The sequence below is a fragment of the Aphis gossypii genome, chromosome 3 (genome assembly GCF_020184175.1).
Source record: "Aphis gossypii isolate Hap1 chromosome 3, ASM2018417v2, whole genome shotgun sequence".
In the NCBI taxonomy this organism is placed as follows: Eukaryota; Metazoa; Arthropoda; class Insecta; order Hemiptera; family Aphididae; genus Aphis; species Aphis gossypii.
Window position 1 is genome coordinate 43,959,902 of NC_065532.1, and position 68,878 is coordinate 44,028,779.

The window sequence follows — 68,878 nt, forward strand, 5'->3', positions numbered from 1 at the left end:
AAACATCTTAAGTTAACGTCCCAGTATCATTTAGATCAATAATAATATGAAATATCTCAATATTATTGTGAAAGGCCACGAAATACAGTTTTTTTGGAAAAATCATGTTATGTACAATACTTGGTGAAAGAGTAAGTTTTCAAATTCAAAATTTCACATATATGATCTAATGCGATGACTTATTAATGTATATTCATATAAAACATAAAAAATGTCAAATTTATTTTTCTTAATCGGTCCACAGCCACTTGTTGTCGAATTTTCTAAAAAAAACTAGTTTTACGTATTTTTCACAGTGTAAATAAACTGCTATCGTTTTAAAAACGCATTAAACATCTTAAGTTAACGTCCCAGTATCTTTTAGATCAATAATAATAAGAAATATCTCAAAATTATTGTGAAAGGCCACGAAATACAGTTTTTTTGGAAAAATCACGTTATGTACAATACTTGGTGAAAGAGGAAGTTTTCAAATTCAAAATTCACAAATTTTATCTAATGCGATGACTTATTAATGTATATTCATAAAAACATAAAAAATGTCAAATTTATTTTTCTTATTCGGTCCACAGCCACTTGTTGTCGAATTTTTCTAAAAAAAAACTAGTTTTACGTATTTTTCACAGTGTAAATAAACTGCTATCGTTTTAAAAACGCATTAAACATCTTAAGTTAACGTCCCAGTATCTTTTAGATCAATAATAATAAGAAATATCTCAAAATTATTGTGAAAGGCCACGAAATACAGTTTTTTTGGAAAAATCACGTTATGTACAATACTTAAGGAAAGAGTAAGTTTTCAAATTCAAAATTTCACAAATTTTATCTAATGCGATGACTTATTAATGTATATTCATAAAAACATAAAAAATGTCAAATTATTTTTCTTATTCGGTCCACAGCCACTTGTTGTCGAATTTTTCTAAAAAAAAAAGTTTTTACGTATTTTTCACAGTGTAAATAAACTGCTATCGTTTTAAAAACGCATTGAACATCTTAAGTTAACGTCTCAGTATCTTTTAGATCAATAATAATATGAAATATCTCAATATTATTGTGAAAGGCCACGAAATACAGTTTTTTTGGAAAAATCACGTTATGTACAATACTTGGTGAAAGAGGAAGTTTTCAAATTCAAAATTTCACAAATTGATCTAATGCGATGACTTATTAATGTATATTCATAAAAACATAAAAAATGTCAAATTTATTTTTCTTATTCGGTCCACAGCCACTTGTTGTCGATTTTTTCTAAAAAAAACTAGTTTTACGTATTTTTCTCAGTGTAAATAAACTGCCATCGTTTTAAAAACGCATTAAACATCTTAAGTTAACGTCCCAGTATCATTTAGATCAATAATAATATGAAATATCTCAATATTATTGTGAAAGGCCACGAAATACAGTTTTTTTGGAAAAATCATGTTATGTACAATACTTGGTGAAAGAGTAAGTTTTCAAATTCAAAATTTCACATATATGATCTAATGCGATGACTTATTAATGTATATTCATAAAAACATAAAAAATGTCAAATTTATTTTTCTTAATCGGTCCACAGCCACTTGTTGTCGAATTTTTCTAAAAAAAAACTAGTTTTACGTATTTTTCACAGTGTAAATAAACTGCTATCGTTTTAAAAACGCATTAAACATCTTAAGTTAACGTCCCAGTATCTTTTAGATCAATAATAATAAGAAATATCTCAAAATTATTGTGAAAGGCCACGAAATACAGTTTTTTTGGAAAAATCACGTTATGTACAATACTTGGTGAAAGAGGAAGTTTTCAAATTCAAAATTCACAAATTTGATCTAATGCGATGACTTATTAATGTATATTCATAAAAAATAAAAAATGTCAAATTTATTTTTCTTATTCGGTCCACAGCCACTTGTTGTCGAATTTTTCTAAAAAAAAACTAGTTTTACGTATTTTTCACAGTGTAAATAAACTGCTATCGTTTTAAAAACGCATTAAACATCTTAAGTAACGTCCCAGTATCATTTAGATCAATAATAATATGAAATATCTCAATTATTATTGAAAGGCCACGAAATACAGTTTTTTTGGAAAAATCATGTTATGTACAATACTTGGTGAAAGAGTAAGTTTTCAAATTCAAAATTTCACAATATTGATCTAATGCGATGACTTATTAATGTATATTCATAAAAACATAAAAAATGTCAAATTTATTTTTCTTAATCGGTCCACAGCCACTTGTTGTCGAATTTTTCTAAAAAAAAACTAGTTTTACGTATTTTTCACAGTGTAAATAAACTGCTATCGTTTTAAAAACGCATTAAACATCTTAAGTTAACGTCCCAGTATCTTTTAGATCAATAATAATAAGAAATATCTCAAATTATTGTGAAAGGCCACGAAATACAGTTTTTTTGGAAAAATCACGTTATGTACAATACTTGGTGAAAGAGGAAGTTTTCAAATTCAAAATTTCACAAATTTGATCTAATGCGATGACTTATTAATGTATATTCATAAAAACATAAAAAATGTCAAATTTATTTTTCTTATTCGGTCCACAGCCACTTGTTGTCGTTTTTTCTAAAAAAAACTAGTTTTACGTATTTTTCACAGTGTAAATAAACTGCCATCGTTTTAAAAACGCATTAAACATCTTAAGTAACGTCCCAGTATCATTTAGATCAATAATAATATGAAATATCTCAAAATTATTGTGAAAGGCCACGAAATACAGTTTTTTTGGAAAAATCATGTTATGTACAATACTTGGTGAAAGAGTAAGTTTTCAAATTCAAAATTTCACAAATATGATCTAATGCGATGACTTATTAATGTATATTCATAAAAACATAAAAAATGTCAAATTTATTTTTCTTATCGGTCCACAGCCACTTGTTGTCGAATTTTTCTAAAAAAAAACTAGTTTTACGTATTTTTCACAGTGTAAATAAACTGCTATCGTTTTAAAAACGCATTAAACATCTTAAGTTAACGTCCCAGTATCTTTTAGATCAATAATAATAAGAAATATCTCAAAATTATTGTGAAAGGCCACGAAATACAGTTTTTTTGGAAAAATCACGTTATGTACAATACTTGGTGAAAGAGGAAGTTTTCAAATTCAAAATTTCACAAATTGATCTAATGCGATGACTTATTAATGTATATTCATAAAAACATAAAAAATGTCAAATTTATTTTTCTTATTCGGTCCACAGCCACTTGTTGTCGAATTTTTCTAAAAAAAAACTAGTTTTACGTATTTTTCACAGTGTAAATAAACTGCTATCGTTTTAAAAACGCATTAAACATCTTAAGTTAACGTCCCAGTATCTTTTAGATCATAATAATAAGAAATATCTCAAAATTATTGTGAAAGGCCACGAAATACAGTTTTTTTGGAAAAATCACGTTATGTACAATACTTGGAAAGAGTAAGTTTTCAAATTCAAAATTTCACAAATTTTATAATGCGATGACTTATTAATGTATATTCATAAAAACATAAAAAATGTCAAATTTATTGTTCTTATTCGGTCCACAGCCACTTGTTGTCGAATTTTTAAAAAAAAAACTAGTTTTACGTATTTTTCACAGTGTAAATAAACTGCTATCGTTTTAAAAACGCATTGAACATCTTAAGTTAACGTCTCAGTATCTTTTAGATCAATAATAATATGAAATATCTCAATATTATTGTGAAAGGCCACGAAATACAGTTTTTTTGGAAAAATCACGTTATGTACAATACTTGGTGAAAGAGGAAGTTTTCAAATTCAAAATTTCAAATTGATCTAATGCGATGACTTATTAATGTATATTCATAAAAACATAAAAAATGTCAAATTTATTTTTCTTATTCGGTCCACAGCCACTTGTTGTCGATTTTTTCTAAAAAAAACTAGTTTTACGTATTTTTCTCAGTGTAAATAAACTGCCATCGTTTTAAAAACGCATTCATTAAACATCTTAAGTTAACGTCCCAGTATCATTTAGATCAATAATAATATGAAATATCTCAATATTATTGTGAAAGGCCACGAAATACAGTTTTTTTGGAAAAATCATGTTATGTACAATACTTGGTGAAAGAGTAAGTTTTCAAATTCAAAATTTCACATATTGATCTAATGCGATGACTTATTAATGTATATTCATAAAAACATAAAAAATGTCAAATTTATTTTTCTTAATCGGTCCACAGCCACTGTTGTTGTCGAATTTTTCTAAAAAAAAATAGTTTTACGTATTTTTCACAGTGTAAATAAACTGCTATCGTTTTAAAAACGCATTAAACATCTTAAGTTAACGTCCCAGTATCTTTTAGATCAATAATAATAAGAAATATCTCAAAATTATTGTGAAAGGCCACGAAATACAGTTTTTTTGGAAAAATCACGTTATGTACAATACTTGGTGAAAGAGGAAGTTTTCAAATTCAAAATTTCACAAATTTGATCTAATGCGATGACTTATTAATGTATATTCATAAAAAATAAAAAAAATGTCAAATTTATTTTTCTTATTCGGTCCACAGCCACTTGTTGTCGAATTTTTCTAAAAAAAAACTAGTTTTACGTATTTTTCACAGTGTAAATAAACTGCTATCGTTTTAAAAACGCATTAAACATCTTAAGTTAACGTCCCAGTATCTTTTAGATCAATAATAATATGAAATATCTCAAAATTATTGTGAAAGGCCACGAAATACAGTTTTTTTGGAAAAATCACGTTATGTACAATACTTGGTGAAAGAGTAAGTTTTCAAATTCAAAATTTCACAAATTTGATCTAATGCGATGACTTATTAATGTATATTCATAAAAACATAAAAAATGTCAAATTTATTTTTCTTATTCGGTCCACAGCCACTTGTTGTCGAATTTTTCTAAAAAAAAACTAGTTTTACGAATTTTTCACAGTGTAAATAAACTGCCATCGTTTTAAAAACGCATTAAACATCTTAAGTTAACGTCCCAGTATCATTTAGATCAATAATAATATGAAATATCTCAATATTATTGTGAAAGGCCACGAAATACAGTTTTTTTGGAAAAATCATGTTATGTACAATACTTGGTGAAAGAGTAAGTTTTCAAATTCAAAATTTCACATATATGATCTAATGCGATGACTTATTAATGTATATTCATAAAAACATAAAAAGTGTCAAATTTATTTTTCTTAATCGGTCCACAGCCACTTGTTGTCGAATTTTTCTAAAAAAAAACTAGTTTTACGTATTTTTCACAGTGTAAATAAACTGCTATCGTTTTAAAAACGCATTAAACATCTTAAGTTAACGTCCCAGTATCTTTTAAATCAATAATAATAAGAAATATCTCAAAATTATTGTGAAAGGCCACGAAATACAGTTTTTTTGGAAAAATCACGTTATGTACAATACTTGGTGAAAGAGGAAGTTTTCAAATTCAAAATTTCACAAATTTGATCTAATGCGATGACTTATTAATGTATATTCATAAAAACATAAAAAATGTCAAATTTATTTTTCTTATTCGGTCCACAGCCACTTGTTGTCGAATTTTTCTAAAAAAAAACTAGTTTTACGTATTTTTCACAGTGTAAATAAACTGCTATCGTTTTAAAAAAACTTTTAAACATCTTAAGTTAACGTCCCAGCATCTTTAAGATCAATAATAATAAGAAATATCTCAAAATTATTGTGAAAGACCACGAAATACACTTTTTTTGGAAAAATCACGTTATGTACAATACTTGGTGAAAGAGTAAGTTTTCAAATTCAATATTTCACAAATATGATGTAATGCGATGACTTATTAATGTATATTCATAAAAACATAAAAAATGTCAAATTTATTTTTCTTATTCGGTCCACAGCCACTTGTTGTCGATTTTTTCTAAAAAAAACTAGTTTTACGTATTTTTCTCAGTGTAAATAAACTGCTATCGTTTTAAAAACGCATTAAACATCTAAAGTTAACGTCCCAGTATCTTTTAGATCAATAATAATATGAAATATCTCAATATTATTGTGAAAGGCCACGAATACAGTTTTTTTGGAAAAATCACGTTATGTACAATACTTGGTGAAAGAGTAAGTTTTCAAATTCAAAATTTCACAAATTTGATCTAATGCGATGACTTATTAATGTATATTCATAAAAACATAAAAAATGTCAAATTTATTTTCTTATTCGGTCCACAGCCACTTGTTGTCGAACTTTTCTAAAAAAAACTAGCTTTACGTATTTTTCACAGTGTAAATAAACTGCTATCGTTTTAAAAACGCATTAAACATCTTAAGTTAACGTCCCAGTATCTTTTAGATCAATAATAATAAGAAATATCTCAAAATTATTGTGAAAGACCACGAAATACAGTTTTTTTGGAAAAATCATGTTATGTACAATATTGGTGAAAGAGTAAGTTTTCAAATTCAAAATTTCACAAATATGATGTAATGCGATGACTTATTAATGTATATTCATATAAACATAAAAAATGTCAAATTTATTTTTCTTATTCGGTCCACAGCCACTTGTTGTCGAATTTTTCTAAAAAAAAACTAGTTTTACGAATTTTTCACAGTGTAAATAAACTGCCATCGTTTTAAAAACGCATTAAACATCTTAAGTTAACGTCCCAGTATCATTTAGATCAATAATAATATGAAATATCTCAATATTATTGTGAAAGGCCACGAAATACAGTTTTTTTGGAAAAATCATGTTATGTACAATACTTGGTGAAAGAGTAAGTTTTCAAATTCAAAATTTCACAATTTGATCTAATGCGATGACTTATTAATGTATATTCATAAAAACATAAAAAATGTCAAATTTATTTTTCTTATTCGGTCCACAGCCACTTGTTGTCGAACTTTTCTAAAAAAAAACTAGCTTTACGTATTTTTCACAGTGTAAATAAACTGCTATCGTTTTAAAAACGCATTAAACATCTTAAGTTAACGTCCCAGTATCTTTTAGATCAATAATAATAAGAAATATCTCAAAATTATTGTGAAAGACCACGAAATACAGTTTTTTTGGAAAAATCACGTTATGTACAATACTTGGTGAAAGAGTAAGTTTTCAAATTCAAAATGTCACAAATATTATCTAATGCGATGACTTATTAATGTATATTCATAAAAACATAAAAAATGTCAAATTTATTTTTCTTATTCGGTCCACAGCCACTTGTTGTCGAACTTTTCTAAAAAAAACTAGCTTTACGTATTTTTCACAGTGTAAATAAACTGCTATCGTTTTAAAAACGCATTAAACATCTTAAGTTAACGTCCCAGTATCTTTTAGATCAATAATAATAAGAAATATCTCAAAATTATTGTGAAAGACCACGAAATACAGTTTTTTTGGAAAAATCATGTTATGTACAATACTTGGTGAAAGAGTAAGTTTTCAAATTCAAAATTTCACAAATATGATGTAATGCGATGACTTATTAATGTATATTCATATAAACATAAAAAATGTCAAATTTATTTTTCTTATTCGGTCCACAGCCACTTGTTGTCGAATTTTTCTAAAAAAAAAATAGTTTTACGAATTTTTCACAGTGTAAATAAACTGCCATCGTTTTAAAAACGCATTAAACATCTTAAGTTAACGTCCCAGTATCATTTAGATCAATAATAATATGAAATATCTCAATATTATTGTGAAAGGCCACGAAATACAGTTTTTTTGGAAAAATCACGTTATGTACAATACTTGGTGAAAGAGTAAGTTTTCAAATTCAAAATTTCACATATATGATCTAATGCGATGACTTATTAATGTATATTCATAAAAACATAAAAAGTGTCAAATTTATTTTTCTTAATCGGTCCACAGCCACTTGTTGTCGAATTTTTCTAAAAAAAAACTAGTTTTACGTATTTTTCACAGTGTAAATAAACTGCTATCGTTTTAAAAACGCATTAAACATCTTAAGTTAACGTCCCAGTATCTTTTAAATCAATAATAAAGAAATATCTCAAATTATTGTGAAAGGCCACGAAATACAGTTTTTTTGGAAAAATCACGTTATGTACAATACTTGGTGAAAGAGGAAGTTTTCAAATTCAAAATTTCACAAATTTGATCTAATGCGATGACTTATTAATGTATATTCATAAAAACATAAAAAATGTCAAATTTATTTTTCTTATTCGGTCCACAGCCACTTGTTGTCGAATTTTTCTAAAAAAAAACTAGTTTTACGTATTTTTCACAGTGTAAATAAACTGCTATCGTTTTAAAAACGCATTAAACATCTTAAGTTAACGTCCCAGCATCTTTAAGATCAATAATAATAAGAAATATCTCAAAATTATTGTGAAAGACCACGAAATACAGTTTTTTTGGAAAAATCACGTTATGTACAATACTTGGTGAAAGAGTAAGTTTTCAAATTCAATATTTCACAAATATGATGTAATGCGATGACTTATTAATGTATATTCATAAAAACATAAAAAATGTCAAATTTATTTTTCTTATTCGGTCCACAGCCACTTTTTGTCGATTTTTTCTAAAAAAAACTAGTTTTACGTATTTTTCTCAGTGTAAATAAACTGCTATCGTTTTAAAAACGCATTAAACATCTAAAGTTAACGTCCCAGTATCTTTTAGATCAATAATAATATGAAATATCTCAATATTATTGTGAAAGGCCACGAAATACAGTTTTTTTGGAAAAATCACGTTATGTACAATACTTGGTGAAAGAGTAAGTTTTCAAATTCAAAATTTCACAAATTTGATCTAATGCGATGACTTATTAATGTATATTCATAAAAACATAAAAAATGTCAAATTTATTTTTCTTATTCGGTCCACGGCCACTTGTTGTCGATTTTTTCTAAAAAAAACTAGTTTTACGTATTTTTCACAGTGTAAATAAACTGCTATCGTTTTAAAAACGCATTAAACATCTTAAGTTAACGTCCCAGTATCTTTTAGATCAATAATAATAAGAAATATCTCAAATTATTGTGAAAGGCCACGAAATACAGTTTTTTTGGAAAAATCACGTTATGTACAATACTTGGTGAAAGAGTAAGTTTTCAAATTCAAAATTTCACAAATTTGATCTAATGCGATGACTTATTAATGTATATTCATAAAAACATAAAAAATGTCAAATTTATTTTTCTTATTCGGTCCACAGCCACTTGTTGTCGAACTTTTCTAAAAAAAACTAGCATTACGTATTTTTCACAGTGTAAATAAACTGCTATCGTTTTAAAAACGCATTAAACATCTTAAGTTAACGTCCCAGTATCTTTTAGATCAATAATAATAAGAAATATCTCAAAATTATTGTGAAAGACCACGAAATACAGTTTTTTTGGAAAAATCACGTTATGTACAATACTTGGTGAAAGAGTAAGTTTTCAAATTCAAAATGTCACAAATATTATCTAATGCGATGACTTATTAATGTATATTCATAAAAACATAAAAAATGTCAAATTTATTTTCTTATTCGGTCCACAGCCACTTGTTGTCGAACTTTTCTAAAAAAAACTAGCTTTACGTATTTTTCACAGTGTAAATAAACTGCTATCGTTTTAAAAACGCATTAAACATCTTAAGTTAACGTCCCAGTATCTTTTAGATCAATAATAATAAGAAATATCTCAAAATTATTGTGAAAGACCACGAAATACAGTTTTTTTGGAAAAATCACGTTATGTACAATACTTGGTGAAAGAGTAAGTTTTCAAATTCAAAATTTCACAAATTTGATCTAATGCGATGACTTATTAATGTATATTCATAAAAACATAAAAAATGTCAAATTTATTTTTCTTATTCGGTCCACAGCCACTTGTTGTCGAACTTTTCTAAAAAAAACTAGCTTTACGTATTTTTCACAGTGTAAATAAACTGCTATCGTTTTAAAAACGCATTAAACATCTTAAGTTAACGTCCCAGTATCTTTTAGATCAATAATAATAAGAAATATCTCAAAATTATTGTGAAAGACCACGAAATACAGTTTTTTTGGAAAAATCACGTTATGTACAATACTTGGTGAAAGAGTAAGTTTTCAAATTCAAAATGTCACAAATATTATCTAATGCGATGACTTATTAATGTTTATTCATAAAAACATAAAAAATGTCAAATTTATTTTTCTTATTCGGTCCACAGCCACTTGTTGTCGAACTTTTCTAAAAAAAACTAGCTTTACGTATTTTTCACAGTGTAAATAAACTGCTATCGTTTTAAAAACGCATTAAACATCTTAAGTTAACGTCCCAGTATCTTTTAGATCAATAATAATAAGAAATATCTCAAAATTATTGTGAAAGACCACGAAATACAGTTTTTTTGGAAAAATCATGTTATGTACAATACTTGGTGAAAGAGTAAGTTTTCAAATTCAAAATTTCACAAATATGATGTAATGCGATGACTTATTAATGTATATTCATATAAACATAAAAAATGTCAAATTTATTTTTCTTATTCGGTCCACAGCCACTTGTTGTCGAATTTTTCTAAAAAAAAACTAGTTTTACGAATTTTTCACAGTGTAAATAAACTGCCATCGTTTTAAAAACGCATTAAACATCTTAAGTTAACGTCCCAGTATCATTTAGATCAATAATAATATGAAATATCTCAATATTATTGTGAAAGGCCACGAAATACAGTTTTTTTGGAAAAATCATGTTATGTACAATACTTGGTGAAAGAGTAAGTTTTCAAATTCAAAATTTCACAAATATGATCTAATGCGATGACTTATTAATGTATATTCATAAAAACATAAAAAATGTCAAATTTATTTTTCTTAATCGGTCCACAGCCACTTGTTGTCGAATTTTCTAAAAAAAAACTAGTTTTACGTATTTTTCACAGTGTAAATAAACTGCTATCGTTTTAAAAACGCATTAAACATCTTAAGTTAACGTCCCAGTATCTTTTAGATCAATAATAATAAGAAATATCTCAAAATTATTGTGAAAGGCCACGAAATACAGTTTTTTTGGAAAAATCACGTTATGTACAATACTTGGTGAAAGAGGAAGTTTTCAAATTCAAAATTTCACAAATTTGATCTAATGCGATGACTTATTAATGTATATTCATAAAACATAAAAAATGTCAAATTTATTTTTCTTATTCGGTCCACAGCCACTTGTTGTCGAATTTTTCTAAAAAAAACTAGTTTTACGTATTTTTCACAGTGTAAATAAACTGCTATCGTTTTAAAAACGCATTAAACATCTTAAGTTAACGTCCCAGTATCTTTTAGATCAATAATAATATGAAATATCTCAAAATTATTGTGAAAGGCCACGAAATACAGTTTTTTTGGAAAAATCACGTTATGTACAATACTTGGTGAAAGAGTAAGTTTTCAAATTCAAAATTTCACAAATTTGATCTAATGCGATGACTTATTAATGTATATTCATAAAAACATAAAAAATGTCAAATTTATTTTTCTTATTCGGTCCACAGCCACTTGTTGTCGAACTTTTCTAAAAAAAACTAGCTTTACGTATTTTTCACAGTGTAAATAAACTGCTATCGTTTTAAAAACGCATTAAACATCTTAAGTTAACGTCCCAGTATCTTTTAGATCAATAATAATAAGAAATATCTCAAAATTATTGTGAAAGACCACGAAATACAGTTTTTTTGGAAAAATCACGTTATGTACAATACTTGGTGAAAGAGTAAGTTTTCAAATTCAAAATGTCACAAATATTATCTAATGCGATGACTTATTAATGTATATTCATAAAAACATAAAAAATGTCAAATTTATTGTTGTTATTCGGTCCACAGCCACTTGTTGTCGAATTTTTCTAAAAAAAAACTAGTTTTACGTATTTTTCACAGTGTAAATAAACTGCTATCGTTTTAAAAACGCATTAAACATCTCAAGTTAACGTCCCAGTATCTTTTAGATCAATAATAATAAGAAATATCTCAAAATTATTGTGAAAGGCCACGAAATACAGTTTTTTTGGAAAAATCACGTTATGTACAATACTTGGTGAAAGAGTAAGTTTTCAAATTCCAAATTTCACAAATTTGATCTAATGCGATGACTTATTAATGTATATTCATAAAAACATAAAAAATGTCAAATTTATTTTTCTTATTCGGTCCACAGCCACTTGTTGTCGAACTTTTCTAAAAAAAACTAGCATTACGTATTTTTCACAGTGTAAATAAACTGCTATCGTTTTAAAAACGCATTAAACATCATAAGTTAACGTCCCAGTATCTTTTAGATCAATAATAATAAGAAATATCTCAAAATTATTGTGAAAGACCACGAAATACAGTTTTTTTGGAAAAATCACGTTATGTACAATACTTGGTGAAAGAGTAAGTTTTCAAATTCAAAATGTCACAAATATTATCTAATGCGATGACTTATTAATGTATATTCATAAAAACATAAAAAATGTCAAATTTATTTTTCTTATTCGGTCCACAGCCACTTGTTGTCGAATTTTTCTAAAAAAAAACTAGTTTTACGAATTTTTCACAGTGTAAATAAACTGCCATCGTTTTAAAAACGCATTAAACATCTTAAGTTAACGTCCCAGTATCATTTAGATCAATAATAATATGAAATATCTCAATATTATTGTGAAAGGCCACGAAATACAGTTTTTTTGGAAAAATCATGTTATGTACAATACTTGGTGAAAGAGTAAGTTTTCAAATTCAATATTTCACAAATATGATGTAATGCGATGACTTATTAATGTATATTCATAAAAACATAAAAAATGTCAAATTTATTTTTCTTATTCGGTCCACAGCCACTTGTTGTCGATTTTTTCTAAAAAAAACTAGTTTTACGTATTTTTCTCAGTGTAAATAAACTGCTATCGTTTTAAAAACGCATTAAACATCTTAAGTTAACGTCCCAGTATCTTTTAGATCAATAATAATAAGAAATATCTCAAAATTATTGTGAAAGGCCACGAAATACAGTTTTTTTGGAAAAATCACGTTATGTACAATACTTGGTGAAAGAGGAAGTTTTCAAATTCAAAATTTCACAAATTTGATCTAATGCGATGACTTATTAATGCATATTCATAAAAACATAAAAAATGTCAAATTTATTTTTCTTATTCGGTCCACAGCCACTTGTTGTCGAATTTTTCTAAAAAAAAACTAGTTTTACGTATTTTTCACAGTGTAAATAAACTGCTATCGTTTTAAAAACGCATTAAACATCTAAAGTTAACGTCCCAGTATCATTTAGATCAATAATAATATGAAATATCTCATTATTATTGTGAAATTCCACGAAGTACAGTTTTTTTGGAAAAATCATGTTATGTACAATACTTGGTGAAAGAGTAAGTTTTCAAATTCAAAATTTCACATATATGATCTAATGCGATGACTTATTAATGTATATTCATAAAAACATAAAAAAGGTCAAATTTATTTTTCTTATTCGGTCCACAGCCACTTGTTGTCGAATTTTTCTAAAAAAAAACTAGTTTTACGTATTTTTCACAGTGTAAATAAACTGTTATCGTTTTAAAAACGCATTAAACATCTTAAGTTAACGTCTCAGTATCTTTTAGATCAATAATAATATGAAATATCTCAATATTATTGTGAAAGGCCACGAAATACAGTTTTTTTGGAAAAATCATGTTATGTACAATACTTGGTGAAAGAGTAAGTTTTCAAATTCAAAATTTCACAAATATGATGTAATGCGATGACTTATTAATGTATATTCATAAAAACATAAAAAATGTCAAATTTATTTTTCTTATTCGGTCCACAGCCACTTGTTGTCGAATTTTTCTAAAAAAAAACTAGTTTTACGTATTTTTCACAGTGTAAATAAACTGCTATCGTTTTAAAAACGCATTAAACATCTTAAGTTAACGTCCCAGTATCTTTTAGATCAATAATAATAAGAAATATCTCAAAATTATTGTGAAAGGCCACGAAATACAGTTTTTTTGGAAAAATCACGTTATTTACAATACTTGGTGAAAGAGTAAGTTTTCAAATTTAAAATTTCACAAATATGATGTAATGCGATGACTTATTAATGTATATTCATAAAAACATAAAAAATGTCAAATTTATTTTTCTTATTCGGTCCACAGCCACTTGTTGTCGAATTTTTCTAAAAAAAAACTAGTTTTACGTATTTTTCACAGTGTAAATAAACTGTTATCGTTTTAAAAACGCATTAAACATCTTAAGTTAACGTCCCAGTATCTTTTAGATCAATAATAATAAGAAATATCTCAAAATTATTGTGAAAGACCACGAAATACAGTTTTTTTGGAAAAATCATGTTATGTACAATATTTGGTGAAAGAGTAAGTTTTCAAATTCAAAATTTCACATATATGATCTAATGCGATGACTTATTAATGTATATTCATAAAAACATAAAAAAGTCAAATTTATTTTTCTTATTCGGTCCACAGCCACTTGTTGTCGAATTTTTCTAAAAAAAAACTAGTTTTACGTATTTTTCACAGTGTAAATAAACTGCTATCGTTTTAAAAAACGCATTAAACATCTTAAGTTAACGTCCCAGTATCTTTTAGATCAATAATAATAAGAAATATCTCAAAATTATTGTGAAAGACCACGAAATACAGTTTTTTTGGAAAAATCATGTTATGTACAATATTTGGTGAAAGAGTAAGTTTTCAAATTCAAAATTTCACATATATGATCTAATGCGATGACTTATTAATGTATATTCATAAAAACATAAAAAAGGTCAAATTTATTTTTCTTATTCGGTCCACAGCCACTTGTTGTCGAATTTTTCTAAAAAAAAACTAGTATTACGTTTTTTTCACAGTGTAAATTTCATGTAATCATATCAAAAATGCACTTTACACATTAAGGAAACATCGCAATATCGTATAGAACAATAATCATATGGAATATCTCCGAATTTAATGTCAAAAAATAAAAAATACTGTTTTTTTTTTGAAAAAATCTCATTATGTATAGGGTATACTTACAATACTCGATGAAGAAGTAATAGTTTTCAGATTCAAAATTCCATATTATGATGTAATGCGTTACCCTATTAATGTACATTGTACATTCATAAAAACGTAAAAATTGTCAAATTGTTATTATTTCTTATTAGGCGCACATCCATTTGTTGTCAGTTTTTTGTATATTTCACAGTGTTAATAAACTTCAATGTTTGCCCCTGTGAAGAAAATGTTTGTGACGTCGCTGATGGTATATAACTCACAGAGTTACTACTTGATTACTCTATCATATAACTTAATACAAATATGTAGATATTTAAAGTACTTTTATTGTTAAAAAACAATTTTACCTCAGAGGGTTGTTTTTATTATCTTCTTATTTTAGTTCGTATAACATTTAATCAGTGATGTTATTAGGATTTATTAATGGAGAGTATAGATGAATTGATCGCAAAGCTTACCATAAGATTGTACACTCCCTCCTCCGACATTAAACAACAATAAAATATCTATTAAGCCCCAGAAAATATTATATTTACTAGTCTGTCTTCATATTTACAAAAAATACTTTAATTGTTATTCATAAAAATACATGTATTAATTTTTCTTTGTCATTGATTTAACTTCTTGATTTTTTTCTGGATCAATAATCACTGTTTCTCAATGGATAGTAAACAAAGGTGTTGTCGATTGCGGTTGACATTGTTCGCTCAGTTGCGACGATGATACGTGAGCCGCAATAACTTTTCATCGCTCATCGCCTCTAGTTATTGTGATAAAATAAAAATAATCTAAAAAAATGGTTAAATTATATGTAAAATCTGTTGTCATAATTTTTTGAGGTCTTTTCACAAAACTGATTTTTAACGGTTTCTATTTTATTTCTAAAAATGGAAAATCTTTTCAAGTCTGCTTAAAACCTATGGTTTTGAAATTTTTGTCTTAATCATAACTAGTTTTGATTTAAAATTTTAAACATTTGTGAATTGAATAACATATTGAACCGTATCATTAACGGAGACCGTTCACCGTTCAAAAGATTTGTTAAATAAAATAAAAATATAATACTTGGAGCATTTTTAGTTTTCAGGATAACATCGTAGCATCCCTCCTAAAAATGAACTATATAAAAACTGATCGGCTGAAGTCGAGCCGAAACGGCGGCGTACTATCGGTCGCTAAACCGTTTTCTCGTAGATCTCTTTAGATCCGCGGTTGTGAATAATTATTGTGATGATGAACCCTACCGATACGGCGGCCGTGACGGTACCTTATTTTTATGATTTATCGATCGTCCCGAGACCCCTTGACGTTCAAAACGTTCATATTAACATTATGCATAACGGCCTCATATAATAATGTCAACGCGCATTGTTATTGTCGCGGGCGTGACCTCTGCGCTTCACGAGTTGTGTTCGACAACATATATTATTATAATAACGACGATGACCGCCGCCGAAATGCGTTTCGTTTTAGACGTGTTTATTTTTTGGCACTGATCACCAAATACAGTACCGGCGTGTATATAGTGTAGTATAATATTATATTGTACGTAACACGATTGATGACGTTGAGGAATGTTCACGGGACGATTGCAGACCGAGCAAAACCGAAATCGAAACGATCTGCACCTCCCGCCGATCGTCTACTCTCACACAGTGGAGTCTATGTACTGTGTCGAAGACACACGCGATATTTAATAACAGCAACTGCACGCGGTCGCAGTATATCTCTCGCACACATAGATATAATATCAGTATATCACATATATTATATTATAATACGCTTCGACGTAGATTATATTATTATGTGGGTACACGCACATTGTTTTCAAAATTATAGTTTAGAAACGATTTACTTGACCTCAGAAATATATGTATTATATATTACTATTATTTATTATTGTTGTTGTTGTGCTCGCGTACAATATAATAATACTTATTTAAACTAGGCCACCACGCGTTAATCAATAAAGTAAATTAATTAATTAATTAAATGAGGGCCATTGCCCAAACTAAAGCCATTCGCCATTGTTATAATATAATAATAACAAACGGTTGCAATCTGCAGTGTCTATGATGTGTGTAGGTAGATAATATATTGCTCTATAATAACTGTTCTCTGTTTGTAGTCGTTTTGATTGCGATTGTATACATATACATATACGCGTGTAATACTATATTGGATTTTTCGGCTTAATAATTAATATAATAATATGAAATATAGGTTGTGCGACGTTATATTATTATGATATTATATAGGTCGTCGTATAGATTTCTTACACTGTCGCATTGTGTGTGTATTGACTCGGTAAAAACAAAATTCCCACAACTATTGCGTTTGTTTGTATATGTAACATGATAATACTAGGCGTTAAGTAATGAAAATGTATCACTACAACTTGAATCGCCGGTATTTAAGAGATTTTTACTAGAAGGGTAGGTATTTTATAAGATTAGACATTTTTTGTTCAACTACAGTATTGCATAAAATATTGATACATAGGTACCTACGTAGTACGTATAATAATACTGTATTTGGGAGAAATACAGTCATTTAAAATTTAGATATGTACCTAAAATATATATACCTATTATGAGTACTAAACGAATAGGACGGAAACAACGTAAAATTGTTGCTTGGTATTCGCCATCGGTATGGAGTGTTATGGAATCAACTTTGGGCGATGATAACTGGACAAATAATCTATGTGAAGGATGGAATCATAGGTTTTAAAATTTAGGAAGTACTTAGGTATAAAATATTTATACAAGATTATTGTAGTTATACTAATCTAACCTATATTTAAAATGTAAATTTCTAGGTAACACATAATCATCCAAGTATTTTTGGACACTAATGAAATAAATGCGCATGGAGATCGCAGCCAACGAAACGGAAATTGCTCAAAGAAATGTAACAAAAACTTAAGCTCTTGGATATATTAATGGTAAAAAAGAATTAGATATTTTTTTAATTGCAATAGCAAATCTAATACAATAATTTATTACCACTTTTTTAACAGATATTTTATAAATACATGTTGTCCTATATTACAATCATCAATAATTCATTTTAACTGAATATATCTATTTAAATATTATTTTAAACTAATACATGATATTGTAGTGTAACGCATTACCTATAACTAAAGATATACTCGTAATTATTATACAACGCAAGCACGCAACATATTATTGTTTTATTACTGTGTTATGAAGTATTATTAATGTTAAATTTTACTAAAATGTGATTTAACCTAACTTATTTAGGTAAATAAAAACATTATATAGGTATTAATAAATAATAATACAGATTTTTATTTTTTTTTTCATTTGGATATTTTGTTCTATACATTGGTTATTTTATCCGTTGAATATTACAACTTGGGTATTTTAGTACAGAATATTTTGTCCTTGGATATTTTGTCCCGATAGTCGATACCCGTAATAAACCTATTAATTTACTTCATATTTTATAAAAATTTTATTAGTTTTTCGAAGATAGAAGTACGTTATAGTTGAAATGTTTTTCTAATGTCACTTCACGTGTACCTACAGAAGAATTTAACAAACCTCTACTATGATCTTTGAAAGGATAATATTTCGATATTTTTACTATAGACTATAGTTGTAAGGAAAGACTACCTCTACAAACAATCGCATCTATCACTTTTAAAGAAATTGCTACGGTTATAACTTATAATCAATTTTATTGCACCTATCACAATTCACCACACCTGCACTATATTATCCTGGGCGATTAGAGATAGAAAACAAATCTACGCTTCAATATATTATAGCCTATAGGTATCTATAATTTATATTTATAATAATAAAGTTCGTGAGTTATAATGTATTGCATAAAATTGTATACTTTTAAATGTTTTTCAATATTGTTTATGAATATTCAATGTATATTTTATATATTTTAGGTTCACTTGTCTATTTTGTCTGTAATAAAATTTAATGGTAAAGCAAAATTTTGGTATTTATTACAGTTGTATTACTCATTTGGAGAGTGGTTTAGAAAATAATTTCAAAATATTATACTAATACGGCACTTACCGCAAGTTACAGCAACAAACACGTGAATACGATCTGCAAAGCAATGACATTGTATATAATGGTATAATATTTTTTTAAAACTACTGGAATAATTTTACGATTTATTTAGATTTATTATGAACATAACCACAATAGTATGTTTTTAGCTAACTACAATTTTGTAAAAATCATGAATATAAATCTATTTTCTGACGGTTTTCACGAAAACGTATATTGTTTTCTAAATACTTCGTGATTTACAACTTTAAATGTATAGCGATTTTTTAGTTGCATAATGTGCTATAATTAAAATAGTCATTACCTACTCATTAATGTAGTTATATCTTATTTTGCATTTTCTTAAATAGAAAAAACACGTAGGTAAGTGTAGTAAAACATTTTAGTTACTATAATTTGTTTCTTTTAAATATTCGATTTTATCGTCTACTTTTAATTTTAAAATGTATTACAATAAACACAAAGACCGATTGGATGATATTATGGAATATTAAATTTAATATTTTATCGATACATTTTTTAAGTTTAGATTGAATTAAAAGGATTTAAAATAAAATTTTAGTTAACTATAGAATATTGCATTTCTATGTATTATTAGGTGCCTTAAAGTTATTATATTGGTGTGTTTGTATTCAATACTTGATTATTACTTTTATGAAGCAAACCTAGCAAAAGCTGCCTTTGGGTCAATATTTTTTAACAATATACTCTATTAATTGTTATTATTGGCAAAGGCAATAATAATATTAAATATAATAATATAACATTTAAAATTTAGTTATTTATAAAAAGGAACAAATGATCATACTTCGAAGCATCAAGTTAAGACCCTTGCAGGGAAACTCTGAATTACTATAGGTAGTTGCTTCCTCGAGGATTATTGTTGTCGGTCATTGCAGCTCAGTAAGTATAATAAATCATAATATACTTACTTACTTCGTATAATCATTTAAACTATGTAAACTAAGTATGTGTATAGGTAGGTATAATAGGTATAATTATTTAACGCATAGGTATACTTTTTAAAACGCATTTTATTTATTACATATATACGTACATTATATATATATAAAAATTGGAAGACAATAAATTAAAATATTTATATTATGTATATATATATATACATATTACATAAAAATACACGAATAATATAAGGTTTTTTACATGTCATTAAAAGAAATGAACTCAGAATTTTGTTTTCGCATTGGAAAAAAAACTCGTAAGAAAAAAAAAAGTGAAATATTCCATCAAGTTATGTCGTCGCGTCGGTACCTATATGTATATGAGAAACGATCGAAAACGGGTGCTGATTACCATTTGTTGTAACCGTAACCGGTGGACTGTGGGTACGAGTTGTAGCCCTTGTAACCGCTGTTGTAACCGTGGACACCGTAGTTGTCGTTGTCGTAGTAGCTGTTGTGACCGTATCCGGAGCTGTACGATCCCGGGTAGTTGTAGCTGTTGCTGTACGAGTATGCGGACGGGTACTTGTTGTAACCCTGGTCGTATCCACCGTAGTAGTTGTTACCGTAACCGCTGCTCGGGTACTTGGCGTAACCGCTGTTGTAGCCGCTGCCGTAGCCGGACGAGTAGCCGTTGTACGTGGACGGGTAGCTGCCGTACGACGACGACGGGTAGCTGTTGTAACCGCCGTTGTAGCTGTTGTACGGGTAGCTGCTGTAACCGCTGTTGTATCCGCCGTTGTAACCGCCGTTGTATCCGCTGCTGTATCCGGTCGGATAACTGTTGTAACCGCCCGAGAAGACTATAACGACAACAATAATAGTATTAAACCAAACGGTGCCGTTAAGTAAGAAAATAATAACGCATATAATATGACATTTTTTCTGCGGTGATATTATTATCGTTTCGATCGGACAACATAATGATACATCATTATGTGTACATATAGTTGTCACCCCGGTCGTCGGCAACGCGATAGTTGAACTCGTCGAGGTTTCTCATTGTTAAAAACGATAATAATAATAATAATGACGATGAAAAATAAAATACAAATACCTTCTGCGAATACGTGGTGTACGCGAGCCCATTACAAAACCCACACGAAGGTCGCACGCGGATGGTCTTAAAAATTAATCTCAAAAGACACGGTCCCGTAGTCATCACGGACGTTCACACACACACACACCACACACACACACACACGTCTCACGACGATGGTCACCACGCAAGACGAAGAGGCGCGGACAGCGATTTCCACAGGAAAACTGCATCCTGTTTACAGGTTTTTACCTCGTTATGGGTTCTCTCTACGACGACGTGTCAGATTTTCGACGAAGGATACGCGCTCGTTCGGCCGGTGCGTGTGATCGTACGAAGTATTATATATATTATATATTGTTTATTTTTGATTTCGTGTGTATACAAACTCGAGGCGACGTGTGAGTGAACGTATTTCGTTGATGGCAATAAAACTGTCGTCGTCGTAAACACGATATAATACGATATTATCGTAGGGCGTAATTATTGTCGGAACCTTGGATCGGAGACGACGACGGTCATAATAAATATAACTGCGGCAGGACGAAAATTCGCGAAACCTAACTATATACGTTAAGACGACGAGCGTGATTTTTCTCTTTGCGAGTTTGATTTTCCGCGACGACCGCGAGAGACATCCTCGGCGTTCGACGAACGCTATTCGAGACGTAATTAAACGATATTATAATAATAGCATCGCATCGATTATAATGCAATTCTTATAAATTCAAGCATTTATCGTTCAAAGGACCTCGATAAAACCGATGAAAAATATTATGACACGTGAATTGGAGGTTTTGGGTTATTTTATATAGGTACACCTAGACGGACTTGCGAGAATGGTAATTTGTCTAGGAAAAATCGATAGACGATAGAGATGACGTTGTACGACGAAAACTCAAACTAGAGAAAAGTGAACATTATTATAGGTACATATAACTAAACGAATTTAATAGTTTTATTTTGAAAAACTTAGGTATATTTGAATTGTTTGTCAACACGTGGTCTTAAAATAATAAAAGTTGGCGATTATATGGGAAAAATGTATGAAAAGATTTATGTACCCACATTTAAAACCAAAATATTGCAAATAAAATAAAAATGTGTGTTTTACTATGGAAAAGTTTAAAAATCAAAAATACGAAAAGAGATAACATGCGAATAAATTACTTGGAATAAAACTATCAACGGATAAATGTATGTGCAATACTTGTAGTTATTTTGAGAAAATACGTTGATAAACCTATAGTTTAAAGATTATATATGTATGTCGACTTACATCGTCCAGTGGCAGCTGGTGTCAGATCGGATTTGTCAGATCGTTTTTCGACCACTTTGGTTTCTTTTTTGGCTTCTTCGCATTTAGCCAGAGCTACGGCCACGGCCAGCACGACGAATAACTATAAAACAGAAATTTCTATGAGTATATGCCGACGTAAAAAACTTTGTATTGCGGTGTTAACGCATATAAGCAATCGTAGTCGTTATAATTGTAGAAAACTTAATAAATATAATAGAGACTGATTGACGATATTATATAGACGTCGAGTAGTTGAAATACTCGTCTATAAGCGTTCTATCGTCTACAATTATAGCGACTGTATAATGTACTTATTGCAATATATATAGTATAAAAGCACTCACTTTGACGAATGTGTTCATGATGGTGGTTTGCGGATTTGTTGTTTGTCAGCTGTAGAATTCGATTTATCTGCAGTGATGAGAAGACGGATTCGTTGTGCAGAAGAGTTCTACGGATCCGGCTTATATACTCGAGTCGGCACGCGACCCCACCCGTATGGATAACCCTGGACTTTATGGATTGCGGTTCCGCGCACCGTGTTTCGGGTGCCCGCCGCAGATACGAGATACCAGCTATTTCTTGTGTGTCCGTGTGCCTGTTTACGTTTGTTTGTGTGCGCGAGAGGAAGAAAGGAAGAAAAAAAGCAAACAAAAAAAAAAAACGAACGTGATTTATTCAAATAATATATATATATATATACGTTATATTATACATGTATATAATATATTGTTTATTCCGAAGGTCGTGAGAATTTTTTCCCGATACAAAAAAAAATTTTAAGAAAAAATACGGGTGTATAATATGTAATATATTATTTTAATACATTATTATATGTTATTATTATGTCATACATATTCAATTCGATCGACGTCAAATCTCGCAGCGAATCCGTGAGTAAGCTGATGAATCGTTATTAGCACTATCGAAGAAACGTTTTTAGTCGTATTTTCCATTCGGAATACTAATATAATGGCAATGCAATAGCCAATAATAAATTATGTTTCATTATTTTGATAAAATATTATATAAAGTTATAAATTCATCCGTGTTCCATCGTCGCGTTAAAGTCACCGCCAAAGTTCGAGTACGGCGGTTCTAAATAAAATATACTATAATATTATATTATATTATTATATTGAAATTATAGTTATAAATTCATACGATAAACTTATGTATAAGAATGTCGTATAATTGCCTATTAAATGATGTCATGTACACTGCATAATAATATAAACGAATTAATAATACTTCGACCGTGTGATGGGTAGTAGTGTGCTTTTCTTACCGATCAAACTAACATGGTTTGAATGGCTATACAATATATACTTCACGATTTTTTTGGAGCAATAATATTTATTTTTACATATTTTTTATTTTAAATATATACTTATTCACGAATAAGACGAGTACAGAAAAAGTTAATGAATAGCTTAGATTGGCTTAACAATAAAAGCGTAATAATAATAATAATAATAATATGAAATCTAAGTTCAATTTTTTTTTATACAATATTAAATCATAAATTGTTTTAAATTATTATTTTGTTCTTATCTTTATTTTATTATAACAATTACGAGATTAAATAAAAATATTTCTGGACTATTTTATTATTAGCTAAAAGGTAATATACTTTATTAGATCAAGAGAGGATAGTTTGGAAATCAGATGATTTGAATGATAGATATATTTTGTAATTTTTTATGAAATTGTTTGTAATGTACTAATGTTTAAATGTTTTTGATGATGATTAGTGTATTTAAGGTATTGTTGAGAATTATGTTGAGGAATGGAATGATTCATTTAAATAATATCATCTAATAACATAGAGTAAATATTACAATATTTGTATTATGATACCTAGAGTAATATTATTCTATGATATGATACCTAGTGTAATATTACTCTATGATATGATATAAATATACATTTATAATTTTAACTATTTGAAATCTAGTTTTCTAAATTTAGTGTTTTATTTTATTTTTTTAAATTTTCATCGTATTTACACTTAAATTAGGTATGAATAAAAAAAGGTTCAAATAAAGGTTAGGTTATAAATAAAAAAATATAAACATGTAAATATAAACAAAATTAATGGCATAATTTTCTGTGATGTAAAATGTAGCCCAAGAGCAAAATGAAAGAAAATCTTCGATGGGCAATAATAAATAAAGCGCATTAACTTAAAAGAACATTCATAAAACAGTTATGGCCACTTATAAGTAAGTACCTAAACGATATTTCAAGAGTCAAAAAATTCGTTATAAATTATCAATATTTTTTTTATTTCATATGATCAATAATTTATATTAATTTCTAGGAGCGTAAATTCATTGCTTAGCTTATTTTAAAATATTAAAAATAATTAATTTTAACTATGACACTATATATATATATATATTATAATTTATAATTAAAAGAAATAGGTACAAATTCTGAAATACATCATACAATTTTCAAAAATGAAAAAAAAAGTTATCTAAATAATCAAAAAATGACAAAAATTGCAATATAAAAAATTAAAAAATTATTATTATATTAATAATTAAAATTTTCAATTGCCTACTAAATTTCAAATTTATTTTGCAATAAGCGAAGATAAATGAATTTGAATTATTAATAAATTATAGATGACTATAAAATAAAAAGAACCACTATGATTAACAAAATATTTTTTGATTGTTGAAAATTGAAATATATTTTAATTATAATATAGAATATAGTACAAGACGTACAAGTGCTAATGTGCCAATAGCTTTTATACTTTATTACTATATCCAATAAGAGGTCTCTGGCTAATAAATTATTTTACATGATAGAATTTTTTATTAATTTTATACATCAGCAAAAAATGACAATACGATAGGTACTTGAAGTTCAAATAGTTGGATGAAATTATAAATTTTTTGGTGAATATCAGTGTTAATTGTTTTGTTATGATTAAAAAACATTATTATTTTTTTTCAAATTTTTAAGTATATTATGCATTTTACTATACCTGAACGATTTTGTTTTCTAAACATATTGATTATTTTTAAGCTATCGCATATTCATATCATGAACCTATTCCCACTGTATACCCTAACGGGTAAGAGGATATTAACTCAAAAGTTAAAAACAATAATACAATGGGGTTTAAACTATTAATATGTATTATAATAGTAATTAAATAAATGTAATATTTTTAGTAAAAATTAGATCAATTTACCGTAATATATATACCTAGTAGTAAAATAAATTGCTTTAATAGTAATATTAATAAATATAATGTTATGAAATTTATTATCCATATAGACTAACCGACCGCCTCTGTTCAGAATCGTTTTTCGTAATAAAAGATATATTATCGAATTTAAATTTAAAAAATCTAAAACAGTTGACACCTACAACTGTATAACTAAGCGATACCCGCTTACCCACTATTTTTTTTTATTTTTAAGAGTATTAAATCTAAAATGTACAGAAATTTGGTTCAAAATAGTCGGGAGTTCCAGTTATGTTTCAAAATATTATTAAATGTATGTGAAGTGATTTAAGACAAATCAAGGGACTACGCGGAGTTAACCACTTTAATCAAATATACTATTGTTATTATTATTATTATTATTTTTTTTTTTTGAAAAAAAAAATGAAGTTTTCATTTTCAGATAACTAGATTCTAAATAGTTCCATTTAAGTTTCAAAAAATTGGTAAAAATTTTAAATGATAGATAAATGACAATATACAGATAGATAAATTTCATTCGTTTTTCATGCGTTGAATAAATTTATTCTTCATATTTCAACATGTGCTAATTAATCGTTATAAATTTTTTTTCTATACTAATTTATTTTTATAAAAATCAATAATAGTACCAATTGACCAACATGCCAGTGAAAGTAGCAGTGCCACGCAATGGACATCATGGGAAAATAAGTATATTTTTATATTTTAATATTAATATACACTTCTAAAAAAAGCTGACCAATAGGGAAAAACAATATTATGTTTATACATTTAACCAAGTCTCGTATATTTCATCAAAATAAATATTGAATGAATACGTTATTGTAAACCGGAGGGAAAAATATATCGATGTTTAAATCGCCTATTAATGGCAGGTAAGCATAATTTTGACTAATGGTTGTTTGAAATATAGTTAGTGTACGATGAGTCTGAATACAAAATTACTACTATGACCTAGTATTAAATATAACGCAATAATAATGACTCATAAGGCATAACCATGGCAACTAAATGTCATCCCGCCAAAAAGATAATGATGATAATAATATAGCTATATAGCAGAAATTAATGTTTTTATAACATTTTCAAAAAACTAAATCCTTCAAATGAGAATGATATGTTCTTGCTCCGCAAGACATGCCAGCCCGATCTTTTTATAATGTATAGTGATGAACGAGTGTGTTGATATGCCTTCAGGAATTATGTAAAGCATCTAATTTAATCATTCATTTGGTCGATTATTATATGAGCAGCACGATTATAATTTAGTTGTGCAATTCTTTTATTTTTATTTCTTGCATTAGCATAACTACTAATTATACATTATCAGTGAAAAATATTTAATTAATATTCGTATTATTGTAAAATGTACGGCGATTGCCTATAAACGAAGTTTAGACTTTGCAGTTATATATACATATACTTGAATATATGTAAATATATTACATTTTTTAACTCTGATGTATTACAATATGCGTCTGTGGTAGGTATACGTACTTCAAGTGCACGTTGCACAAGCGAAGAAACACACCGATGATTTAAAATTAAAATTAAATGTAATGTGTATGGTTTTGTGATTTTGCATAGATATTAGCCGCCGCAGTGACCTTTACAAAATGCAATCGGCGATCGATAGCAATTAGAGAACGCGGAGTTAAAACTGCGAGACTGCGGATAAATCAAAGATTTATACACGTAATGCGGCATTTCCTCAAATTCGTCCCAAACGACTGACGAGTCACTCGCCTTAGCCCGCGCCCACTGCAATTCTGCGGTTTTATAATATTATCATTGTTACAAAGCGTGAATCGAATCGGACTGCTGCAACATATTATTTCCGCGCAGTGTGAATTATGTATAAGTATTTTAAAAGTAGGTACATAATAAAAATACATTATTGCTGTGTATAATGTCGAGTATTTAAACGCAGACGTTTTGATAGTATATATAATATATATATAAAGTGTGTCTGATTGAAGTTTGTCCTCGTGTGCCGCGCGCACACCCGCCTACTAAAATAATAATATAAAATAAATATTATGCTCCTCTGCCACCTACTTGTACCCATGTAGAAGTCTTAAAAACACTCACATGAATTTTGATATTTAATGGAAATTTTGACAGATCGATTTTTGAAATATTTATATATGTTAATACTATAGCTACACATATAGTTCGAATGTCTCGGCTATTTGAGGAACACGAACTTTGACCACCTATATTATACATATACTCGTATTAGGCAATCCTAAAAAACGTACTTAAATTATAACTCGCGACTTACACGCCAGTTTTTATTTTTTAGTCTTACACGTGACCTACACACTATATTATACAGTTTGTGGGTTTAAAACGTGATTTACAATTTTTCACGACAAAACACGTGAGATCAACAACTATGTTCGAGCGTCTTGAGCTACCGTCAACATTTCTTTGTTTGTCGTTTCTTACTTTAGACTAACACCGCGTAATCACATATAACGCCGCCGTTTACTTCACACTGCACGCTACATAGGTATTATATTATCCAATATCGAACAACGATCTTTTAAGTATATAGCATACATACGTGTAATTTCATCTTTGAAGAACCATTCTCGGAGAGACTTCATGTATAACATAATATTAAGTAAAGTGGTTCTGTTGGCTTTGACCGCTGTTGATTTGTTTGTACCTACATTTATTTGTAAAATTACAATATTAATCATTACCGAATTGCTAAATTTATAGATGAACATTTGTGACGAAGAGCAACTATTCTCCGGATTTAAATCTATACTCGCGACAACGAAATTTCACGTCACACTTTGACTTTGCAGTACGCTAACAATTGGGTACGACTAATTTATTTTAATATTAAATAGGTATATCTAGCTGATATTTATTAACAATATTACCATACAATTATTTCTTACAGTCGCAATACGATTATTAAACATTTTAATGTTATTACCTACGTATATACGATTTAGCGCGTTTGTTATAATCATTATATATTTTATTATACTGAGTAATTAGTACATATTAGGTACTTTTAAAATACTAATCGCGCATCGCGGTATACTGCTGTGAGTCGGCCTTCAAAATATTATTGTAATATCGGTAGATATAATACGCGTTTGTTGTATAATATGACCAAATCAACCCTGATATACACAGTTTTATAGTTTAATTATTTTTGAAAGCACACACACAAGAAAGGGAGATATCTCACGTAAAGTCACCTACATACATATATATATATATTAAATATTATGTGACGTATGTGTATACGTTTTTTAAAACTCTATTGTCATCCGGCTGTATACGGCAGACAACGGAACGGATTAAAAGATTGCAGGACACTGCGCGTACAGTGCGACGACGCGATACGAGCCGTGAGTGTTATATTATTATTATTCGTACACGAGACGTATTTGTCGCGAAGAATAGAAACAACGGTTTGCCCCCGCGGTGATGGCGATCTAGAGGCCATGTCTGATAGACCTTACGGGACACAATATTATATGGTACGTTTAATAATAGGTACTTGTGTCAGAGTCGAGTAAGTCTGCGCATGGACACTGTTTCATACAAACACAATAATGATATTGTACGCAGGTGTTTTATATTGTGCGTGCAACATTGGCCAAGTCGGACTGGATGAAATAAATGTTCGTTCGAGGTAAAGCAAAAAATAAAAAAAAAATAGAATGATTACAATTATTTTTTAATCGTGTAAACATATTCCGCGTAGGTAAATTAATACACTAATATGCGCTACAACAACAACAGTAATTTTGAATATCGCCGTTGTTAGGTTAATGGGGTCACGCAAAGTCGACGTCGGCGAAGCGCCTACTTAGTATTTGATAACGAATTAAATAAATGTTTACGATGTTCGTTTTTATATTTTTATCCCGATGTTCGATAAACACGATAAATTATAGAGCGACAACTGACGATGTATTAAGTACATTTATCAATTTTCATGACAATAATATTTTGGAATTCAATTTTGAAATTATTTTTCCCGTCGATAATTTTATTTAACCGTTTAATTACTGAATATAATAACATTATTCGACTTTTTCTAAATAGAATTAAAAATATGTAAAATAAAATGTTTTAAAAAAAAATCTAAGTTTAAATAACTAAATTTATAGTGAGTTGTGATTTATGATTCGTGAAGACTAAGAGTCGCAACCGAATACCAAAAAATATGAGATATTGTAACGTATTTTTAAAATATAATCTACCTATATGAAACACGAATGTATTACATAATTAAGTTACACTGAGGATATTATTATAAAGCAATAAAATATTGCTCAAATGATTTTGACTTTATATTAGGTACCTATCACGTTTTTAGAACCGTAAGCCACGTAATTTATTGAACTTATGATGATGTAGTTAAATTACTTATTTTTTTTGTACTCGAGCGGAGGGTGCTAAGCCTAAACGTAACCTCGTTTGAACGATTATTAAATGTAATGAGTGATTTATCAGAGAAATAATAAGGACGATTAATATCAGTTTTTAGTTCGTGGGATGTAGGTTTGTTGTACTCGTACGTTTCACGGGGCTTAAGTGTTATATATATATATTGTTTGTCGATTCAAAAAAGATTATAGACGTCAATGTTATGCAATAATCAGCGTGCGCGTGTTTTGTTACACAAAGTATATACATGTATAATAAGTTGCACCTAATAATATTTTGTAATTCTCGATGTCAACATATAATTGTTTTAGCTGAAGGAAATCTCTAGATAAAGATATTTATGAATAATTATAATAATAAAGTATATATTATATTATCAATCAAAACACAATCCATCGTCGTGACGATCTGGAACGCTGCGAAAATCGGTATTCAAAAATAAAGCGTTCGTAAATTACATCAATCGCAAACGTTATTATTAATACAAAACACAAGTAAGTGCAACAAGGCAAAATATTACTGCAACGTACACGCATATATCTGCGTACGCACTTCATTACTTCAGCAAAGTCTCTTTTTGCTACCGTCCGTTCATAATCTTTTCTGTGTGTGTGTTAATATTAATATTTATATATAATTATATATCATTATATAGCGATCGTATACCGCGTGAGTAATAATAATATACGCCCAACATTATAATAATAGTCGTAACTTAAAAGCCAATCATTCGCAGCAGCATATCAAATCGTAACTATAAATATTTTGTTGTGTGGCTACAATAACTAATACTAATATAATAGTCGGTGACAAATCCTGTTAATTATATATGTCTTAAGTTGTAAACCACAAACGCATTATATACATACATATGTGCTATTATTATTATATGTGGTCGACGGTCAGTATGGTCAATGTGTATGTGTTTTGGCAAGGTCCAATATTGCAACACGTTCGCCTACTCACAACATTGAAGCGCTATTGAAAATCTTTACAATCTCTTATTTCGACAATAAATAAATTTGTCCGCTTCCGAAAATTTGGTCAATACCGGGCCATGTATACAACAATAACGTAACTATTAGATATTTATGAAGAACAGACGTTGTACCAACTCTGTGTAAATGATGGTTTACTAACCATCAAATCGATAGTTTCATTAACGTTTGGTTTTACACTATAATCGTTTTCTAACAATCTAAAGTCAGTATGATTTAGTCGATATTTACCAGTGTATTAAATATTTTTATATAAAGGTTTCTGATATTATTATTTATCACCCGAGTACGTACACGTCAAACTACAATGACTACCATAAAATCGAATAAACGCATAAAAAAAACCATCAATAATGATTTATGTAATAAATTTACATCGATAAAACGTTTTTTTTTGCTTTCTGATTTTATATCGGTATTTTAAAATATTTTAATCATATTTTACAGTGTATTCTTTTTCGGGAAAAATAGCCGTTTTCATATTTATTACCACAATTTTCTGATCATTTATATTTAATAATTAATAGGAAGACGAGTTCTCCAAGCTCGACCTTTATTCTTGACGTTTTTTCTATCTTCTTCAAAATATTGATAAACACACAAATAAGGATTAATCATTTTCTATGAGAACTGAGCATGATGTCCATTGCAATTATTGATTGTTCGAGTTTAATAAAATAATCGTAAATTTTTTATAGTTAAACAAATGTACACCAATAATTGTTTAGTACCTACTTAAGCTTTATAGCATATACTCTTATAATCTTGATTCTATCGTCATTGTATGAATCATGTCATCGAAATTGCGTACGAATTTATTTAATACAGTATCGTTCAATCCACTCACTACTCTAAACAATCTGAACCGCCGCATATCATGGACAGAATAATTTTTAAGACCAAATCAAACAGTGTTTTTTAATGTATTTTTCATCCGCATTGTCGGATAATACGGACAAAAACCTATGGCAACCAATTTGTCTTGATTAAGCGGCGACTACAGTAATATTTTGTTGCTTTTTTGTTTTATATAACGCAATATGTATATCGGCCGTGTTTGGGGGCCATACAGCAATATACTCTATAGACTAATAGAGGCCAATGTCCCTCTAGGCTTAAATTGAAAAAAAATAATTAAAACATTATCACAAGAGTATACATAGTTTTTAGTAGGTACTTATAATTAATAATGCATATTATACGTTGCAGTCATTACGTATGCGTTATATTGTCTCGGCAAAGTTTGAATTGGTTAGATTTAGAACTGTAAACAATCCAAAATACACCTATCTAGTTACAAATCATTATATATCGTATGAAAAGCTGGCCAAGTACAACATTTTATGGTATTGAATTGTTATGGGTACTTGGTATAGTTATATTGTTTCACTGGCGCCGCCGAGTCATTTTATTATTTCAGAGTTTCAGATTGACCTTAGTTGTGGTTTTATTTACGATTTACCGCGTATAATCTAACATAAATCTCTCGAGAGTTTTCAGCTCGCTCTTCTTACGATATTTTTTTACACTCGGTGTCCAAATAGGTTGACAAAGCTTGAGAGCGAACGAATTGATGATTTCAGTGGTCGAGCTTAAAAAACAACAACAGGCAAACCAGCAAAATAGGATTTGAAAACGTTTGACGTTCCTACGCGATTTCAAAGAAATCATAACCAAACGCGTCGGAAATTTACCGGTTGCGATAATATCAAAAAAGCAATGATTGCCGCATCCCGGATGTAAATATTTATGTATATTACCTATTTATAAAGTACAGTCATTCGCATGTTATGTCGTAATAAATAGGCCTATAAAAATTCCCAAAACCGTTTAGATCATTATAATAAATCGTACAGGAGGAGTATAATAATTTAGAACGAGTTCAGGACATTCGACGACAAGGTCTACAGGTTTTTTTTTTTTCGAAGATGGAAAAAGATGTGAGAGCATATTATAAAGACAACGCCGAAATAAAAACGTATCCACGGTCACGTCGAAAAAATATGGAAAAACACAGTCGACGGATATTACGAGTGGCTGCAGTAACACTTATGGCAATAACAGTCATCGCACACCTAAAAAAATATATATATATTACACACACACATCAACACAGTCATAACACATACGAAATATAAACGTGTTAGTAAAAGTAAAAACTGCAGTTTGTGTATACTAATAATATAATACGTACACATTACATACGTAATATAATATATAGAGTAGGTATACGCGCTCGGCACGCCGAGACGAACCGTTGTAATTGCAGAGTAAAACGCGTACCTAGGTATACCTAGGTATAGTACCTATATTATATTCACTTTGAATATAATGTGGCCAACTTACCTGGTATATACCAGCAGTAATTATTTAGATTATTCATCGCGCGTCGAGACGTTTGTCCGTTTAACGCCGGTACAGGTAATGAGACCCAATAATTCGTGTTATAATGGAACGCGTCAAATAAGACAATGAGCGTTCGCGGACAGTGGGTTGATCCTTGACCAACTTGCGTACAGATCCACACGCGTATTTTAATTTTTGCGCGCGGTCTAGATCGGCGGCGTCCGATGTGTGTAAGTATAACCGCACGGGAGTTTGTGTATGCGTTGTTTTCACAAACACCCACAAGTTCGCAGGCTATAATATAAAATAATAACACGCGTATAATATATCACGGCGGCGTATACCTACCATTAACAATAAAACGTAATACGTATATTATAATAATAATAAAAAAAAAAAAACAAAATAATAATAACGTATATTATAATAAATAATTATATTTGTTTGGCGTGGAACCTACTGCCGTACATCACGGGTCGTGACTATTGTTGTTAAGGTTATCGCATTTTAATGTGATGTTTTGTTTTTTCTCCGATTTATCAATTGTGTTCTGTGCGAGCCTCGTTGCCGGCGGTCATCGCGCCGGAGTAGGTCCGATCGGATCCCTCGGGCCGACGTTTTTATACAACGCACGAAATTCTATCCGGAAACGACGATACGAACAATAATTATAATATATAATCTGCACCGCGGAAACGTTGACGTATTTTATCATAATTACATACGGACGTATAAGTTGTTATAATAACAGTTAAACACACAAACAGGATACCGCGGAGCAGTTCACGGATACCGCGGTTGTGGGTTCTTCGGGTTTTGTTTAACTACTTAGAAACGCGTGTTTCGAACGATTTTCAAAATAATTATTCCGAGCGAGGTTCCATCGCGGTTCGAATCACGGTTATTGCTCGCGCTGACACGACTGGAAAAATGTTCAGCGATTGTCCTCAGTATGATTTTTATATTAAAGAGAGAAATATGAAATCGATTCCCAGTTTGTTTTTAAGTATGATATATAAGTATTGGTTCCCGATAAAATTTTTACTTACCGAGTTACAACTATTTAAAGTCGTCGAATTCGCATACAAATCGTGTAATATTATTAAGATCTGATGACTGTTATTTTTCACGAAAAACTTAGACACAGTTTTCGTTGAATTCTTCCGAATGAAATACCGACGGTTACGGACTTAACTCAGAATTTTATTACGCCCGCCCAAATATTTAAAATTAAAATATTCGTTATAATCATGATTTGATGTTTTTTAATGCACCTAATATAAATCACGATCTGTAACATAAAATTATAAAAGGGATTATTAACATGAACGACTCATAGTCTGTATAATCCAAAGAGTAAATAGATTATGGTAATTACTAATTATTAAGCAATTACATACCTATACATTTAAACTCGACATCCGAAAACGTACAGTCGTCAGTCATCTACTAAATAGTAATAAATAAATTATCATAAACGACCGGAAGATTATATATTTATCTTCCGCGTCTATAAATCTATTATCGTTTGATCATATATTTTGGATAATTGCAAAAATATATACTATCCATTGAGAATAATCGATCGATATGTGGGAAGCGTAGTGGCCTTCAAACAAAAGTAATTTAATTATTTTTTAACGAACACTTAGAAATAAAACGAATTGTATTAAAATAATGTTATGCTGTACCTACGTTTAGTAAAAATATTAATAACTATGATTTCTGCAATTTTTCTGTAATATTTATTGTAATTTTAAAATACTTTTACACCCAACAAAGATTATATGTTATGACTTTACGAGTAATTATATAATTATATGTACATAGTGTGTACAATAAATGTTTGTTTTCCTATTTTACTATAATTATTCGCATGTCATCATCTACTAGGTGATCTATAAGTTTTTCTGCACGATATTTTTAGTAATTTTATTGTTATATTCAATCGAATATAACTGTATAAAATTTTTCGGATTAATAAGTTTTTTTTTTTTAAAGATCTATTAAATTTTAAATGATAAGGTCGTTTTTTTTGTACTCGTTTTTTATGCTGTATTTTTTATGCGAATTTATTATCACAATACACAAATTTACAAATGCTTTTGTAAATTGTCTGCTGTGTGTACATTTGCAAGCTAAGTAGTTGCTTTTTAAAACTGTTTTACGACGTTTTAAGAAAAAACCGTTGATTTAAATTGATAATAATTACCTACAACATTCATAAAATACATAATTATAACTAAAAACTTAAGGTAATTTGTTAGCTTGTTACTATTTAAAACAAAATTATTTATACCAATTCTTACACTATGTTCAACTATTATAGCGTTCGTAACATTACTTATAGTCTACATATATATTAAAATGCTACTACGTTAGTGTCCATTACCTACCTTATAATTTTGTATATTTGGTATATCTTATTTAATAAAATTTGAAGTTTACGAATATTTTACATTTATTATTCTGTACCTATTTTATTATAGGATGGTGGGTGAGCATACCTGCAATAATTATTAAGAATTAATCAATAGCAGACGCGGTTTTCATCAAGTTTTAGTTTCAAATGTAAACAAAAGTTCACCGATTGCGTACTTTCGTATACATTTTTCAAGTATAACTTTCAACTGAACAAACATTTTTTTAATATTTAAATATTTTTGTTCTTTGCGTTTACTCTAAAATATATAAATGGTAAATATTATGATTAATAATAATTTTTCTCATATACATTTAAAACTTAATTTTAAGCAAAACTTTTAATGTTTTATTACTTTTATTTATCAGTTTATCACTTATGATTATAATCAGAAATATATATTTAATGGTCTCGAAAAGAGAGTTTTAATAATATTAAATATAATATATTATTATTTTATTAATATAACAGAATGCTATATGTGAATCGAATGACAACCGTGATTGCAATAAAATTGGATATGGCAAATTCACACATGCAATCGGCAGATAAAACTATAAATTTGTCAGATTTTGCCATTTGCTCATCATATTATTTTACAAATATTAAAAAGAACAGTACTTGATTTATTATATTTTTCTAGACTAGTATATAATATATAATTTAGATAAACAAAATGTATCTCCTTGGCCACATCCACTGGATATGCCAAGGAAACTTGAGGTACCTAATAATAAACAAACTTCGCATTGACTATTCACATATATTGTACAGCTTCCTAATGAACATGGAAGATCCATCGATTTGCCCTTCATGCAGAGTCTAACTGACTATTAAACATAGCTTTATACCTCATATAGTCATATACAAGGATTTCAGAGAAAATTTTAATCTATCAGAGTATATGTACATTACTTAGAAATTTTCCAAATAATGGTTGACTTTATATTACCGCAAAAACTACCTAATAAATAAACTGTAAAATGAATGAATTAATTATTTTACAAGGTTTAAAATCCTCCATTGAATATTATAAACTGTAATATTGTTTTTGTTAACCCCAATGGCCTTTGCTGTCAAAATTATTATTACATTTTGATAGTACTATATTTATTTTTATATACCTACTTGGCAAATCATTTCCAAAAATATATACTTATAGGTTCATTTGATCATTACTTTTTTGTCATTACTCATTAGTTACCCATAACTCGTATTATAGATATCAATAATATTTTGTTCTACTAGCGCATATCTAAAAAAAAAAATATTTTTTGTTATGTAACTAAATCAGATATAGATTTATTTTTAATTAATTAATACATTTAATGAGTAACTTGCTTGATGACCTCAAGTCTAAATTAGCGGTTGAATTTTTTTTTAATTTTTTGCATCTGAATAAACCGGAATACTTAACACTCGTATATATTAAGACCTATTCATACAGTGACAAAATATATACATTTATTTATGTTGATTATATTTATAATTAACATATACTTATAAAATAATTGATACCACAAAAGAACAACCACATTTTAGCCCTCTAAATCTAGCTAAGTTATCTATTCTATGACTGAATAAAGTTATAAGAATATTAATCAAATTTTTTACAGGGACTAATATTTTAAATTTTAACGCGGCGTAGACCAAAAATTGTTCTTACAACTTAAGTACTGTAATCTTTTTTGGCAATTTTTTCTATAATAAAAATATGAGCTATTGTCTGTTATTAATTTTAATACTCATAATTTTCGTATTCTAGCCGAAAATAGCCTGTACCTATATTTCTATGTATAAACATCAAAATTTAATTTAAGTACTTCATAAATTTTATTATAAAGTACTTACATTAAAATTGAAAATCATTTTGATAAAACATTGTAAAATATATTTTTTTTAAATAATAATTTCATATACAAGACAAACAAAATAAATAAAATAATACAAATCTTATTGGTATAATAACAATATCATATCACTCTAAATTTTATTATTTACATAACTTTTAATCAGAATGATGAGATTTTCGACTGTTAGTACTCATATCTAATACAGTACGTATACAACAAATTGAGGCAACAGTTAAAATATAGGAAAAATATCGGGTATAATGTTATAATTTAAAAGCTTAAAGCAAATATTAAGTACGAGATTTAATATGATTTTAACATTCGAATAACAGTTTTTCCGATTAAAAAGCATAGAGTATAATAGAAAAGTACCTATATAGGTACTTATAGAAATCCTTTTTGGAAATAAATGATAAGTGGAGGCATACAGTATCTCATTTTTGGATGAAAACGAGGTGCTCAAATATACACCTACTATACACCTTTAAGTCCTTACATTCCTAAATGTACGGACTGATAAGAGTTAATGTTTTTCCAAGATTTTTTATTGTTAAGTGTATTTAATTTAGTGGCGTTACATAAGGCAACAATGATAATGAAAACTGTTCAACGTCAGCATAGTTTTCATGTACCAGCATTCAATTATTTCTTAATTATAATAATGCAATATTGGAGATTTTGATACAACAAGTATATCATTACATAGGTAGAAAAAATGTATTCAATTATATATACACGTGTAGTTTTGAAATCGTGGAAAAAATTTATTAAACAGTTTGATAGAACAAGTCTATTACACAGACTCCTATAATTCATACTTAGTATTCAAAATGATGGTTATTTAACATAATTATATTTTCATATTTTAATAAAAATGATGCACGTGCGCTTATATTTTAATATTCACATTGCATTATGGAAATATATTTTCAAGATATGATATAGTATCGCGTGTATTTTAGCTTGTTAGGAATATTCAATCATTTTTATTTATTACTATGGATTTAAATCCAAACACTTCAAACAGTAGTGTGTCAATTATTAAACCTGTTTAATGGTTTAAAAATAAATATTTGTTAAATGTACGAATAAAAATATGTATACATTTTTACGTATACGTTTTGTACTTATTGTTTGCAATTTTAAATCTTAATACTATTTAATTGTTATTATAAAAAATATTTGAATGTTATATAGTATTGAATTCAAAAGTTTAATAATAATAATATTTTTTTTTTATCTAATTCATAAAATTATTACCTCGATGACTTGAAAGTTGAAATCATTACTATTTTAAAAATAATTCTTCTGATCTTAACAAAACAATGCTCACCTTACTTATACATATCATATTGTATAATCTTTCGTTATTGTTGTACAGTATAATATAAATGATAAGTTCGTATTATTTTTTACGGTTCTCGAGCTCGGTTTATAATGTCCACCTGTATAGTAGTAATGATCAGTTTTGATATTATTATATAGATGAGTATATACATATATTATGAACTTCTGCAGTGCAATATGTCATACATATAAATCATATAATACTGAACTCGTGGAAGTATAGATCAGAATAACAAAGAAATAAACCAATTGAAAATACTTTAAACTAATTGACCACGCTCCACTAGGTTTGTCTTATTGTAATATTCAACATACTCTGAACACACTTCTTGGTAGTTTTTCTAGAAAAAAATATTTATTTTAAAATATAATTTAATATGGCCTCGGCCGTGTATAATATGTGCTAAGCGTATCACGAGAACAGCACTTGACGTTTTCAAAGTTTGGTCGGAGTAGGTACTTACTACACTTCAGCCGGTATAATCTACTGCATATCTACTACTTCATAAACGCGTGCATTACAGAGGTATACCGTCCGGAAGAATCGACGGGTCATGGTCTCTTTGTGTGAGGTTAATAATATCGTTAGGAGTGGTTCGTTTTAAGTCCAGTATATTTTTTTCTCTTCTCTGTTCGTGCTCGTGTGTGTGCGCGTAAATATTACAGTAAAAAAACAACAACTGCGGCAATAATAGCGATATTTCACCACGAGGTTCCCGATTCCAATTATAATATACTTTTAGTCAGCTAATTCGTGTGCTCGCGAATACATTTCATATATATAATATATATGTATTATACAGTATACACGCTGAAACTGCATCACCTTGACAGTAAGCTGTTGTACCTAAAAGCGTAAGCTGGTGGTGTACCTACACGCGCGTTCGCGAACACCACTCATCCATCATGTGTCGACTTAAGTAGCTTTTCGAAAGGATGATCTTAATGCACATTCGCGAATAGTATATTAAAATCGCCAAACGAGTACCTATAATATGAAGCCATGTTTATATTATTATATAATATTAAATTGCACGGTACTTATTACTTTTTTTTAAAAAAAAATAATAATATCTGAAAGAAAAAATACGTTTGTAATAACAACTACACTCATCGAACTGGCTAGTTAAAAAATAATTTTTATAACAATTAAAATAATAATTCTATCATCGTTTTGCGTATCTATTATAATATGGCGGCCGCGGTGTGTCAAAGCATGACGAATAAACGAAAAATAAATGCGGTTATATTATCTAATTATTATATTTTGGGTAAAATATAATATAGACGCTTGTGTATACACAGAGGGACACTGACCAAGACCATGATATCTCGCCAACCATTACATCCTTTATAATTCATGGCTAAGCGAAGGACTTTTTATTGAATTATTTTCAACTTGAATCATCTTAGCTGTAAATTCTCATAATATAATAATAATTATAATATGAATATCAAATGTTAGTATAATTATTGAATTAATTAGGTATATACACAAACATTGTTGCGCAAATGTATACAATTGTTGCAGCACATCGCGTATTTATTGAATAAATTGATGTATCTGAAAAAAATACAATGAAAACGAAGATATACACTATCACAGTATTATCGTAAATAGTATTTTTTAATCTTAAGGTTTAAGTTGATGTCAATAGTCCAATATAATAAAAACGTTATAGACCCTGTAATACATAAAATAGATGTAAATCTTTTCAATTTTGAGTTGAATAAATTTGATTTTACATTAATTATGTAATAAAATATTAATAAAATGTATGTTTAATATTTATTTGCATAAGTCTTTGTGTAATTTATTCATTTGAAAGTTACAAGTATTATCGAGTTAGAAAAATCTTAGTATTTATGCTTAAAATTTAAATATTAAACGTTTATTCGATTAAAATAATCATGAATTGAATAATAGGTTATATTTAATCCTTTTATTTGGATTTCTGTGATAAATATTAGTTAGGATTTTGGTTTTCAAAAACAAAGTTTTCATAACTTCTGCGTAGAGATTTCATTGAAGAGTCTTATTTGGTTGCAGTAAGAATATGTTTAATTATTGAATACACCTTCCTACTGCAACGACATCTATATCTATTTTTCTAAAATTAGATTTATAAGTTAAGCACATTTTTTTAGATTTAAATAGAAAATTCGTTAACTTTGTTTTTTATGAATAGAATTATATTTAAAACTTCATTGCAATATCAGTGATCGTATATAAGTATACCTATATAAAATGTATTGTTATAATTATTCTACTCAATATAATGTTTCATTTTGTTTTTTTTTTGATTTAAAAATAAATTATACCTTTCAAATAAATCTACGATAGTCTTGTCCTCGATGTTGGAAATTTACCAGTATTAAAAAAGTTAAATCTTGTAGTTGTATTTTCTATAGGTGCTGCGTGGGTGTAATTATTCTGTCTACGTAATAACTAATTACTGGTCACATAGATGCCGATACAAAGTAGGTCTTTCATGTAATTTAACCATCAATCTGGATCTTGAAAATTATTATTTCAATGTTCAATATGTAGTTCAACAGTTCAAGACAAAAATTGAAAGTTATTGCATATAACAATTATTACAAATAGGTAAAACATAGAAATGTTTTTTTTTTGCATTAATAAGTAGCTAAACATAAGTGCATTATACAGTATATAAATACAAATTAATATAGGATTGTGTATGTGTATACTTATACTTAAATAGTTAAGAATATGTGGTTAAAGTTTTTAAGAAATGTAAACAATAAACACTATCAAGATTATAATTAATATGAAAAGGATGCACTGATTTGTTATAAGGATTTATTTGTTTAATATTATTATTTTGGAATTTTCACTAAACTGAAATGAATTATTTCAAACATTTTTTTTTTTGAGATCATTAAATTATAATAATACATAGTTTTAATAAAATTAAGATTGCGTGAATAATTATTTTCAAACGATAATATGAATAGGTACTTGTATATTATACTTATTAAGTTTTATAATTTTATAATATGTAGGTATCGTTATTATTTATTATTTCAATTATAATAATATTTTTGAATTTTTAAAAACTATCATTATTGTCAATGAAGTACGTACAATTATAATATATCACATGGTCACGCTATATTTATTGTATCCACGGCCTTACACAATACTCCTATTCATGTTCATTAAAGACTCGTATACCTATTTTAACCTTTTTAATAAATTAGACGTTACAGAATAATGTTAATATTTAACAATTGATGAGTAGGTACCTGTGTTTACACTATTTCAGTGTTAAGGATTATACAATATATACATAGTTAGATAGAGTAACAAAAGTAAAAACAATTCATGCTAGTCTTATTGTAATTATCATCTTAAAAGTGCATCAAACCATTAATTGCTCAAAATATAGTGTTCTATGGACTATGATGTATACTATTTAAGACATAATAACATTTACTTTAATATTAATTAACCTGTTAACGACTTAGAACGGTTCAAAATTATGATGTTGGTTTGAAATACAAACAGTGAACATCAAAAGTCGATACAGTAAAATATCATAAGAAAATGGAATTATCCAAGCTATTAGCTATTAGTAAGTAGTAAGTACTATAATATTAACACAGTCGCTAAAATTATAAGTATTTATGTGATACACATTCAAATTGTTTAAGTACACGTAGGTACTAGGTACTCATTTATTATATTAAATACTAAGTAAATGTTAACGTATTTTATTTAAATAAATGTAGGTACTTTTCAATGATTATCATGATGCTAAATCAAAATAATTATAGCAATAAATCTTGTAAAAAATTATGTGTCAAGATTATAGCATAATTTGCCTACATAAAAAAACTTTGAATGTGCAAATAATAATAATAGCAAATGTGTATGTTTATTCTTTTGCAAGTTACAAGTGTGACTCACTGGGATATTATTAAAATTAAATATCGATAGATGTAACACACTATTTACTTACTTTATTTACTGTTGTCTGAATCTCTTAACAACGATCTATTATAAATAATAAATAATAAAGAAATATAAATATAGTGTGAATTCTTAGACTTTATATAGGTATATTTAACTTGTCGTTCAAACAATTTATATGTAAATTAGTATAATTATATTATGTACGTACTATTGTACTATGGCCTATAGTTACATAATTATTATTATTATTATGTAGGTACATTAGCTTTACATTCTTTTTTATTTTACTTTTAGTTATTTAAGCTAAATCCATTTTATAGATTTTGCATGAGAAAATAGCTTTAATATTGTGTACCTGCATTTGTATAACCTATGAATAATCATCCTATACCTAAACATAAAATACATACGTATTTTTAAGTGATATAAACTTAGGTTTTAATATCCTAAAACATTTGAAAAGGTTATTATTCAATTTAAAAAATGGTCACTAATAGATTTTCTATAAATAAATATGACTAACAAATTATCAATATTTAATACGTCTGTCCATATAATTGTTCTGCTGAAAATTGTTTTAAATTATTATTATTCATTAATCTGTATGAACAAACATTTTTTTTAGCAATTTAGAAAATGAAATACATTTATCTAAACTTTAAAGTTAATTATTGAAAATAATTTCTATGCTTACGAAAAAGTGGTTAGATACTATATATACTTATACTTACTATTATGCAATGGGAACAATGAAAACGATAATATCCATAAGGTTAATAATAATGGTTTTACTTTATATGGTTTACCCCATGTGGTTAACCAATATCTGATACGTGCATAAAGATGTGGATGAATATTAATGATTAATGACACATATTTATTCATCGACATATATTTTGACAATTCGTACAATTATTTATTACTCAATAAAGTATGTTGAAATTATATTAGATTATAAATTTACATATTATTATGGTTTTTACCTGAAAATGAATTAACGCTATATCTATACGTTTTGATTTATTGCAAATACATTTAGCCACCTATATTTAAATATATTAACAACTTTAAACTTTACAAGACAGTAATGACTAATAAATTATGATTTATCAGTTTTTTAAATTCATATATAATTTTTTGAAGTATCGTATTATTGTTTATGCATATTATTACTTACCAACTTTAAGTACCAATGTGGATTTTTTCTCAAAAGTCGCTAAAAACTGTTATCAAAAATCAAATTGATTTTTAATATTATGTATTCATTATCTACGAGAAAAAAATAGTTTATGTTTAAAAAAAAAAATAATAATAATAAAATGGTAAATAACTGTATACCTTTAGTTGAAATTTTGAAATGGTCAAGTCTTTCAGAAGTCACACTTACACAAAAGACAGATAGAAGAATTATATAATATATAAAGATAACATAATTTGACAGATTTTCTTTGTACCTATATAATATATATTACATTAATATAAACAATTGATACGTAAGAAAAGTGTGTTTTATTTCACATTTTAAGTATTTATAAATTTGTATAATTTTTATTTTTATTTATGTTGCTGAATCTCATAATTTATCTTTCATTATATTTGCATATTAATACTTTCTCGATAATAGATGACTTATTAGAACAATTTTTACGATGTTTTCCTAGTTCGAAATGTGTTTTAATATTAAATATTTAAATATTATTTAAATCTAAATAAATAATTTTTATTTTGCAATTCTTGACACCTTGTGATCATTTTTGTATCTCAAGGTCATTTTTAACAAAAGATTGCTAGTTATTTTAAATAAAAACCACTACCTACTTTTTATATTTATGATTCAGATAAGTCAAATTTTATATTTGAATAAAATATTATGTATAGTTAAAACTCAAAAGTAAATGCGATTTATTAAAGTTACATGTTAACTCGCATGTGATTAAAACAAGAGGTCTCTCGTCTCCGTGCTTAATTTTTTAACTGGTGAATAAATATCTAAATTTTATAACTTAAAATTTGAATCACAAGATTAATTCTACTTTATTTATCTATTACCATAAAATTTTGAAATTATTTATTCGTGACATTTTAATGTGAGCGTTTAAAATTTGATTACCATCCATTACCCATTATAATATATTAATATACTATCATGGTAATATAACAAATACACCGTAGGTACATATTTGTACAAGCTAAGCTCTACTATAAATTGCTTTTGAATAATTTAATGACTCATCTTTGCAATCAATAATGTAGGTATAATATTAACAATTAATAAAAAATAATAATATAGGTAGGTACAACACGACACATTGTGGATTTCGCTATAAATACCCAACACTTCAAACACCCATGAGTATCTAGTCAGTTATTTTTTATGTTTTTATTACTTATATTCTCATAATAAAGTTTAATGGACATATCATAAAGTACTTAAATATTTAATTAAGTTTAATAAGGGACTAAACGTTTAATAGTCAAAATGCGTCAACTTAGCATACCTATTCTTAATTTTTTTTTAAATATTTAAAATATGACAAACCTTACAACTGTGTACAATGGCTTAATTCAGGGAGGACATTTGGGAGATTCATCTCCCCATTGACATCCCTTTTTTAAAGTTAATATTTATATGGTTATAGTTATGTTTTTTTATTTACCACTTTGCCAGTAGTTAATAAAATACAGGGGCATATTTTGGCATCAATTATTTGAGTCATATCTCCCACCTCAAAGAAATCCTAAACCACGCTATTGACTGTGTATATAGTTAAAACGATATTTCTAAACCAGTTGGACATTTTATAGATTATATTAATGTCTAAAATTAACCAGTTAAATCGAATTATTTTATATGGTAGGATAAGTTGATTTTTATTATTTCTTCACTATACGAATAGATTAGTATAAGATCCTGAACGAATAAACTTGAAGTATTAAACACCTACAACAAATAAAAAAAAATCAATAAATAAATTTATCATTAAGCATATTTTAATAATCATTACTGATATTTTATGATAATTTTTATAGTTTTCTATTCATAATGGTTTTGAGTAATTTGAACACGTATGCAATTTAATAAAAAATATAGTTATTATAAAAAATATCTTACATTAGAGGAAAATAATTAACTAACATGTATAATATAGTGTACTAACATTCATATTTATTACCTGTCTACTTTATTTTCATGAATGAGTACGTAAAAAATATATATATTAGCATTATTTTGGAAAAGTGAATGGGTGTTAAACACTCGTTTACTTCGCTCTCCTTGGCACAAAACAGTTCTGTCCTATTATTATTTTACATTTTAAAACTAAAATATAGATTATTATAAATAAAAATTGGTTCTAAGTGGAGTTTAGATTACCTAAGTGATTGTTTGTATTTTCAAATCTTAATTATCTATTAAATATATATGGTTAGGAAATATAATATGATCAAATAATCCTTGGATTAAAATTAAAATTAAAATACCTTCTATACAAATCTATAAAAACATTTTTGAATAAATTGTGTAATATATGTATACCATGATACCAACTTATATGCTTCACTGTAAACTTCAATTTTGAAAACTTTTTGGGTACCTACGTAAATACCTTAAATTTTTTATGTTAATTCGATTTATTTCTAATAGAAATTAATAGTATAATATTAGTAAATGATTTATGTAAATTCTATTCATACATACTGCTTTGGATTGCTGTGTCATTTTTTTCTCCACTCTCAATAAAATATATATTAATAAATCTCTATTCTTGTAGTTTAATTTTTTTCTATAGTAGAAAAATATAATATGAACTCAGTGTTGGCGCTAGGTTTTTCGCTGCCCGGTGCCAATTACCTATAATATGCCACCCTTATATAATTTATATATTTTTATTTATAAACAATGCCACTGCTAAGATTCCAGAAAAATTTGCTACCCTATGCTATTGCACTGGTCGCACATGCCTTTCGCCAGCACTGAAAACTTTTATAGTTTTATATACTTAATAATTTATACTTCTTTATTTACATAAAAAATGGTTACAAGAACATAAACGTATTGTTTAGAATCTAGAATTCGTTATCAAAACAATTAAAACCTATTTAATATTATAATTTTTATTTATTATTGTTCATGGTATTTAACATTTTTCAAGTATCTAGAAAATTTTTTTCTATAATTTATAAATTCAAAAAGTGTGTCATAAAGGTAAGTCTAAAAATAAAATAGTTTCACCTTTGTCATTAAAGTTCTGAAAATGTATCCAATATTTATTTTTAAGATTTTAACTAATACAATTATTAATATAACGATCGAATTATCATTAAGTACAATAACCGTGTAACCCAATAGTCTAATTTATAAATATGGTTATTAGTACATTAGAGTTGTTACTTGTTGTTGACAATAGACGAAAAATGTTTATAATTTAATCGTCTACATTTATACGTGTATAAATAAATGTATGTATCATATTATAAATCAAAATAGTTGAATGATGTATAGCTGTTTTTAAAGAAATAATATATGTGAGCACGTGTGTTACATGTTATGTGTAATACATACAATATATTTTATGGTATTATTATAAACGTGTAATTTTATTTTAAAATTTTAAATCATCTTATTCGTATCAAAATAGATAATACTAATTAGTAATTAATTATTCTAAATATGTTTACACCGTTGCAGGAGGGCGGCGGCGCTATACTAAAACACGCCTGCGATTAACCGGAGGAAGCAATGATTTTATTGTCATCGACATAATAATGTTTTGTAGAAGTTATAATATTATTAGATGTAAGTATATTACTTAATGCGTCCCAAGGACAGAACAATGGGCGACGATTGAAGGAAGAAACCATTAATCTCTTTCTTGTCGTTCTTTGTCATCCCGTGTCCAAAAAGGGCTGACAACTAATTTGAGACTGATATTATGTCGATAACTGTGTCTCATTAACACTAATTAATTTTCATTGCAATCGTAATTGTATCTGTAATTTATTATTAATAAGTCAATATTTCCTCACGTTTTTCTCGTATCACTGAACAATGTGCGATTTTTTTTTTATAAATACTTACATTGTTTATCATCGATTTTCATGCGATTGTCATGATCTCATCTATAAGCGACGTTTAATTTGGTTGTAGTCGTAAGTTTATCGAACTCAGATAAAATTGCGCGTGCACTGCAGTATAATATCCGTATAATATTATTATTTAACATACCTTCTTGAAAAGTCAGATATGCTTAAAAAAATTAAAATTCATTATTCAACATGGACTAATTAAATTAGGCTTTGATTGCATTATTTTATTCAAAAAGCATACAGTAAATTGTATAAAATTATAATTTAGTATAAGATTAAAGTCGAGATATATATTATAACTTATAATATTCGTTTGTGTTTGATAAAAACTTGCTTACAAGTTATATAATTTATCTCAATTAATTTATCTTTTTTAAATATTCAATAAATGAAATAGGTAATTTATATGTATCTGCATTCTACCTATTGCCTTTAATTAATTATAATGCTTATCATGTATTATATACTGCAATATTATAATTAGTTTTAGTTATGTTATATAATTAAAAATAAATTGAATTTATAGCTAATAATGTGTAAATCATTTAAAATGTCGTCTAATCCATTTATTTAGAACAATAAAATGTCAATGTATTACAGTCAGTTATTACAGCATGCAAGTAATATAACACTAAAATAATTCAAAGCTATTAAATAACATTAAATTTATTTAGAACAGTTTATAATGGTATATAATACCATATATTACTATACATATAATTAAATAAAATAAATGTATGATGTACATTTAAGAACTACATAATGACATGTACAAAACTTTTGGTACCAAAAGAAAATCGTAACCTATGCACAAACAATAAGTGATTTATAATATTTATAAGGCCTAAATTTCCTAAAAATATAATAAAATTAATGTATGAAAATATCATTTAATGCAAAGATCCAGTTACTTATTCTTATGTTTATAGAGTTACCCATATAGAATACCATAATATTTGCTGTCATGTTTATAACTATCAATGAATTAATTCCAAACCAACCAAAATATCAAATAGTCTAGGAAAAAGGGTGACAGTAATTATTAATAATTTATCATTTACCTGAAAAATAAAGTCATAAATATTTTAGAGTGCCATAGGACACGAAGTGTTCGTATGAATGAATAAATATTTTTACATTGTTTTGACTTAAAAAACCTAAGCTACAAGTGTGTTTAGTTACACGTGCAGTTGTAATAATATAAGAAATAGGCGCTTATTCTTACGTCAACTACTTTTATTGCACATTAAAACGTCCGTTTAAACAACTAATAAGTATAAGCAAACAAACAAAAAATTAACAAAAACGTCACAGATAAGACCTACGAAACAAGCAATGGAAATGAGTCCATTGACGATTTCAAATTTTGTTTGCAATTAAATAGGTAGAAATCGCCAATAATCACAGTGTAATATAATCTATGTTTATACTTTGATAATCAACAAAATATGCCTATAGTATATCTTAGTATTTTCACTAAATATAGTATTTAAATATTATTTCATAATAAACATTTTTGAATTCTTTAACTTTATTTAACTTTATGACTTTGTTTTGACTATTTACCATTTATAACACGTTGAATTCAGTTCATACATTTTTAACGAACTATTTGAGTATAAGTGGATATATTTTTTATTACTATAAATATTTTTTTTGTATACATATACCTACAATAGTGAAAACAAATTGGCCTTCTAGATGTGTACAACATAACTACTAGCAATCCATATTCAACGTTACTATAATTACTTTAAATATAATATGTTTTATTACACGTGCGACACGCCAATATATAATATTGAGTTTAAGTATAATAATATATATTATAAAAAAAAATAAAATAAGTGTTTAAAAGAACGGTTGAACTGGTAAGAAAAATCTAATTTTATTTAGAGGACGTTAAATCATACAAAAATCGTTTTTTTTTTTTTTGGTTCTGACACGCAATGTCTTACATTATAATATATTATATTTATCGATGATATGTTTTTTTAACACAAATATATTGGAAATGCAAATATAAAATATAGATCTATTGTGCAGTTTACTTTTAAAAAATTGTAAAAATATTAAAGTTAAGTACCTGCTACCTTCCATTACCTATAATTACGCAAGATTAAAATCGAAAAACACAGTATTCAATTACAATAATTACAACATAGTGTTGTTTAAAAAGATTTTTCTATTTATAAAGGTTATGAATATGGTATTTAATATTTAGATACATGTACGGTTAACACATCTCTAAAATCAACAGATAATACGAATACGTATGTCAACTCCGCTTGGTTTATCTGTGTTTTAGCGTAAGTATAGTGTGTCTTATGTATATATATACACGTTAAAAATTGTAGTTTTGCAATTTATAAACATACATTATCATGCTTGGCCATTAACTATACCCGTATTTCCAAGACATAAATTGCAGTAATCGCATTGGTACTTATTCACATGTTTAATTTGAAATTTTGTTCCCGCTTCCGTATAATAATACGCCATGGCTGTCTGCAGCACCTATACCTACACGTTACATGCAACTATACCTAAACGTTCTGTGATAATAATTAGCTGACGTGGATACCTGCAATTATTATATTTGGCCGTCTTTGAGTCGTTCCGCCGAAAGAGTACGTTCAACTTAAAGCCGGGTTCACAGCTACGTCGTCTGTTGTGTCGTATTTCCTTTATCGTATTCAGATTACTACCCAGTGATAATCACGGTATAATTCACTAACCATAATCTACCTAGAGATTTCCAGAATTCAGCCAAGCTCAAATTTTGGACATTTCACGCAACAGATAATTTAAGTGTGAATCAGCTTTCATACACCGACTAACCACGTTTTTGTCACTTATATGTCTAATTATATTTCTCATATAAGTAATAAGTAATTGTAAACTCTATATATATTATATACTTTTTTTATCATATAAAAATTATATGTGCAGGGGTGGACACCTGGATGTAGGTGCTTGTGCACTGTTGGCTGTCACTCACCACACTGGCATGGTCGTCGGTTAATATGTTGGCTCTGATTCCACTAAATCTTTGATAATATTAGTACTTATTACTGTTAGCGTATCGCTATAGAATACTGCAACTCATTGATCTGGGACTGTCTTTGGGTGTGTAGTGTGTACGTTCTAAATACAGGCTCGAATTTAATGCTAACCGTGTGAGTACTTCATAAACGAGCATAAACATATTTATGAAAAAATGAGTCTATTATTCCAGTGTCGTCAATGTGCTAGAAAAGGGTCGTGTTTCTCCCACGATTACCGTGATATTAAAAAAAATAAAATAAACTGCTTATATATAAATGGTTAGTTAATGAGTTATAAGTGTGTGACTATATTAACTATACATAAGTGTTATACGTAATTATAATTGTCTTAACCGGATGGCAATAGTTTTGGAAGATAAAAAGATATATTTACGTGTCTATTGTAAAGGATATCAATCATTATAAAAAGTTTTAGTAATTATTGAATTGATAATTAAGGTTTGGACATTCGGGGTTTGATGCTGCCAGGAGCTTATTTAAATGTAAGCCCGTGTCATGAATCATAAGTTATTGATTCATAACTAACTTCATGAAAATAAAAGGGTAATTGATTGTATTAATTTTTACTAATAGTACATATAGTAATACTTATTATTTTGAATTATATTTTAGAGATGTTATAAGGTAAAATAGGTGTATTCATACAGAATTTAAATAATACCTAATTGGTCTGTATTTAAAAAAAAAAAAATTTCGTACCTTTTTTATTATAAGGAAGAAAATCACAGTGTTCAACGCAAATTTTGTTTGTAATAAATTTAAAAACAATTATTTGGCATTTTTGAAATTTAATCATAATTTATTTATATGTTAATTTTTTTATATTATTAAGTATATTAAATACAGTATACACGTGGTAGTAGTGTATTATGTAATAAAGGTAGCTGTATAAGTTTAGTAAGAATAATGTGTATCTTATGGCAGTGCCCTTGCCTTATACTACTATTATAAATTATAATATAAAAGGTACTTTATTAAAAGAATAAATAAAGACTTTGGCGTTGACATTGAGTCTTTTATATTAACCCAAATGAAAAGAAATTATAATAAAACACATAAAGAAAATCTGTTATCAAATACTTACACGCGCTGCCTGTAAGCCGGTAACACCGGCTAAGTTAGGTTTAGGTTTGTTTGTTCTTGGTGGAATTTTTTGTTTCACTTAGGGTGTGGTATATATTATTATCTTGGTTTGTTATTCTTACTCACTTTCTTCTGCGATTTTATATTTCCGCTTTTTTTCTGTAAACAATTTGTTATAACGTCATCACCATGTTCTACAAATAATAAAATATTATTCTCTTATTCAATGATACCACAGAACAAACATACCTAAATGGTGTATTTACCTATTATAAATCATAATATTATTATATTCATGTTCTTGTATGATTATTTGAGTGTTTGTTTGTTTTTTTTAACGTATAATTGTATGCTATTTTTTATATCGATATATTTATTATTATTATTAATTATTACTTTGTATTAGTAGTTAAATATATAAAGGTTTCAATATAGATCATATTATAGATCAAGTGTTCTATCTATAGAGAAGATTTATTATAAACTTTAAATTGCAAAAGTACAAAATATATTTTTAAATTTTAATATATTTCATATTATTAAGAATTAATGGAGATGTAAATAATTAAATAATATATCATTAGTTATATTACATAATTCTAGCATATTTATTTCAAAATCAATGATTTTTTTTTAAAATAGACGATAGTTATGTGCTTCGCCTTAAAATACAAACAATATTTAATTTTAACAATAAAACAAGTTTTGTTGCATTCTATACATTTGTAAGGCGTCTTCTAATAACAATCCATACAAATCCAATATTAATGTTATACAATATAAATATTATAAAATGTATTAATATATCATACAATTATATATTTTAAGAGGGGGTTAGTTATTGGTTAGTTTTGTGAAAATCAGGGAAGGCAAAACAAAAAGCTATATCGATTTTACATTTCTATTGAATGTCAAAAGACAAAGACACAATAAAAACTTATTATTAAATTAGATTCTCACGTATCAAATTTATAATAAACAGGATGATCGCCAAGCAAGCTGACTATCATTTTTTTTTAATAAAATAATTTAACCAAACTCTGATTTTTAAAATTTCGAAGTACCTATGTTTTATGGAGCATGTTTTAAATAAATAGATTTTTTATACCTTTTAAGTATTGTTATATTATGGTGATGAAAACTTCTATTTTTCGAATGACAATCATTTTTTTCTTCAATATACTGTTAATCAGATAGAATTTTTGAAAATTACCATGTATCAAAATTTAATTAATTTAATTTTGTGTATCTGATGGCTGCTACGAATATTAGCCATTAGGCCCAAATGCCTAAAAAAATAAATATGCATTTTTAATATTATAAAAGAAAAGATGACAATTTTAATAATAATAATAATGTTTGCATTGAGCTTTGAAGTCAGAAAAGTTAATTTATTTGTAGTTCCTTTTAGATTTAGCCATCTATAAATTAAATAACATTTTTGAAACTAAACTAGCCAGTTAAATTGTATGTAGAACGTAACTATTAAATTTGTGTGATATTTATAATGGATTACTTTGGAAACCTTTGTTTTGACATCTAATTGTTCGGAAAAATTATTTAGTTTATATATTATTGTATAACTATTATTTCTAATAATATTTAGCTGCTATAATCATTCAAAAATCCAGGATATTCTGCAAATCATGAATAATTTATATTATTAATTGATCGAGATAGGTATAGGTACATTTGCAATGTTACACAAATTTACCTGTAGAAATAATGGTATCGGTACTATCGTAATAAGTAGTCAGTTGTACAACACAATGTAGGTAACGTATAATAATATTGAGTCGCCTGGTTACAATACAATTACGCATCGTACATATATATTATACCGTTACGATGTTGACAGAATCCAACGAAAATGACGTTATGACGAAATTCAATGCCAACACTTATTGAAAGTCACCTGTCAGTATATCGAAGAACTGGAAATGATTTTGACCTACGTCAAACAAGCGTGGCAAGTACCCCGCCGCCATAACATGACATTCGTTGGAGTACAACTCTAATGCATTCATAAAAATTATAATAATAACCCTTTTGACGTACGTTAATACATAACATTATAATGTATATAATATGCACAGGGTAGGGCATGTCATAATATTATTAAACACGACTGTGTGATGCATAAAATTATAATAAATTAGACTACTCTCCGGGCATACGGAAATATGTTAATGATAAAGCATTCTTCGTTGTTTACATTTTGTGTCGTTTTAAAAATATGTCAATAAATAATAATATAACATTTACCGCTCGTTTTCACCGTACGAAGGATGGTTTAATCGTATTAATGACATCAATAGTATATAATATTATGATAATGTTTGTGCTGACTGCAGGAACTACAGCAGCAGGAGTATACCATTTCCCAGCAATACCTGAATACCTATATAAATACAAACTCTTATGAGTTATAATAACTATCATATCCTGACCCAACACTATACCTACCAGGTATACTCGGAAGTTGTAAAATCGTATTGTGAGTACCTACATATAATATTGTGATTTGTACTCACGCAACACCGTTAAACTGGGCACCCCTTCATTTTTCTTTTGCAGAAACATCAAATACTGTCAGGTTTATGTACGTAAACGTATAGATATACCTATATTATTATAATGTAGCATATTTGTACCATAACACACGTAAATAATATTATAATGTTGTAGTGTACTTGTACACTAGATACGGCAGATAATCACTGGCACAGAAACAAAAATAACGAGAGGTTCAATATTTTAATAATCGTTTAGGTTAGGTTATCGTGCGAGAGGCTGGTATATACGTCGGAGCATAGTGACTTTGACGGATATTTATTCACACAATTAGGACGATTATTTCACCGATATGTATAATAATATTATACGTATATAAAAAATATATTAAAATACTCCGAGTCGTATTATCTTTAATTTATGTAAACGCGCATCTACGCATGTAACGCGGTAGTGGTATACAGTATACACATAATACATATTATATATTATGTACACGCACTCGCGTATATATAAATCTCAGAGTTCGCGGCAAAGTTATAAAGCCGCGCGTATGCATAACAAGCACAAGATGTATCGCATCGTTATCGTGGATATATGTCTTTTCGACGGTAAAAATATATCATTATTCTACAGTATATACAGGGATATATAATACAATAATAAGCATTATGTATGTATAGTTACGGACTTGCGAGTTTATAATAACGATTTGCGGTAAAATGTACGCACTTCCATCAGCGGAACTAGTTTTAACGTGCAAAAATGCTTGGCCCTACACTTTATAATATTATATTTTATACACAAGCACCTGCCATACAGACATTTTGACAAACATACGGATTTTAAACGAGATCAACTGGTATGCAGCATAGCATTTTCGTATTATAACATACAGCGGAATTCAGATATTATATTTATATAATAGCCCTATTCACTTAATTTTTTTTTTTAAATCACTCACGTGGCTCATCTTCTCCCGTACTGATTTTTTGTTAAGTTCGAGTTCTGTATTTCATCAATGGTCAAATCATAGAATTCTGATCCTACATATTCTACAAACAAAGTATGCTCGGGAAACTGAGAAACTCAAAACATTTTTAAAACTATTTCCCTATAAAGAGGTTTTCAATTTAAGGCTCACATAATAACTTTTAAATGTATAATGTTTATGTATATATATAATATTATAAACACCTACAAAAATCACAATGGGACAAACCTGCAGGAATATATCGTCGTAATTATTTTATTGTATTGCTTGACTGGCTGACTGGCAAATAATAATAACGAAATAATACGGTTTACGCGGCTGGCGAAACATGACTTAAATGATAATAATAAATAATAATAATGTAATATTATATATTATACACATATATTGTACTCGGTTATCAAATAAACGTCAAGCGAGCAAATAAACGATCCACCCGAGGGCATTGTGCGTTTGTGTGGCTGGACGGCGCACAGTTATGTATTTTATATTATTTCGTTACTTTTCCTAATACAATGTATGTAGACAACAATGATGCATTGTAAAACCACGAGTTACAAAACACTCGTGTTCGTATGAATGTGTGTTATATATAGTTGCCATCCGATCCAACACCGACGACATTCAAAACTGAAATACTCCAGGAACACATAGGAACACATACATACAACTCTATATATATAACGTTATTCGTGCGTTACATGGTGCTCTGTGAACTGAAACAAAAAATATACAGTTAACCAAAGAATAATAATATAATATATAATATATATATATGTATAAAAAAAAATAATATTATCTATTAAGGACATTTTCATAAAAAAAAAAAATATATATATATATTTTTTTACGTACCTTCTTCCCCTGTATTCATATTTGCCTCTTGATCTAACAAACTTTATTTCGATTGCCGTGCTAAGTTGTACAACATCCATAAGAGACTTAAATGCCCGGTGTGTTATAGGAGATTCGCTAAACGAGAATGTATGCGAGACGTATGTTTTCATTGCTACTGCAACTGCTGCTGCTACTGCTGATGTGCAAAATTGCATCTATAACCAACTATACGGAATACTCTCAAAGGTATTATCTTTATGAAAACACAGTATTAAGGATATTAACAACTTTTTGGTATGTATTTTCTACTTGAATGGATATAGCGAGAGTACAATTACTAATTAAAATAGATATAAAACTATATATTATATATAATTACGGATATAATTGTATAGATATAATAATTATTTGTACCTATATGAAAAGATATATACACCTAAAAAAATTTTTAAACATAAAAAAGGATCAATAAATGTATAAGACATACTATATTTAGTCATAATAAGAATTGTTTTTATAGTATTGAATTATTATACATCCAGGAATGAAGCTTATAAGCTATAATCTAATAGTATACAACTTTTATTTTATTTTACACAAAATGTTTAAATATTGTTTAAGAAAATGTTACAATATAAAAATGATTCTGAATTGTTTTATCTAAGATTTTTTGAAAATCTACCGAACGCAGACCTAAATAGATTTTTAAATAACTTATGTCTTAGTGAGGTCTAAGGTCAGTCTGTAAATACACAAGTATACTAATATAGTAATAATAATAATATTATTGAAGATATTTTAAATATATAGCCTGACTTTTATATGGTTGTTTGTGTGTATATGTAATAAAATTAAAAATCCACTTAAACTTGTACAAACATACGGACGAGTGTTATAAATTGTGAGTCTAGACTCACGTAGTACACTATACTACCGTCAATCAGATGTATAGCCGATCTAGTAATAAATTCTTGCGTTCGAAGAAAACAAGCTGATAGAGCAGCTTCGAGATTCTATTTATCACACAAAGCGTGAGATAAATTATCCTATTATACGATATATAATAGGTACATACAAACGAATTTAACTGCAAACTTTCTCAGGATTCTCTCTTTCTCTCCACGAGAAGTTGTTAATAAATAAGCACATGGAGTATAGTTATGCATAATTTTGCAGATCATCGTTACTTTAAAATCCAACTCACCTACCTAGTATATTTATATATGGTGGTTATAGAGGATTTAACGCTGCAATTTATTTTATGATTATTTATTTATTGAAGTATAAACAGCATACCGTTAGTCTCAAACATGTAATAATATTATACTAAATACATATAACAAGTGAGAGCATAAATATTATAATAAATATAAATTTCAAATTAACGAATTAATACATTTTATAAGCTGTATAGTAAGTAGACTAATAAAAATTAAAACAATAATTAACTCATTACGTTATAAAACTTGTATTTAACACTTTATAGATTACTTTGATAACTGTTAGTAAGTACTTTTAAAAAACATGACTAGGTTTCTTAAGCAATATTCATATTTTTAAGAATGCTTATTTTACATAGTTTTATAGTAAATACTATTTACATAAGTGTATCATAATATTAATAAATATAATATATGTGATACTAAACTAGTTAACAACACAACTAATCAAATTTGAGTTTGAAATTTAGGGATGTAGAAGAAAAAATTTAACAGAACAAAATACAAATGTACTTTAAAAAAACATTAAACATATATATTTGATGGTGGTTTTATTTATTAAAAATCGATACCTATTGCCTAAGGGTGATTTAAATTAGGTTAGTATACAATTATGAGATGCTCATAGATAAACGCTACTTTAGTTAATATTTATATTAATATTAATATTTTATTTTATTGAATGTCACGTATAATTATCTAGTATCAAAATATTAAAATAATATTGAACTAATCTTACTTTTCAATAATTTCAACTATAATTCAAGTATTCCCTATTCCAAAGCCAAAAAATTGAAACCCTTATTAATGTTAGAAATTAAATTTAAATTTAACAATTGGTAATAATTTCGTTCATAAATAATTGGTTTTGTCGTTAAAAAATAAATAACAATATCATGGCAAAACTGTTTTCATAATAGTTTTATTGTTTCCTAATTGTTTATTATTAAATCATCATTTAAATACCCTTTAACGTTTAGCTTGGGTTATTTTTAGGATAAAGACATTTTTTTGGAAAAAACACCATCCCCATCATAAGCATCGCGACACGGAGACGACAAAAATAAATAAAATATCGAGCGCAATCTGCAGTCAGACAATTAGTTCAAGAGATCGGCGTTGAAATCGTTTTCGATAACTGATACTGATCGATTACTGTGCTTCAATCAAAACGAGCGACACACATATAATATAAATTATGCGCTCATAATAGATACAACCATATTCAAATGTATACATATATATGATGTTGACGGCCGTTGTAGAGTTGCCGAGAAAGGAGAAAAAAAGACCAAGTGTTTACGATTTTCATATCACGCCCGCGGGGCCAAATTTGGAAATTTCTCTCGTGAATCGTGAAAACCGGATGGATGCGACCGGCGGGGAGGCTGCACACGATATGGGGGAAATCAGGCCGCGCATTATACGAATAAACGAACTATATATATTACTCATGTGTGTGACTGACGGGCAACGATATAAACGACTAAAAATCACACACATACATATGCATATACAGTATACATAAACGTCAAAGCCATATACGGTATAATAGTATAGATATAAGTGCAATTTAAAAGTATATATAATATTATTATACACACGAGCGCGTGTATATATATATAATACTGCGTCGATGTCCGGTATAATTAGCATATTGTAATTGTATATACATATAATATATATATATATATATATATATATATAAATTTACGTCGTCTAGGTTTTTTCTCTTCATATTTGGAAAGCTCTCGTGCGGGTTATACTACAACACGCTGTAGCCTACAACTATACATTTCTCTATCAGGGGCGTTGCTGGACGTTCTTTCTATATTTTATTATAGTAGCGATTATCGAAATGAACGGCACATGTTTAAATTATAATTATATAGATGATGTGTAGTGCGACACCTGAAACGTATATTGTGTATACCTAATGAACATTTAGAAGAAAAAAAGTCATTTAAAAATATAAATTACCGAGCTCTGATCTTTAGGTGTGTAATATCTTAATAGTTAATATATTTAGTAAACGGATGATAAGATACGTCTGTAATTCTTTTATACAGAGAGCAGTTGGTGACATAGTTATAAGTTATAACCAAAATGTATAAAATATTATCTGTAGTTATTTATTCGACTACAAAAGAAACTTTGTAATTAATTTAAAAAAACAGGTAAGTGAGTACCGCTCTGCTGTACATTAGGTGCCGTGTGGATCATTATTATATATTATAGGAGTGTTAAATTTGAATCCAATGATAGGTATCATTGTATACGAAAAACGATTCTGAACGAAGATGATTTGTCAGCCTAGGATATAATATAATTTCCAGTGATTGGTGAAAAAGGTGGTTTATGTTTTAATGGCCTGAATACTCCAAAATTTAAGTTCATTTATAATTATTGTAAGCTTAACTTATGGAAAATCTTGTATTAAATTTTTAATTCTTAGCTACTAATGCAAATTTTTTTATGAATTATACCTACAAGATAATTTTCATGATTTTGACGATTTTTTGTCAATATTTAAACTTCAAATGTTAATAAAAAAAAATTGTGCCTATAAAAAAAATACCAATCTAAATAATTGGTGAAATTTTCAAGTATCTACAACTTATACTTTTTGAATGATAACAAATATTTAAAATCGTTTGAGGATAAATCGTTATCGTTACGCTATTTCGTAAAAATTTAAAATTCAAACGCACTTAAAATTTTTATTCTTAAATATAAACACAAAAAGTTTTATGATTTTTCAACTTCAAAATTACTTGCAAATTTTCTTGATTTTGACATATTTCATAAAAATTTGAACTATAAACGCTTATAAAAAAAAATTGTGACTAACGATTTTTATTTTTTTTTTTAGTTACAATAACAACAACTCATAAGAAACCTTGTATTAAATTTACAAGTATTTTTTGGTCATCCAACATTTTTTTATCGACACTTCAACTAAAAATTCTCATGAAAATCGAAAATTTCAGTGGTCTATAAATAACTTAAATAAAGTCAACATTTTTTGAAAATTTAACTGTACCTATATAGATAACACTAACATAAAAATTTGGTGAAAATTTCAAGTATTTACAGTTATTATTTTTTAAGTTACAGTAAAATAAAATTATAGTTTTTGTCAAAAACTGGTTTGGTGTAAAAATTCCTGTTTTTCTGTTAATTTTTTAAGGTTTTTTCTGACGCTTTTGAAAACTATTAGAAATTTTTTACTTTTGACCCCCCAAAGTACCAACTAGATTCACTTTTATATCAGAAATGGGGCTGAATTTAAAAATCGAAGCACTTATACTGCTCCAAAATGTGATGACAGACATAAAAATACAAACACACATCATTGTAAAATTAATACATTTATCACTCCGTTCAGAATCTAAAAAAAAATGGGACAAAGTTCACAAATGTCATAAAAGTATTATATATTATAATATCGTGTTTATAACTTAAAATAGGTGTTAGTACCTTCTCTGGTATAATTCTGAAGCTGGAGTTGGAGCTTTTCCCAGATGATACGTCGAGGACACGACGAATGAGGTGATGGTGGAAAAACACTGGCTGGCCTTTTTGCAGAATGGTGAAGACGAAAGGAAGCTTCAGAGCGTGACAGTCAGACTAGGTGTGGGCGGGTAGGGTAATATAATTTGACTCTGTGGGCCGAAGGCCAACTATTCGGAGTGGTTAGAGCCTCCACGTACGTATTAATTATTTAAAACTGGTGAATAAATGTCAAGGGATCGATTAGCAATGTTGCGATTAACAGTTCTGAACCGTTCCTTGTTTATTGAAAACGAAGGGGGAGGTGTTAGTACTTGAAAATTTCAAAAATTATAATTCAAATAAATCAAAAAATTTTATGTAAGAATTTGTCTTATAGAGGGGTGATTACCCCACTTGAAATATCACCCACTACATTATATTAAAATGCTTATAATTGTACTGAATAATGAAAGATCTAATGGCGCGTCGTACTCGATAAAATACCGTCATCACGATACACGTATAAATTGGTGATAATTGATGCCCCACGGGTAAGTTCTTTTAATACATGTAAGCAATAAGTAGAAGTTTTATTATAACACATATCGGTACACGTGTGATGATAATGAAGACTCGACACCGCGGTTAAACGATACGACGGCGGGCGACCCGCACCCGGCGGCCACTTTCTCCGCACTGCTTCTATATCAATTTAACATAACATTTTTTTCACATTAACGCTTCCGTTTGGCGTGAAAAGAACAAAACATAAATAATTATTACGATACGTACGTATACGCTACCGCACACAGCCGCTCGCTCGTTTGACGGCTGCGGGTGGGCCATCCTATTCAGCTCCTATAAAACTCGCGCAATGATCTTCAGCTACAACATGCGCCGCGTGTACCGTTCGATTCGCACGTCGCGCAATATTAACACGAATAATACAATATTATGCACATAAATAATAGTGAAAGGCTCATATTATATTATTATTGTCATTTGTTATTTGTTGTATTGTCGTAACGTCGTGCCGTTTAAAGGCGGACGCGGGAGAAAAATGAATTGCTAGAGACGAGAGCCCGACGGGTATCCGCGCGCGATCTCTGGGGACCCGCAAACGATAACATCGTTATTATTATATTTATAAATGAGAAACGACGGCCGTTTTTATACAATGCAACACGATGTGATGCTAGTGCGGTCGTATCCCTGAATAAGCCGCGTATTTCGTAATTTTATTTTTCGCCGACGATTTACTTTCGTTTGAATTTCTTCTCCACATGATGTTTTTTTTCGTTTTTGTTTTGGACTGCACCCGGTCACCGCCACCGCTGCTCTCCCTTTCTTTCGTTATTGTGCGTCTAAAACGATTGCAATTATTATTATTGTTACAAAACGCATTTGAAGTTTGATGGATTTTATGTCATCGCGGTGTTACGACGATTACGGACCACATGCATCCAAACAAAAGTTAGACATCAGTACGCGCGCACACGCTGTGCCACTGTGGGAATATACAATAACGCGTATTTCATTATACCTAATAATTAGGCTCGGATTTTAAAATATATCAAGCAACTAAAAAAGCAAAAAAGAAGTATAATTAATTTTAAAAAGTAAAAAAAAAACATGACCAAAAATTAACACGAACTAATTATAAAAATTAATAAAACAACTTGAAAAATTAATTTAAATTAAAAAAAGAATTATTAATCAAGTATTTTTCTAGATTTGCAGTAAGGAATCTGATTTCATATTGCCCGACAGAATATTTTTATACGTAAAAAACAAACTCACTACATCCTTCAGTGATTGATGGTGCATATTTCATATAAGAGGTTTCAAATTACTACACTGAATCTTAAATTTTGAAATGGTCGATATCAATGTTCAAGGCATACTAATCGTATAGGTACTGCAGGCAATAGATTGACAATCTATACCTTTAATAAACAAACCAATAACGAAAACAATAATAATCTAATATAAACATTTAGTCCGCATTCTGGGTTTTTACGTTTCTTATTTATTCAATTTTTAATTATTACTACTGTAACTACTAGTTAGGTTAGTTAGTGTAACTACTAGTAAACATATTAAAATATTAAAAAAAATTAGTTGAACTAACTGAAAAAAACAAAAAAAAAAGCATTTACATAAAAAAAAAAAATAAATAAAAAAAATTAGTTTATTTTAAATCAGAATGATGTGAAACGAATTTATGTATACAAATTAGATTTCTATTTTTTTATACAAAAAAAAGGCATATGCTTTAAAATCCGAGCCCTACTAATAACATATACTTGTGTTATAATACTCGTAGGTTTCATACATGGCTAAATTAATTAATTGCGCGGTAACGTGATTTCGATTATTACGCGGTTAGCCATTCGCACCTATTTTATTATAAGTGTACTAAGTACTTATAAAATTATGATATTCACACAGTCACACATCTAGAAAGCTCATACTAGTTTCGGTATAAAGTAAACATTTTTAGAATATTTTTAATGATTTGAAAAATGAATTTATTGTGTAAACTCAACTCTTATCTGCTACAAGAGTACGATCGTGGTAATATATTATTATTAATATTAATGACTTCTATTTCAGCTTTCGGTGCCCTCACTATTCCAAGATGGCCAATTTAATAAAAAAAATTTAACTTGAATTAGTGAAGTTAAGAACGTTAAGCTATAAGTTACGACAAACTTTTTACCTCTTAACAGTTCTAAAGTTAATATGAAGAAAAGATATTGATAGTTAAAAAGAATATAATTGTTTCTGTTTTATTTTTTTAATTACCACCTAAGTCACATATATAAAATATAATGATTGAAAAATATTCATTTTTTTTTAAATTACCTACAACTTAACATTTTGTGAAAAAGAATCTTATACTACTACTATTCCTAGACACAATTACACTAAACGTATTGGTTTGAGTAACTACTGACTATTCACGATGTCAACTAAATTATTGAATGAAGAAATATTTATTAGTCTACTTGTATTTAAAATCATTTTATACTAAACAGAATAATTACACAAAAAAAAAAAAACAAAATTAATTGATTAGTTTTAATTTCAATTACAGATAAGTATGTATAATTATTAAAAGTAATTTTAACTTATCTTATCATTTTTTAAATCAACGAAAATAAGCTAATAGTTGTTGCAATGAATTCTTTAACTGTTTAAATTAATTTATTAATATTTAATACATTAACTATTTAAAGGAAAATATATATAATATAGTTAGTAATTATAGTATATATTATTATTATTAACATTTATAATAAAAATATTAAAGTCATGTTTTAAATTTATAGAAGTTGTGGATTTAGTCATAGCATAATAAATTATATTGTAAGTGTATTTATGACATAGGTTTAGTAAGATCAATAGCAAAATGATTAATTCATATATATATATATATATAATTTATTAAATAGACAGAGGTAAAATAATATACGGGTCTTGCTTGCTATGTATGATTAATTCAAACGATTACTTTCTTCTTCAATATTCTATTAAAAAAAAAAAAATAGGAGGGTCGGTTCTTATATAATATAGTTAATTATATAGTTGTATAAATTACATATTATTATTATCACAAAATTATCATGCAATATCAATAGATAATAATTTAATTTACGCGTAATACCTACATCTAAGTTTTTTAATGACAATATTGACTTGTAATTGAGAAGAATCAACACAGTTATTGACGTACATCGTGTGTGTAATATGATATATTTTTTAATTATGCGACAATGATGTAAATTTGTTCTAACTAGAAATATTAGTGAGAAATTTCATAACAATAATCTTTTAAATTGTTATGATTATTTATGTGCACAATGCACATATATCTAATCTATCATTAAATTAAAGTTTATTTTAAAAAATAACACATATATGTTTATATTGATTAACCTAACCTAAGGTTGTGTTTAAAATTAAAAATTAAATTACATGTACATTTCAAAAATTTAATATCTCTAGTTCTAAAACATACTTACATAATTGTCTAAGGTCGCGAGAACATTCAACTCAGAGATGTATACACTTAATATCTTTCGACATATCGCACGTTTCATCAAAACCTGCATGAAAATCTATATTTCATACATTTATTCAACTCCATTAATCTTAACATGGGTACCTGAAATCACATATAGCTGTACATATATCATACACAATATTCGTGATACATTTCCAACACAAAATGCTTATACACACCTTTTTATAGTTATTAGTACTTGCATATAAGATTTTAATAACTGTATATGAGTATATATGCGTACAGTATACCTACTCATACATTCGTATACATGTATTATGTATACAAGTTGGAGAATTTTTAGTAGGCGGTTCTGGTTCAGCAGGTTTATTCCATTTGAACGTCCCTGCAGTAAACCTAACAACTTTTAAATACACCATTAAATCGCCTTTTTCAGATAGCTTGAACTTTTTTTTGTTTCGATAAATACCGAAAACGGGTTTGCCGTTTTACCACTTAAGCTCTTGAAACGGTCGACACCTCTTTGATCACGATACCGACTATTTCCCGCAATATAATAACTGTTAACCCGGAAATGCACACGGTATTACATGCGCGTGAGGAGTGTGTGTTTTTTTTTAAGGCATTTAATTGATTTATGTGAATCACCACGATACGACATACTTTCTCTACAAATACTAGGCGATTATTTCTTTTTTCCCCTCCCCTTAGCCGTCATTTCGTCCTAAACGCTGTTTGCCCGCATTTCAAAATAGAACAATACCGGTGGAAAATGTGTTACGACGAGGCTAGACGCGTATGCGTTTTACTCACAGTTAACCTCTTTTACCACATAAGGTAATAAGATAATATTTTAAGTATCGTGTTACATTGCTCAAAAACAGCCTACATATATTATAGTTTATTACAGTTCCGGTATTCGTACCCCTTTTGTCCTCAGTCAAAGTCCTAATAAAAAAGCATTAGTATTTACGATCCATGGGTGTATTGATATGTTAATAAATACTACAGACATTACAGTAGTATTTCAAATAATTTGGTTTAGTTTTATTGCTGTAATGACACTACAGTAATTACCTTGCCGAAATGCTAACATGGTTTTGTCAGAAAATAGAAGGTACATAGGTATATATACTTATGTATTTCTTATATATTCGTTCAAAAAGGATTATACCTACACTGTAATAATGTATAATATGTTACTTTGGTTGTATATACTGTACGAATAGCTAGTAGCTCAAATGGTGATATAAGGGTTTATAAAATAGTGCTAACGAAGGAAAAAATATTACTGTATTATTTTAGTATACCGTTGAATAATTTTTAGTATTATGCACAATTTCTATAGAATCCTATTTTATCAAAGTTATAATAGTTAATTATTTAAAATATTAAATATAACTACAAAAAGTCCATATTTATATTTTCCAACATAATAATATAGTATTGTAGTGTATAAGTATATTATAATAAAAGTAAATTTAAATTTTCAAAAAATTTAAAAACTCCATCTTCAATAATTTTTCATTAATTAGTGGTTAAAATTATTAGAAACATGAACTTTTAATTACTTATTTCAAATCAAATAGTTTTTAGAGTATTTTGATGTATAGAAATCAAATTTTAGATGAGTACCTGGTGAGTTAGGAATTATAACTTGTAAAAAGTATTTAAAATTTTACTGATTGTTTAGAATGTAATACGGGTACTCCAAAAATTGTTTCTACTATTCTAGTTATCAGAACATTAAATACCAATATAAATATAATTCATAAGCTTCTCAGCACCTACAATTTAACTAGTATGCATAAATGAATTTCAAAAAACTTTTTTTGAAATAAGTAACTAAAAATGCATGAAATTAAATATAATATAACCATAAAAAATACAATATTTTAAAAAAAAGTTATTTTTAACGATTTAAAATTATATAGTAAACTTTAATAGTTTTTGAAATTATGAGTATCTTGTATTAAATTTAATACCCCATATATGAAGCTTGTAAACTCTATAGTAAAAAAATCTTCAATCTTCAACTTTTAAAATGATTTCTAGTATAAGATTGATCTAGTTTATAATATAGAGAGCCAAAAGTAAAAATTTCCAGTATTTTCAAGAAAGTTTTTTATCACAAAAAATACTCATACAAATATGAGCAATTTTTAGACTTCATATATTATTTTTGATTTTTTTGTTGTATTTAATCATTTAATATATTTTACTGTTATAATTTAAAAAAATATTATTAATATTTATTTATGACTTTTATAAGGACTTGAAACTATTCGATCCTAAATTCATTATTATTAATTAATCGATATAATGAAATTCTCAAAATATTTAGAATAATTTTAATATATTTAAAAACGAACCCAATCACACCGTTCAACAGTACGTCTATATCGAGTTATACAGTTATATGTTGATAAAAGTTACTCATAAATTTAATATTTATTTAAATATACGTTAATAAGAGTTAAATAAAATAATAATATAATTATTATTTAATTTATGTGATATTTTGTTGACTAAAAAATAGATTCATCTATCTATGTAGTAATAGAAAAATTTATTCTTTACTTGTAGTGTAGAGTAATATAAAATATATATAATAATACATAATGCAATAAGACTTATTGACCGTCTCCGCTTGGAATCTTTTTTCGTATACAATGATTTATCATTTGATTTAAATTTATGACAGCCATTAAAACCGTGACCCACTCAATACAAAGTACACCCGATACCTACAACTATACAGTAGAGTGACTTTCACGGGTTTTTTTTTATGCGTATTAATATGTAATTATGAAATATTAATTGTCAACTATGCTGTAGCTTTTAATAATTCTCATTACAATGGACAAGGGTGATACATTTTGTGTGGCATAATAGTAGATTGATAAAAAATAAATAAGTATCAAATTTAAAAATGCCATTACATAAATTATTTATATTTTGCTTTAATTTTAATATTGAAATTAATATTAAATAAGTCTATAGAAATACTATTTTACCGTTAATTTTATAGGCGTAATTATAAATGAAAATATATGGTATAGTTATTAATGAATAACAATCGCCATAATATGATGATGGAGGTTAAGGTGAAAGGTATTCAAAAATAACATTCAAGTTCACAACAAAAAAAAAAACCGTATAAAATATAACTATTAACCTTGAAATCCATAAAGTAACTATAAGTGAATGTATTTATATTAGTATACACGTGTGAATATATTCGCATATTATGTTAAATAAATTGCACGGAGAGCTAACTTTACATAATCGTCACATAATTGTAAGCCCATTTATACAATATACATATTCTATTTTACTAACATTTATAAAAAATAAATTATATTATGTATTGAGTATACATAAAAAAATTTTGAGTAATATATATCTAAAGTATATTTTTTAAACTTAATATTTATACATTATATAATATAGCTCACAATTCGTTCAAAACATAAAAACTAGTAAATTACATGCATCAATTATAATAGGTGCATACATCGTATGTTATAGATCAACTGATGCATAGTATGCAAAAATATAGTTATAAATTTATTATTGCTTGGAAAATAAAGAATCAAAAGAACGAAATACAGAATTGGAGTGATTTTCCTACAGTATAGGGAAACTTGGAAAATATGACGTAA

At 27.6% G+C, this 68,878-nt stretch overlaps 1 protein-coding gene and 1 long non-coding RNA gene across 2 annotated transcripts; one reads left to right on the forward strand and one right to left on the reverse strand.

Moving 5' to 3' along the window:
- Window positions 1-20,042: 20,042 nt before the first annotated feature.
- LOC114120395 (prisilkin-39-like) lies at window positions 20,043-22,896 on the reverse strand. The gene is made up of 3 exons (XM_027982276.2): window positions 22,672-22,896; window positions 22,307-22,427; window positions 20,043-20,791 (listed from the first exon to the last, which is right to left on the reverse strand). The coding sequence occupies exons 1-3, from the start codon at window positions 22,687-22,689 to the stop codon at window positions 20,337-20,339; spliced, it is 594 nt and encodes a 197-aa protein (XP_027838077.2). The 5' UTR covers window positions 22,690-22,896; the 3' UTR covers window positions 20,043-20,336.
- Window positions 22,897-24,450: 1,554 nt separating this feature from the next.
- LOC126550873 (uncharacterized) lies at window positions 24,451-48,247 on the forward strand. The gene is made up of 4 exons (XR_007604923.1): window positions 24,451-24,552; window positions 26,183-27,428; window positions 28,287-28,390; window positions 47,575-48,247. It is a non-coding gene; the product is annotated as an uncharacterized LOC126550873 (long non-coding RNA).
- Window positions 48,248-68,878: the final 20,631 nt, after the last annotated feature.

Bases quoted from the DNA above. Each gene is read 5' to 3' on its own strand.
- LOC114120395 (XM_027982276.2), bottom strand. The intron at 20,792-22,306 runs GTAAGTCGACAT...TTGTCGTTATAG, and splicing joins ACCAGCTGCCACTGGACGAT to TCTTCTCGGGCGGTTACAAC.